The sequence below is a fragment of the Pelobates fuscus genome, chromosome 2 (assembly GCF_036172605.1).
Source record: "Pelobates fuscus isolate aPelFus1 chromosome 2, aPelFus1.pri, whole genome shotgun sequence".
NCBI lineage: Eukaryota > Metazoa > Chordata > Amphibia > Anura > Pelobatidae > Pelobates > Pelobates fuscus.
Window position 1 is genome coordinate 328,075,211 of NC_086318.1, and position 72,089 is coordinate 328,147,299.

At 40.0% G+C, this 72,089-nt stretch overlaps 2 protein-coding genes across 3 annotated transcripts; both read right to left on the reverse strand.

Moving 5' to 3' along the window:
- Positions 1 to 5,343: 5,343 nt before the first annotated feature.
- On the reverse strand, positions 5,344 to 13,784 carry PRDM13 (PR/SET domain 13). The gene is made up of 4 exons (XM_063441313.1): positions 13,587 to 13,784; positions 11,050 to 11,181; positions 10,075 to 10,195; positions 5,344 to 7,659 (listed from the first exon to the last, which is right to left on the reverse strand). Exons 1-4 carry the CDS (start codon positions 13,725 to 13,727, stop codon positions 6,164 to 6,166), a joined length of 1,890 nt encoding a protein of 629 aa, XP_063297383.1. The 5' UTR covers positions 13,728 to 13,784; the 3' UTR covers positions 5,344 to 6,163.
- A 21,689-nt stretch (positions 13,785 to 35,473) lies between these two features.
- On the reverse strand, positions 35,474 to 55,323 carry LOC134587284 (desmin-like). 2 transcript variants are annotated; one of them, XM_063443557.1, is made up of 11 exons: positions 55,045 to 55,323; positions 47,935 to 48,076; positions 47,498 to 47,647; positions 45,587 to 45,706; positions 41,868 to 41,963; positions 41,609 to 41,743; positions 41,086 to 41,196; positions 38,405 to 38,515; positions 37,497 to 37,621; positions 35,824 to 35,964; positions 35,474 to 35,704 (listed from the first exon to the last, which is right to left on the reverse strand). In XM_063443557.1, the coding sequence occupies exons 1-11, from the start codon at positions 55,239 to 55,241 to the stop codon at positions 35,698 to 35,700; spliced, it is 1,335 nt and encodes a 444-aa protein (XP_063299627.1). In that variant the 5' UTR covers positions 55,242 to 55,323; the 3' UTR covers positions 35,474 to 35,697. The 2 variants fall into 2 exon arrangements, with proteins under 2 accessions (XP_063299627.1, XP_063299628.1); XM_063443558.1 differs by having other exon boundaries at positions 35,474 to 35,701; positions 55,045 to 55,322.
- Positions 55,324 to 72,089: the final 16,766 nt, after the last annotated feature.

A 72,089-nucleotide genomic window follows, 5' to 3' on the forward strand; every position in this document is an offset into this window, starting at 1 on the left:
GTGTTTTTGCAGGCTGAGATTGAAATCTCCAAGTCCTGTTTAATGCAGAGACTTGATGTAACTGTGTTTATTAGTGGACATACAAACATAAATATGCATTCTGGTGACTTTTATAGTAAACTGCATGCACGTTCCTTACAAATAACCCCTAGGGAGCACATCTGACCATTTTATTTACGGTGCAATAAAAATGGCATTTCTACTTTTGTGCTATTTCAGACTCTATTTTATAGATTATAGATAATGTCTTATCTTGAGCTATTTCAGACATACAGGATTATTTACTAAAGTGATCATTTGTATTGCATTTAAAGTGAATTTCACATTTCAGGTCAAATTAGCCAAACTGGAATAATTCTATTCTATTATTCTATTCACCAACTTTTTCCTTAAATCTTAGATTCACTTTGAATTCTAACTTTGAATAAGCCTGTTGGTATTACCCTCCTTCTATGGTTCTGTAATGCATGAACTAATAAATGTATAAAAAGGTGCAAACATAAAATGTTTTTGTTTATTAGGCATAATTGAACCAAATTCTAAACACAAATCTGCTGTAAACACTAAAAGTATTGTTTTAGTATTGCATCCCAAGTTTCTTCTTTGTTAAAAAAAAATAACTTGGTAGTGAAGTTGAAAAAGAGGGTATATTTATTAAAAAATATAACTTAAATAAAAGATAGAGGCAATCTACATGCTGTTTTTAATGCTTTTTAATGCTGCTTTAATAATCCATTTTTAATATATTCCATTTCATGTTATCAAATGTGGGGCTTATTTACTAAAGTGAATGTTGTGGAGAGTTTGACAAACCAAAGATTTAGGGAAAAAACTATTAAATTGAAAAAAAGATAATTCACTAAACTCAGAATAGTAGCAAATTAAAATCCGTATTCCATAACTGAGCCTAAATAGCCTAAAATGTGACTATAACTATGTTCTAGAGAAATTATTTTAGATAAAATGTTTTCATTAAGATTTGAATTTGCTACATTTGCAGGTTTTGTGACTAATCAGGTCAGATAATATTATTATTTTTTTTCAAACTATGTTTCAACTATATTTTGTCACCTTCACAGGTCTCACTTTTAGCAAATAGCACAAAAGTCACATTTTAAATATATATATATATTTATTTACATTAGGGGGCGGGGCCTGACCTGCAAACAGAGCAGCCGCATGTTGGAGGAGCTCCCGCCATACCAGCCACTTATTGGGATATACTCGAAATCCTCAAGCCTGAAACGATGCCGGGGCACGCCACCCATGTCGGGGGCTCCCTGGTGAAGCATCCGATACCGGACTCGAGCGCATCCCGTAACCGAGAAGACAAGGCGGCAGGCTGCGGCCTGCGGTGGACGGAGCTGGGGGGAGACGGCCGCTCCCCTCGCCCCAACACCGGAGGCACTAACCTACTGAATACCCGTTCCCCCCCCTCGGGACCGGTGGGGGTGATCCCGGTCCAACCCCCCAAGGCAGGGGAGCTAACTCATGCACTGAAAGGTGAACCTCTCAGACAGCCCTACACTACACAGGCCCACAAAATGGCGGACGCTACATGTCCCCATAATAGCCAAACGGAAAGGCAAAACTTACACCACCAGCTTGATGCCCTATTCGAAGCCTTTTGGGCGAAACTGGCTAGCAGAGGCAGACAGGCTGCAGAACCAGGGCACTCACCCAACAGAGAACCCGCACACATCCACCAGAACCGCACGGGCCCCCGTCCGACGAGACCCACAAGATGGCGCCGGAGAAGGAGACCTCTCCCGCCCGCACATAAACAGGCAAGACCACACTGTGCAAGGAGGCCTGCTCGAAATAGCCCACAAGCCCTTTACAGACCTGGCAGGAGCCTGAGACACACGACTAGCAAGCACCCCACAGAGCTCGGAATCCACCTGAAACCACAGAAGGCCTCAGAGTATCAGAGGGGAACACCACTCACCTGCGTCACCAGAACAGACCTTCACTACAACGAGCAGACAAACCAACAGCTGGTACCAACGACACTGCACCTTGCTGTGACCAACTCTAACATCTCACCTACAACCTTCCCACTATTGGGCATCGGCTGATAGGGGTCTCACGAGATGGGAACCACAAAGGTACACATCCCAAACCTTTGTTACAACAGATGCTGGACAGACCACATTAAAGCCTCCCAAATAGAGACTTATCAACAATGCAAAACCTGTTTAATGTTTAATGCTAATGTTTAATGCTAATGCTTAATGCTAATGCTTTAATGTTTAATGCTTGAACACTCTAACCCAGCTAGCATCTCACAGTACACCCTACATATACCGCAGTACTACACGCACCAACACGCTCTCAAGCAGCCTATCACCCAATCACTTAGAGAAGCTGAGCCCGACTGCCTGGTACTCATGGAATACTCTATCTTTACACGCGCAACTTACACGCATGCATCAAATCTACGTTTAACGGCAAAACATACACACTGTGTCCTGATCATTAATATGGATGTATCTCTCAATTGCCGACTTAACCAATTCACTCTTAACGAATTCACTTACAAATACAACCTGTCTTTACAAAAAAATGTGCAACTGTATATCATCTTGATATTGTCTACATCATTCAGCCCGTGATTGCTGTCGTGGCACCACGGGCCTGTCTGTAAACTTTACTGCACCAAAAATAAAGAATATTTATTTACATTATATATATAATTATATTATTGTTATAATGTTATTATATTGCTTCTCTGTGATACATTTAATTCAAGTTAGAAATTCCTTTTTTTACTGTAAGCTGTTCACCTATTTTTTCCTTACTCATGTTTAGCTTTTCATAAAACCAACATATTTTACACGTTTTGTTGGTCTATACACCAACAAAATACAAAAGGAACTGCACTCATTTCATTTGATCAAAAATTGGGTCCAACCAGACCAGTGGTTAGCACAAACCCCAAACAGTTGAATCCAAGAAGAAAGAAAAAAAGTCCAGGCACTCCAAAGCTAAGCAAATTATTTAGAACAAAGTTATTCCAGCAACGTTTCGTCCCTACATTGGGTCTTTGTCAAGCTTAAAGGACCACTATAGTGCCAGAAAAACAAACTCGTTTTCCTGGCACTATAGGGTCATTAGGTCCCCGCCCCCTCCCGCTGGGCTGAAGGGGTTAAAACCCCTTCAGCCACTTACCTTTCTCCAGCGCCGGGCTCCCTTGGCACTGGGGAACCCTCCTCCTCCAGCCGACGTCAGGTCTGAATGCGCATGCGCGGCAAGAGCCGCGCGCGCATTCAAACCGCCCATAGGAAAGCATTACTCAATGCTTTCCTATGGATGTCCAGCATCTTCTCACTGTGATTTTCACAGTGATAATCACGGAAGCGCCTCTAGCGGCTGTCAGTGAGGCAGCCACTAGAGGCTGGATTACCCTCAGTGAAACATGTTTTCAGCTGCAGGGTTAAAACTAGAGGGACCTGGGACCCAGACTACTTCATTGAGCTGAAGTGGTCTGGGTGCCTATAGTTGTCCTTTAACAAAGACCCAATGTACGGTTGAAACATTGCTGGAAAATGTTCTAAATTAATGTACTGATCGTTGGTGCATTTAACCCCTTAAGGACCAAACTTCTGGAATAAAAGGGAATCATGACATGGCACACATGGCATGTGTCCTTAAGGGGTTAAAGGCTATAAATCACTATGAACCAAATGTATCTATGTGTATGGGATAAATGTTTACTTGTACACATTAAAGAACGTATTTGATTTTTTTTTAAACAGTTATGATTGAACAGATCTGATTTTGTGTAAAATGCAAAGCACATTTAGAGATGTTAATTCATATAAATGTCAAAGTTACATAAATGTTAATTTTATAATTTCTTGTCACTGATCATGATGTGCCTTTTAGCTAGTATTTTCTGAACAGATAAAATTAGTTAACAGCAGCAGCTGGGGAAGTTTCAAAATGGTGGGGCAGTAGACCCTACACCCAGAACCTGACTGCGTCCATTTAATCCCATGTTCTGAACCCCTGATCCAAGAAGACGCCATGCCCTGTTCGACATTATAAGAATAAAGATGTATATTTGTGATACAACAACCACTTTAACCCCTTAAGGACACATGACATGTGTGACATGTCATGATTCCCTTTTATTCCAGAGGTTTGGTCCTTAAGGGGTTAAAAAAGACTGGCATAACCCCTGATGCTGTTAAACAATGGCATGACAATCAAGAAGAAAGGACAACATACCATGCAAATGGGTCAGTGTTTTAACACGCACCAAATCTTGACATGATTAGTTGCCCAGCCTTCCCGCAGAATCTCCATCCATTGTGAAGAGATGGAATACACTGGAAAACACAGTTATTATTAATCCTTAAACTCCAAAATATTTGTTGGGACTGGGAGGGGTAGGGTTGGAAGAGGCCCCAAATGCTCAGTAGACAGCAAATAAATTATCAGTATAAGGAATTAATATCAATTTAAATTAGGTCAAAATCTAGGCCTTTCTGTAGCAGTAAAAGGCAAATTTTTTCATTGTTTTATCAACTTCTATGAATTTCCCCCAGTGTAATTCAGATATCACAACTATTTATTATAGTTTATGTATTTGCCCCATGGTGCGTGATAACATTTCCAAAATATTTTTTTTTTACATGTAATGGGGGAGAAATTAATCCTGCTAGTGTACATATATTCCTAACTGGGATTTCTAAATACATTGAATTATAAATTGCTCTGTATACTACTCTGCAAAAGGAGTCAATGGTTCTTCTGATGATTATCACTACATTTTAAAAAATAGCATCATAAAATAATCATAATGCAACAACATGTGCCATCATCTTTCTGTCTTTCTGGTGCATTTTTCTTAACATAACTAAATAATTAATGTAAATATATATATAAGAAAGTGCCACCCCATTTCTTAAATTAGTGATAATTTTTAAGATTCATAAAAAGGTTCCCAGCCAACCACATCACGTAGAAGATTCTAGCTCATACATCTTTCCTAAATAGATTGACAATATTACCATATTTTTATTTTCCTCTTGAAAATTAAATGATGATAGCAACAGCTTTTTTTAACATGTCCCCACTTGTTTTTTTGTTTGTTTTTTAAACTGTCTTTTCTCCTCTCTCGTAATCATCAAAGTGTGGTTCAGGGATTAGTTTCTCTTTCTCATTTAATGGCAAGGCATCGTTTAAACAGTCATAATATATGTAAAGAAATTCACGTTGTCAGAATTCAAAAATCAGAACAGATTTTTTGATTTTCACAAAGCAAACAGTAGTTTGCTATTAAGTTTATTTAGAAAATCGCATAACAAACGTAACCAAAACCAAATAACTGTATCCACTGTACATCATCTGTTATTAAAATAAAAAATACAAACCTACACAACTTTCCGAATATCAAAGAGCATTTTAAACACAATAGTGAGTGAGTTTGGGTTCACCCTTCAAAAGGTGGCCCAACAAGTAATTCATTAAAATATACAATAGTATTACAATATGTTCATTGCGTTACATTGACCAGAATAATAAAATATATTTGATACATTTATTGAATGGGCTAGAAAAAAACATTTTGAAAAACATATTACCATAAATTGTGTGTTTTTTAAAGTAACCAGGCCATTGTCTTTCATTGTGGTGCCTTATTAAAATGTCCAGCCTCACACCCTTGTTGTACAATATAATGATTGATGCCCTCTTCTGCAATGTGAGAGCACTGGGTAGGTATAGATAGGGCGATATATAAAGGCATGAATCATTATTAAGAAATAAGTTGAGTTTCATCACCTCTGTAGGAATTTAAATATTATAGGGCACCCATCATAAAATTAGTCAGTGAAAAATTTTATAACACCAGAATTATTTTCTTAGAAAAGAAAAAGTGCCACTTTGATCCCATATGGTCCATTGTCACATTCACACCTGTGTCAGACCACTAACACACATTCAAGCCCACATTTCCTCTTTTTTTCCCACTCACTAACAAAGATAATATAAAAAGTTAATCTGCTAACTGGAACCCAAAAGTTTGAATAATTCCGTTTCGAATCACATAAATAGATACATCCAAATCCATACTGTACATGTATAATACATCTGCATATATGTATATTTAATATGATATAGTTATATAAACATCTGTCTCTGTATATTTGCTGCTTCAGTGCTCTTTGCTGCCCCCTGTCTCCTGATCACTTTGTTCATCAGTGAAACACACATCTACCTCACTGTCATTGTCCTCACTTTTAGCCTCTGGCTGAGAGAATGATGGGTCAGTCTGTTCTTGGTCTTTACTACTCAGACTCTGTCCTGGATGTCTGGACTTGACATGTCTTTCCAAGTCCCTTCTCCTCACAAGCACCTTGCCACAATGCTCACAGCGGTAAGGGGTGTTCCCCTCTGCGTGCAAACGGATGTGCTTGTTCAAGTTACTAGGGTCCCCAAATGGTCTCAGGCAGACCTTACATTTGAGGGGTTTATACCCTGTATGAGTCCTCATGTGGATCTTCAGGCCATATTTGCGAGAGTACAGTTTGCCACAGTAGAGGCAGAGGTGGCCCTTTTTGGGTTTGCCAGTTCCTGGGGCAGCAGCCCCTGCAATGGTCTCCAGCCTGCCCACCCTGTTCTTCTCAGAAGCTATCTCAGAAAGCTGGTGGCTGTGCATGGCTATCTCACGGTCAATGCTGGTGGTGATGGAACCCAAGTCTGGGTTCATGGCTGGTCCAGCGTTGAAATAAGACATGGACTCCGGATACTTAATGAGGTTGCTGAAGTGGAACTTGAAAGGGTAGTATGGGGTGCTGTAGAGGAGCTCCCCATTGTACACAGTGAAAGGCATGACCGGGATGTTACATTCCGCTGAGTAGGACTTGATGCCTTCAAAAGGTGGGATGGAGAACCTCTCAAAGTGAAGCCCCGCTGGTGGTACTTGGTTGTAGCGACTGGTGGGGGAAAGGCTGGCATGGATTCCCCTCTCCACGTGTTTGAAAGCAGATGTTTCATCCAAGTGAGAAAGGATGGGAAAGCCCCTCAGGCCTGTGGAACAGGACAGGACATTGGAAGGTCCATCTCCAGGGTGCAAACACTTGGAATGGTGATTGCTGACCAAAGCGTCATTTCCTGAGCGGTTTGGTTTGATACCTCCCAAAAGTTTGCTAAAACCCAAGCCATTTGCTTTTGTGTCCTCTCTGGATGAATCAGCATGAGGTAACTTGGATAGTCCAGTGGGTTTAAAAGCAGACCTGATGCCTGGATAAAAAGCCATGCCATTCCCTCCACAAGCATTGCCCACTATGCCAATAAATTGTCCATGGTTCTTTGCTGAACCTACACTCATATCAAGAGCCCTGTCCTGTTCCTCCTTCCCAAGAGCCTTCTTGATCACCCCCAACTTGCTCAATGCAGGAGACAATGAGGACTCCCTTTTAATGTGGTCCCTGGTTGAATGCTGAAGGTTGCCTCTCAGAGGAGGGGTAGCACCAGACACCCCATCAGAGATTTTGGGGGACCCAGGGAACAGTTCTGAACTTCTGACTTGTTCGTTGTTTAGAAATCCCCTGCCGTTGTTCAGTGTGCAGTGGAAATGGATGTGAGCCTTCAGGGTGTTGGGGTATTTAAACGTTCTCCAACAATACCAGCAAATGTATCTCTCTTCCCCTGTTAAAAAAAAATGATAGTATAGATTAACCTAGTGTTTGAGATTAAAAAAAATATATTAAAACTAATGCTTAGTATGTTACAAAATGTCAGCACCAAATAGATCCATTGTATATATTTTTTTTATCTACCTAAAATATATACTTAGTATATTACAAAATGTCAATTATGCAGAGCACAAAATATATACATTATATATTTTTTATCTATCATCTAAATATTATCTAACTATCTGTCATTTATCATCGTCTTAAGATGCACAGTTGCTTCTAATGGCAACAAATGAGCATCCAGTGAAGGTTATCTGAATAGCCGTGTGGGTTTTTTTCCTCCCTATTTCAGAGCCAAGTCATGCCAGTGATTCTCACAGTATTCAAAGACTATTCATCCTTGTGTGTGTTGTGCATGGAGCGCAGTGTGATTTTACTATCAGAGCAAGGTTTAACCCTTTGTGACTCAGACTAGACCATGACAGCTGCTGTCATGGGACCCCAGAAGGAGGCAGCTATTGCCTTGCACTGGGATCTGCTCCATCTGTTGACATTAGGAGAATAGGCAGCGTATGTCGGCCAGTTTAGGGCTCCTCACAACAAAAGGTCTAATGATGGTGAGTTTCCACTACAAAGACAATATGTATGAAGGATCTGTATCCAGCCATTCTTCCTCCCAGATACAATGGGTTTAAAGGTACAGCCCCCCTGCTTTAGGGTGACCTCTGAGAGATATGATTCTATATGAGGCATTCATAGCATCTGTGTACAGTATCAATGCACCTCACTCAAATCAGAACACAAGGACAGGATCTGGGGACATTTAATATGGGCAATATATTTTTGGTTAACTTTAGAAATTGTTAACTAGTATAAGAATTAAAATGAAGGAACTAGCTAAATGAACATTATATCATATAGGGCAAGGGGTTCATTCTGTCTGTTTCTTGGTGCAGTGTAGTTGGTGTATAAGCGCGTTAAAAAAAAAACAGCATATCTTTGTCCAAAATAATCATAAATTCTAATTTTCTTTTTTAATGGAGGGTGGTTGTGAACAGGTTAATTCGTGGGAGAACATTCCAGTTAATATACACAAATATTAACAATTAATTTTATTTGAAAGGGAGAAATTTCAATTTTGTGAAACCTATTTTGTTACTTTTTGAACTTGTATTATTATTATTATTATTATTATTATTATTATTATTATTATTACTATTATTTTCTTATAAATCCAGTAGATCCCACATCTGATAGTGAGAAAGCTGCGTTAGAAATATGATTTTTATTCGTTGTGTTGAAGAATATTGGGATTGCATGTTTGTTTTTCGAGATAAATTTTTTTTTACAGCTGTTCTTGTGAAATCTTTTTTTTAAAAGCATTTATACCAAAAACGGGTTTACTTAGCAGAGAGCTGTTTGTAATAAACAGCCGACTTGCACAGCGTAGGGGAAAAACAACCGGTATGGGGGAAAAAGACACGATTTTCCCGATTTCCCAACTTTTATCATTTGTTTATTTTTGGCTTTATTTTGCAATTCGCTTATCTGCTCATCACAAAACACGCGAAAAAGCTTAATGCTACTATGTAATACATGTGCAGCCAAATGAAGCAATACTTGGTTAAAAGTCAGATATTGCACGAATTTAATAAATATGTCTGCCTAAAGGCGCCAGCATATTGCGAAGCGCTGTACAAAAGGGGAAAAAAACCCTATCATTTACAATTGTATAAAAATCTTATTTTCGGATTTAAATCAGATACAATTTTATGTATAATGTAGCGATTGAGTAATATATGTAATAAACTGTTGCATTTTTTTCATCATTACTTGGCAGTAGTTTAAATACGTCTTTGAGCGCTACCTTTTGTGCATTTAACGGTTAATAAAATAAACAAAAGATTGTGAAAATGAAAATGATATGTAGTAACATATTACAGATATACAAAGAGTGTGTGTGTGTGTGTGTGTGTGTGTGTGTGTGTACATATATGCGCATATATCTAATTGTGGTCCATTGATAGCAAGTCATTAGTTCTAAAATTTTGATTAAATTAACATAAGGAGATTACAACCATAAATCACATGGTGTGTTATGCTCCAACGCATACATATATATATAGATATATAGTTTTATATATATATAAAACTATCTATATAACTATATATTTCTTTTCCTCAATATTTTTAGTGTTTTTCTTTATTTAATTATGTCTTATTTTACTTTTTTCACTTTTTTAATATATATATATATATATATTTATTTTTAGTTTTTTGTTTTTTTTAGGTATTTAGTTTTTTATTATTATTTTTTTTCTTTCTTAAACTATGTTAAGTAAATACGGAGGCACGGGGAAAATCCAAATATTTCGTTTCCTGCAATAAATGTATAAATGTAGAAAGTATAAGGAATGGTGGATACCTTTCTCGTCGTGGGTGGGAGTTGCAGTAGTTGAGATGTCAAACCATTGAGCCAGAGAATTGGAGTACCAGGCTGTGAGCTCTTCTCCTGCCTGCACTTCCCGGAGTGTCCTGTAGTAAATCTGGGACAACATCAAACAGGGGTCAATGGCTCCGCTTTTTACACTCTATGAAATAGTATCTTTCTATTGTCAGGGCTGTCATTAAACTGTTTTTGCGATCTGGATTCTTGTTCGGTGCAATTTAGAGTTTAGTTAATCGTAAGAAAAGAAGGAAAATGTAATGGCTAACACTAAAGGTCTGAGAACTGCTGTTTTTAATTGGATAATTGAGCATCATTGTTTAAGAGTGATGCAAATAATACATAGTTGGGATTTATTTACCCAAAAAAATAAAAATGTAAAAATCAAGTTTGCTAAATTAAAAAAACATTGCCGCTCCTTAAATAGCTAAAAAAAAAATATCAAATTTTCCCAAATTCATTGCTTATGGAGCAAATGCCCTCTATGTCCGTAAGTTAATTGCCCCTTAGCAATAGGGAGACGAAACAGTTCTGTTTAATAGATATACTCCATTATCAAACGAAAACTGAGTATATTCGTGTGCTATAACTAACCAAACTTAATTAATGCAGCTAACCCAATAACAATGGAGACCCGCGTGTCTCACAAGCTGCTTAAATGTTCAGGGAACCTGCGAGTTCCATGGTTTTACCCTTAATTGACACAGACCTGCGTGCTGTGTACCAATCCGTTCTATGTTATGCTTCATTCATACAAAATAATAACAATAATGTATGACGGGAGAACCTCTTGTCGACATAAACAGATATTTACAAAAAAAAAAAGATTTAAAAAAATAAAATAACTGAATTAATAAATAATACCAACAGTTATTATGCTAATAAGATAATCACGCTAATGGCACCTCACGTGATCTGTACTATATGGAATGGAAATAGAATGTTGGGATTTACCTGTCCTCCTGGAAGGTCCGAGATAGCCTCAAGGTTCTGCTCCTGGCCGTTCCTGGCAGCACGGATTAACCCTATCCATTCCTGGGCAGGACTTCCTGCTTCATCCAGGATCTCCCCTCTCACATACCGCACCTGCAGAAAAGATAGCTCCAGTCACTGACTGACTCCCATCCAAGATACCTCCTGCATCACTTTGTATGTGTATATCTGCTGAGTCTATAGGTATACATATAGGAGTGTTAGATGCAGGTATATACAGGTGTGTTAGGTACAGGTATACATACAGAGTGTTATACAGAGGTACACATACAAATTCACTATATATAGGCATACACACAGAGTGTTATACAGAGGTACACATACAAATTGACTATATATAGGTATACACACAGAGTGTTATACAGAGGTACACATACAAATTGACTATATATATAGGTATACACACAGAGTGTTATACAGAGGTACACATACAACATACATGCAGAGTGTTATACACAGATACACATAAAAAATGACTAAATATAGGTATACACACAGAGTGTTAAATATAAGTGTGTGTACATATATAGGTATACATACAGTGTTATATGTAGATGTAAAAACAGTTGTTATAGTTATATATATATATAGAGAGAGAGAGAGAGCATAGAAAGTGTTGTATATGGCTGCATACACATGTACGTACATATGAGTGATATTTTTAGATGTACATATTGGGTATTAGATATTATTAGCTATAGCTATACATAAAGGACTATTGTTGTATATATGCAGTTGCGTTACACAGATGAGTACATGCAAACTATTAGATATAAATATATACATGAAAGGCATTCTGATAGCAAAAAGGTTCAAGTTCATTCCTGACACGTTTCCCCTTTGCCCCTTGTGACTCCCAGTCTCCAGCCTCAGGCTACAAAGCATTTACTTTATTCACGTTTGTGGCCCTGCTTCTATTGGGAAAGATCAAGTCAATAACCTAATACCCAAAGGGGCCATATAGTAAGAGGCATATCAAGGCGCCGCTCAATGGGCCAGTAATAAAAGTCATATTAACAAAGCAGACTAATGTGAGAAGCTAAGAGTGCCAGATGATGAGAAATACATTTCAGGAGGCTGGCAGGGCGTTTAAAAACAATTAAAAGGCATTAAAAGTCAATGCGGAACGTGGGACAAAAGACAATGATTTGGTACCTTTGTTAGTTTTGGTTATAGTTAATAATTTACCGATAAATGCATTATTTTGTTTTAGCTTTGTTAAAAAAAAATGTTTTAACATCAATTGATTAATGATTCCCTGAATATTCCTAAGGGTATGTTGCATTTTGTTGTGTATATAATTTACACATATATAACATTTCAAGTGAGCTAACAAGTTAAAATAATTATAAATAATTATATGAAAACCAGGTCTAAAATAAATTTTAGGTCTATATATTCCACATAGCTTCTTCAATGGATAAGTCGAACTATCATTACCTAATTTTTTTTTTAAAAATATCATGCCAAGAATTCTAACCAGTTAGAAGCAGACGTCAATCAAAACGTTTGTTTGTTTTCTAATATAGCTATCGAACGTAAACCAGTTATTGATATAACTATTCTCATGTAAGCAAATTGGAATCTGCTTTTTTACTAACGAAACATGTTTCCAAATTACCATAATGGACTACTCTATGGACTACTGAAATAATTCATTTAATCTATCTATCTATCTTTATTTTTCTTACAAACTGTGCTGTAAATTAACATTACTTACTAGAATATGTTATGATATGGTATGTCTTTAAACAAAACAAAAAGTAGATTTTACTATCTATCTATCTATCTATCTATCTATCTATCTATTTATCTATCTATTTATCTATCTATCTATCTATTTATCTATCTATTTATCTATCTATCTATCTATCTATTTATCTATCTATCTATCTATCTATCTGTCTATCTATCTATCTAATTATATTTTTCTATCAGCATCAAAAATAAAACCAATATTGAATAATAAAGCAAGTTCTGGTTTTTTTTATCTATAAAAACTGCGCAAAGTTACACATACATATTTAGTATGAGTGTATGTGTATATTTGGTTTATTTAAAAAACCAAAATAAAACATATAGGTATAAGGAAACATATCAGCCTTATACCATGTAAATGATACACAGTGGTACTCTTCTTTGATGTGATACTATCCATTATAACAGGGAGCTCTCCTTAGCATGTAACATCACATAATGCCTCTTCAGTCTCCATTTCATTGAACCCCAATGCCAAAAAAATCCAAATATATACACCTGAGCAGATCAAGCTACAGTGGCTTTCATCTTATTCCCGAAAAACACCCTCTATTGATCCTTCTTCAACTGGTGAGAGTCAGGTAAGAGTGGGGTCATTGCAGCCCAGGTTATAATGTAGCAATGTTAAAAAAGCTTGCAATCCTCCTTAGAACGTTCCATTACCACCTGCATTGCCACCAAGCAGAAAAGTCATCCAAATAATGGGGAAAAAAATAAATTAAAAAAAAAAGTACTAATACCTTTTTCTTTGGTCCAGGCTCCCTGCGGTCTGAGAGGTACTTCCCCAGTTTGAAGATGCCCACTAGGGGACCAAGGCGCAGGCCGGCTGGGATGCTGGTGTCTGCGGTGACACTGATGGCTGTGGGTCTGTTGGAGTGCATGTTGCAGTCAGGGAGAGAGCAAGTCCTGCACTGCGCTGAAGTGACAGTCAGGGAGGACACCAGGACCACCACCACAACCACTCAGGCTTATCTCCTCCCGCACTGTGACGCGCTGCCCTCTGCGCACTGGCTTTTCTATAGGCTGGGGAGTGCTACCCCTTGGGCTCTGATTTTGGTGAGAGAGTTGAGCTGTTTCAGCAGCTGCCTAGATTCATCCAAGGGGGTCACATGGAGACTTTCCCTAACCCTGCCTGCATAATCAGCTCCCATGAATGGTAAACAGACAATAGTCCAAGCGACCTTCCCATTCCTAAAAAATCCAATTTGTCAAGGGCAAAGAAAAGGCTGTGGTGAATCAAAGGTCTGGGGGGACCATTAATCCTCAGCATGGGGTATTGTCCCCTAGACAGTTACGATATTTTAAGTGACAAATCCACAGTATAATTTCTCCATAAATTTTGCTTCTCCTTATTGTCCGCAGACAAACCAGTTTTGCAAAATAAGTGACTGTTTTAAGTCTACTTGGCTGAGCCTTTTCAGGTTTAATATACTTCAAAGATTTTTAATTCTCTTCCATGGCTTTATAGCAAAGGACTGTTTAACAATGTGACCAGGAATGTTTGTGGACTTGTTAAATTCTCTTTGATTCCTGGCGTGTGCCACAAAAAGACAACACTAGGCAGGTACTAAACACAAAACACCAGGAAAGACCCACAACATTTAAAATAGCTTTAATTGTCAAATAGGGCCATTAGCTAACCAGCCTTTTGATATGCTATCACTTTAGTGTATATGTTATCTTCTAATAAAACACACTCTACCCAAGCACAAGAGTGCAGTAAATAGTACTACTCTGGACATAACTGGACATATTGTTGCCTGACAACAATCCCCTTCATCCTTGGGACGCCTGATGGGAGTTGTAGTCAAATATTGAGAAAAAAATACAATAAGTAAAATGAGCAATCCACTATTTTAAAAGGCGATTTATGAAGTTGAGGTGTAATATGGAAGCAGGTATTTATTAAGATGCTCTTTGACACAGGGGCTGATGTGGGGCTTTAGCGCGTATTAAGTTATAGGGAAAGACATTTATCTGATTTTTACAAGCATGGCATTTTACACATGTAGAATAGTTATGCTATATGCTTCAAGTGAATTATTTTAGGATGTAGGTATGCACATCATTTTGCACAAGAAGCTAAACTCCCACAATAAAATAAATCTTAAAGCAAGAGATATGGTATTGTATGTGGTGTAGAGTGATTCTCTTTGAGGGCAAATAAAAATAATGCAATATAACGTGTAAAATACTCATTTATTTTAGGGAATATCCAATCAGACCGACAGACAGAAAGATAGATAGATAGACAGATAGATAGATAGATAGATAGATAGATAGATAGATAGATAGATAGATAGATAGATAGATAGATAGATAGATAGATGATAGATAGATAGATAGATAGATAGATAGATGATAGATAGATGATAGATAGATAGATAGATAGATAGATAGATAGATATATATATAGATAGATAGATAGATAGATGATAGATAGATAGATAGATAGATGATAGATAGATAGATAGATAGATAGATAGATAGATAGATAGATAGATGATAGATAGATAGATAGATAGATAGATAGATTTGACATTTCATTTCTGTTTTGTTTAAAGATATAGCACAATCCTAGTCAGTATTGTTAAATTACAGCACAATTTCTAAGCTATTTTGCTGATGATAATGATAATGCATACTATGCACTAATTAATATATAATAACCTGTTATATTTTTAGATTGTATTACATTTTTTCATAATATACAGGTTGTCAGATCATTCAGATCTACACGTATAATGAAATGCTGATAGGGTTATTTAAAGTACAGTGACAGGGTGGAAATAATTGATACATATTGCAACTATGAAAGAACAATGATCTTTTTTTAGTTTGTAGTTTGATACTTTTAAGTGTTACAAATTATATTTCAATGTTATTGTTTTACCTTCCTGCTCTGAGAGAGATTATGAATTCGTCAGTGAATCTTTGTGAAATCACGAGGCACAGGTAATTCAATGAAGACTCTGTGTTTTAATAATTAGGAAGACCTTTCATTTTAAAAGAGGAATGACTTAGTAAATAATGAGATATGGCTATTTGCCAACGTAGTTTATAAGCTATAGTAATTGAGTTAGATTTAAAAAAAAAAAATCACTTCCGCAGGTTCACTAAAGTGTGAATTGTCAGGATTTCAAATTCCATTTCAAGGACACAATGTACAGATTAGAAAAATTCTCAGTCACTTATAGACTTTTTGTCGCTTACAATTTAAAAATGCAAAACAATTTTTCCAATTCACTTATTTTAGTCTTAGATGTGATATCCCCTTCCTTATTCAATTTGAATCCCCGACAATTCTCCCTTTAGCACTTCATCATGTTTTACATTCCAAATATTTCACAATTGAGCAGAAATTAATATGGACCACTAATGCACCACACTTTAATAAAACTGTATATCACCACTTGACAGACTTTATTTTTGAGCTACAAGTTAGGGGAACAGGCTGAAAAGGAGTTAATTGAATGAATCTACACCCCAAATCATGGAGTTTAACCCCTTAAGGACACTTGACATGTGTGACATGTCACGATTCCCTTTTATTCCAGAAGTTTGGTCCTTAAGGGGTTAAAGATCTGATACTCCACTTGAAGAATGCCATGAATGGTATTTAAAAAGAGATACAGAATAGGGTTAAAACATGGATAAGTTATTCTAACCCCTGGCCTGGTGACTCTCACATTACACAATCTGTAAAGAAGAGAGGTAAATGTATTGACTGGCTTAAGGTTTCCCACTGCTTAATTTGGGGAGAGTCCTTATCAGTCCCTAAAGAGTCAAAAAGGCGTGAACGACACGCGAACAATTTTCTCAATAGGATCATGTAAAGGGGGACTGCATGGAAAGTTATTTATTAATATGGCCAATTGTGGTTGTTTCCCATCGTCAATGAAAAGAATGAGACTTATCTAGAAGCATTCACACCAGCTACCCAATTTTTATTCTGTCCTGTGGCTCGGAGTTGAAGTTCCCCAAGTGAAATAAATTGTCCACAAAAGGGGAAAAGAAACACATTTTCTTTCATTATTTTTTTTTTTCTTCCTTTAAAAATAAATTAAAAAAAAAAAAGGGTTGAAACCCATCTAATGTGCCAAGTGGAGCAGGATTCAGCATGAAAGCCTTGGTGTTAAAAGCAAAAGCAGTGTTTGGGGGAAATGGGATGGAAAATTAAATGAAATTAAATAGCTTGAACGACCGTATTGTCCCTGGCTAAAAAGACACATTAATTACATGGATTCAGCTTTATCTAAAGACAATTCAAAACATTCCACTATACGTTTTATAAACTCCAACCAGCTTTATGGAAGACTCGTTAACAGAGCTAAACTTGTGCACAAAGATAACTTTGAGGAGAGATATTTTATTGCTTGAGACCAGTTTTTCTTCTTGGTTTTTTTTTTTTATTCTTCTTGTCTTTTCTCTTTTTTTTTTGGCAACCACAACTGAACTGCCCATGGCCCTAAATAACACTGTGGCACAATGTGCTTTTTTTTTTTTTTTTTTTTTTTTTAACAGGTTGCTCAATAATGGGGCATGAATTTTAAAGAACAGCAGTTGTTTAGAAAAGAACAGTTGCTTAAAGAAATGAGCCGCCGAGAGGACCTATTGACATCTTCCCATTTCTACAACACAGCGATTGACTTGCAATACTTGCAAACAAGTCAAGGGGCATGTCTCCCCAAAGCAGTTAGCCCATACAGCGTTTAGTGGTTTATTCATTAAACTTCGAATTGTAGTAAATTGAAAACTAAACTGCAGACAATCAGGCTTAATCACTGAAGGGAGAATTCAACGTGATTTTCAAATGTAAGGCCAAACTAGACGAACTGGAAAAATTCTCCAAGTCAGCAGTGCTTTAAGTTTGACTACTCTGGCCTTAAATTTGAAATTCTCTTTGAATTCACTTTATTGAATAACCCTGTAAAATAGCTACGGTGTGACTGTATATGGTTTAGATCATTTTACCAGAGTGCACCCTATGTATTACAATTGGATCCCAGTCCACTAGGATTCAGTGCTTAGGGGTTAATTAACTAAACAGCAGATTGTGGCGAGTTCACCCAAAACATGGGTTGATAGAAAAACATGTCCCACTTGGATATTTTTGTTCACATTTGGGCTATTTTGGACTATATTTTGTATTTCAGTTCTGAACTCGCCAACATTCACTGTTTAGTGAATATACCCCTCAAGGAAAAATACAATCAAAATACATTATAAAAAATAATAATAATTGTGCTTGTACCTCGTTATTCCTCAAGCATGTTTGACCAGCTATCCACTAGTTGTAGTTTTATTGAAGAATTTTCCATTTCATATAATAACCTTTGTTTTTATATACTGTTTAGCAAAAGTCTATATTTAAAAAAAAAAAAATTAAATGTGACATCTTCCCAGCTATGTTTTTCACAATAACATTGATTTTAATCAGCTTTGTGATAATATATTCAATTCAAATAAACTTTAATTATATTAGGAAATAGTTCATTTCCTCCATGTTGATTTGAAACCAGCAGTTCTCCTCGTTGGCATGCCAGAGGAGGGGGCTTGGGGGCCTGTGAGGTGATGGGTTTTCAACAGGGAGCACATCCTAATCAACTGTGCAGGGTATGAGGGGTGGCGGGTGGGAAAAGAAGCTGGCCTTTGAATACTAATTAAAATTCTATGGGAAACCCAGCAGATGACATGACTGCAATTTGGATATGTTTATTATTAATTACAAGACACATGTGAGATCACATAGGGGGATAAAGTGCAGGGAGATTCTATCTCAAGAGGGATTCAAAAGGTTAAATTTGGAAGAAAATAAAAAAATAGACTTGTAAGTTCTATTGAAAAGTCCCTTTTTAACTGAGTTCTCTCGCTTGACATGATTCAAAGAAAAGTCAGGGTTGGTAGCTGAATTGATATGTTTCGGTGTATCTTATAAATTCATACCTTTTCTCCCCACATGCTCATAGAATGAGCCACTCACTCAATTCGATTTTCCTTGCTCCTAGGCACATTTAAAGGGAGACTCTATTTGTGAAGTTCATTTCTAGGCAAATGCATTCAAGACCTGATTGGGATGAATGGGACCGTGTGTCAGCCGACCCTAATTGGGATTAAAGCACTTAGAAGCATATGCAGAGGATGACAGAAATTCTCAGATTGCTTTGTCCTGGGTTTCCACCCGCTTGGACACTCCTAGAAGGGAGACTTGGAAAAAAAGGCTTGTATTGGGTAACACTGTTAAGAAAGGAAGAAGAGAAAATGAGCAGGCTAATGTCTCTCTATGGGATTGCCAGCCTATAGCAAGGACCCCTGACAAATTTCCCAGAACAGGCGCTACAAAGAAGGATGGAAACGATTCATTGGAAACCAGTTTCAAGAAGCATCTCAACTACTTCTTCTCAACTTAAAGGAAAGAGATCTTGGCTCTTCAATTCCTACAAATACACAATTGTCAGATTACGAATAGTGCCTGCCCAAGTTTTTTTTAGAGCAACCTGTTTATTACATGTGTGTGTGTTTATGTATGTTTGTCTTTGTATTTGTCTACTTAACGTGTCTCTTACTTTTTGCAAGTGTGTAAGATGTTTATGGCCTCTTGGTCTATGTTTCAGGATTCTGCCCTTCCTAGACAGTGTGTTGTGTGTTTATTACAGTGTGTTGTGTGTTTATGTGTGTTTGTGTCCTTTTGGGTGCTTGTGTCCTTTTGTGTGCTTGTGTCGTTGTATTTCCTAAGCATGTCTGTGTAAGTGTGTTTTGACTGAAAGTAGAAATAGGATATTACTTGAATTACTGGCAAATGAACTCTCCAAGAGGGAGATGCACGCTCGTTTCATATAAAACATTGAAATTATGTTTTAAAAATGCATTCAAAAAGCAATGAACTGAAAATGAAATATTTACTTTTAAGTTCATCAACTTGATTTAAATACCCAAGATTTGTACTTTTGCCGGAAGTTGTCACCAGGTAAGGAGGTGATTCAGCCAATCAACATAATCATGGCTTAAATTTCTACAGCACTGATGGGGGCAAAAAGGGTTTCAGTAAATTGTAGTTTAGTTGTAAAAATCTCGTTAGAACTCTGACTTCATGTGCAGCATACCACGAAGGAAAACTGCAGGTTGGGAGAGAGGGCAGGAATGGTGGGTTTTAGACAAAAACTCATTCTAATAAATAAATTAATTCTAAACAAAAAAAACAAATTCTAAGTAAAAAATAGTATTAAAAACTTACTCAACATAAATAACTGCAATCTAACATCCAACCTTCAAAGTGACAGGTGTGACTGCCAGAAGCATCATTTTAAAGTAAGTTATGGATAACTATTATTTGTAATCAGTGTACAAGTATGGAGTGAACAGACATAGAGGTTATTTTCATTTGCATTGAGCATTAATTGTACTGATTAATTAAAATAAATGTATGTGTTATCTCAACTTAATGGGACTTTTGTTTTTTTGTTTTTGTTACACAAACATCCTAAAGTCTGTTTGCTTCAGAACTATATAATAAAATATTAAAAAGTTGCAACATTCACCATGATCAATAAACATATTGTGTGATGCTTAAAAGATAGAATCCCCCCCAAATCCCCACCCCCTCTTTCCCCTTTCTCCCTACCGGCTACATCCAGGCCAGCCCAGGTCTGGTATCAACAACATATAACAATCACAAGGACCAAGGACTCCAGAAGCCCTTTCCATGTTAGCAATTAATTTTCACAAATTCGAGAGGGCACTGGATTCGCGTTGATCTGAGCCACTTTTCAGTCTGCTAAAGCATAATGCCACTTTCTATTTCCCTGGGAAGACAACAGATGTGATTTGCATTCTGCATTCTGCTCCTCTTGACAGCTTTACATTCAAGGAATCAATGTACATATCTGGATCATTAAATCTCACCCCATATTCAGTCTCAGAAGGCACTGGCTCCCATTGGCCTACATTGAAAGACAGTAAGTGGGCACTTCTCACTGTTAATAATAGGATTCTAGACACAATCAAAACCCATAAATGTCCTGACTGCCTTCTCCTCAGATCCAGACACCAGAACTAACCTTGTAATTTCCCCCATGATCTGGGAAGGAAATGTATCAATCTCTGCCACATACATTACAATAAAAGAGAGGGATGTATAAAGGGCAATTCTGGGGCAAAGATCTGAAAGTGGAGCAGTCACCATGGAAACCAATCGAAAGTTCACTGTCAAAACTTTTCCCAGAGTATTTCTATGCCAAATAGTTACATCCTCCTCTCAGTGTTAAAAGTTAAAAATACAGAATTGTAAAAGGTCGAGTTCAGCTCAGTAAGTCACATATTCCCAATACATATCCATTATTTATGTTTATTACAGTCAATGTTTATGCTTTAACACTATTTCTGATACATCTGGTTTTAGCACAATAGGCCCATAGCTGTCTGGTACTTGGTGGGTTAAACTCATGTTAATGATGATGTCATTCATTAACCAAAACCAAAATGCAGAGTTAATCCTAGTCGGGCTACATTAACTTTACATTAAAGTGCATTTTAAATGTAAACCAGAAATTTTCTAATTTGGCCACAATCTTAAAGGTGATATAATATTCAGAAATGCAGTATTTGTCTGCCTGTCTATCTATATATCGATCTGTCTGTCTATCTGTCTTTGTATTTCTGTATGTCTGTTCCTCTGTCTAGCTATATCAAATCTATCTATCCGTCTGTCTATCTATCTATGATCAACCTATCTTAAACCTCTATCTATCTATCTATCTATCTATCTATCTATCTATCTATCTATCTATCTATCTATCTATCTATCTATCTATCTATCTGTCTGTCTGTCTGTCTGTCTGTCTGTCTGTCTGTCTGTCTGTCTGTCTGTCTGTCTGTCTGTCTGTTCCTCTGTCTATCGATCTATCTGTCTGTCTATCTATGTATCTATCTATCTATCTATCCCTCTGTCTATCTACCTATCTTAAATCTATCTATCTATCTATCTGTCTGTCTGTCTGTCTGTCTGTCTGTCTGTTCCTCTGTCTATCGATCTATCTGTCTGTATATCTATCTATCTATCTATCTATCTATCTATCTATCTATCTATCTAACTATCTATCTATCTATCTATCTATCTATCTATCTATCTATCTATCTATCTATCTATCTATCTATCTAATTAACTATCTATCTTCTGCATTATAGCCATTGAGGCTAGTGACAATCAGAAGCCTCTTTATAAAGCATATTCTGTAAATAATTGCCAGCCCTTTTCATGTCTCCCCTGGCTGGGCTGTAGTTTGAAGTTTGTGGTCTGTTACCAGCCTGCAAAGCTGGGTTCTCACATGAAAGCGATTGCCTTAAATCACATCCTGCTGGTGACAGTGACAGAGTTACCCGGGATATGGAGCTCCGAGGACAGCCCATGAATGCTTATTGATGAAAGTGGGAAGCCTAGTGCATTTAAAGACACGCTGGAGTAAATGCGGCTGCACTTGTTGAATGGACACATTGAAGTGTTATTGTAAAGCTCGCAGATCTGTTACGATCCCTCATTCAGGCATTCACCAGCACCACTGACAGCTCCATGCACTCTGAATAATGACCATTCACACACACTCACTGCAGGTGTCTATCTGGGGTCTCACATAAACAGACTGCCACCACTGGGGCACACAGTCAATCACCTGGTTATTAGGTCAAAGGCCCTTTAACTTGGAAAAAGTTTAACATAGGGATAATAGGATTACTAGGCTTTAAAGTGGTTTGGAGTGAATGTTTTAACTCTTCATTATCCCCTGCAAGGTTCAATGTCATGGATCAGGGGAATGATGGATAACCTTTGACAGTCCAGTTGTGATGGTCCATTCTCACGATGCTTGTCCAGTAAAAAACAACTTCCTACAGGTGGAATGAGTGGGATAATCCTAATGAATTTATCTTCTCATTTATGTTTGCATTTTTCTATGTTTTGAAAGTTACTGTGAGAGAAAATTGTAATGAAATGTGCTGTCTCACATTACACTGTAGATTTGAGCAACCATGTATCACAGTAGTTACATAGTACATGAATAATATACTTTTAATTTTTTTTATAAAGCTTTTATTCAGTTAAAATCTCTACATTTTAGTATTCCCAAGTATATTATCATTAAGTATATTCTTTCTAGAAATATCTGTAACAAGGAGGATTTTGTCCAGTGAAAGTAAGATTTTCTGGATAAGTGAGTCCACCCTATGAAGTAATATTAAAATGTATTATCTGAAATTCTATCAACATTAAAAGCAATGTTGGTCACAGTCCCCATGATAACTTTGGCAAATAAATTTTTTAAATATCTAATTTTTTTCAGTTTTTTTTGTGAATGAAGATAAGCAACTAACTGAACCACAACATATTGTTTATTAGAAAAAAACAAAAACAATAATGTGTCTGTAGATACAAGACATATACTGCTAGGGAGAAGAGATCACAGGTAAGTAGCTATCTTGTAATTATTATAAAGATAAACAGATCCATTAACTGTATGTAGTTTAAATTAAATATTGTTACTTGAAAGTTATTTGGGTAAGGAAAACAAGAAAATGTGTTAAAATGCTTTATTACCATTCCCTATTGAGCTTATAATAAGTCTTATAAGGACTTTCTCAAATAAAAGGAATTATTCTGGTGCCCTTGTTTAATTGGTTTATGTAAGCTAGAACATATTGACTGGCTAGGGTAGCAGGATCAGGGATTATGTTTCCAGCCTGGTCTGTTATGTGCGTGTGAATTCCCAGCTAATAAACATCAGGGTAAAAGACTCCAGAAAAATCCACATCTACATCTGCCTCTTGTGAATCAGGGAAATGGAGCATGTGCTTTAACTCGCTGGGTGCCAGAGGAAGGAAGACGCATTAAAAAAGGCCTTTCTCTGACAGAGCATGTTAAACAAGGTTCCATGAATTACTCAGTGAAAAAAGGAATTAAAGCACTTTCTAAATGCTCTGTTTAAATCCTCTTGCAACACAGCATGTTAAACATGACACAATTCTACTTTAAGGTTCGAAACCACGATCAGTGCTAGAAATAATGTAGAGCGGACCCTGGCGCAAGAACATTTTTGGGACCCCCTCTAGTGCAATAGTGGCCAAAAGGTAGATCCCCCATCTGTCGGAGAACTCCCATAATGCTAAACCAGCTGGGGATCTACCATTCGCCCATTCTTGCAGGGTTGTGTTTGTGAGCAGTGTTTGTGCATTTGAATGTAAGCATCTTTTTGTATGAAGTATATGTGTTTGTTTGTAATGTTGTCTTTGGAATGCAATGGTGTACCTGTGTGTGGTGTTTGCGTTTGAATGCAGGAGTGTGTTTGTATGTAGTGTTGACTTTTAAATGCAGGTGTGCTTTTGTGTGTAGTGTTGGTGTTTGAATGAAGGGGTGTTTGTATATAATTTTAGTTTTTTAATACATGGGTGTGTTTGTATGTGTTTATAGTATTGCTGTTTGAGTGGAGGAGTGTGTTTATATATAATTTTGGAGTTTGAATGCAAGGGTGTGTTTCTATGTAATATTTGTGTAAGATTGAAGGAGTGTGATTGCATGTTGTGTTGATGCTTGATTGCTTTGATATGTGCACATTCACTGCCACATATCTACCTACACAGATATGCATACTCATTAACACACAGATACATACATATATACATACTGACACATACACACAAATTTATATACAAACTTACATACAACACATCAACACATACACACAGAGAGATATACACACTGGCACAGAGATGCACACATTGACATATACACACACACACACACACACACACACACACAGATGCACACCTTGACAGACAGATACACACACACATATATAGATGAAAACCCTGACACACAGATGCACACACTGACACATAGATAAACACAATCAGATGCACACCCTGACACACAGATTCACACACACATACACAGATGAAAACCCTGACACACAGATGCAAACCCTGACAAATAGATGCACACACTAACATATACACACATACACAGATGCACACACATACACATATGCAAACATTGACACACAGATATCTGCATATAGCAGGGAGATAGTGACAGGCACCCACTTCCTCCTACTACTGTTGATACCACAGTGTCTGGTTGTGCTCTTAGAGGCTGCAGTGCCTGACCAAGTCTCTGTTCAGCAGTAGCTATTTGGTGGCCATAAGTGTATGGGCCACAAAGCATGTGGGCCCCGTGCAGCTGCAACAGCTGCATCAGCGGCATTGATCCTGCTGACCACGATTAAAGGCAAACTACAAGCAGTGGGGTTGGTGAAGTTTTAAGGATGGTGGTACGCCAGGCTCTTCACCCAGAATTTTCTCCACCCTATACATAGATACTCACACAATACAGAGAGCTGAGCACAATACAGAGATGCTCATACAATAAGACAAGCTGGGCATAACATAAAGATGTCTGTCAAATACCTTGAGCTGAGTACAATACAGAGATTACTATACCACAAATAGAGCTGAGAAAAAATAGAGATAAAATGCACAGCGCTGGGCACAATACAAAGATTCCTCTACCATACACAGAGCTGGTTAGACTGCAGAGATACCCATACAACCAGTGGTGGATCCAGAACCTAATCTCAGGGGGTCACTGGTAGATTATTTTTAAAGGAACAATCCAAGCACCATAGCCACTACAGTTCTCTGTAGTGTTTATGGTGCCAGGAGTGTCGTGGCGTCTCCACCGAGTAAGTAGTCAAACCGTTTAAGAAGCGAGTGCAGTGTGTGTGTATGTGAGGAATTCAATGTGAGTGAGGGGTGCAGTGTTGTGTGTGTGTAGATTAGGGGGGCAGATTTGAGGTTACAGCACCCAGGTCCTCTCTCCCTCCCCTGCAAGCTGCCACATTCTGTAATGGAGCACCCTGTACCCCTGGCTGGGTACCTCTGCCAAGGACCGCTATTAGTGATGTCGCGGACATAAAATTTTCGGTTCGCGAATGCCGAACGCTAACTTCCGAAAATGTTCGCGAACGGGCGAACCGGGCGAACCGCCATAGACTTGAATGGGCAGGTGAATTTTAAAACCCACAGGGACTCTTTCTGGCCACAATAGTAATGGAAAAGTTGTTTCAAGGGGACTAACACCTGGACTGTGGCATGCCGGAGGGGGATCCATGGCAAAACTCCCATGGAAAATTACATAGTTGATGCAGAGTCTGGTTTTAATCCATAAAAGGCATAAATCACCTAACATTCCTAAATTGTTTGGAATAACTGCTTTAAAACATCAGGTATGATGTTGTATCGATCAGGTAGTGTAAGGGTTACGTCCGCTTCACAGTGACAGACCAAACTCCCCGTTTAACGCACCGCAAACAACCGCAAACAGTCCATTTGCACAACCACAAACTCCCAATTTGCACAAGGTTGGATACCAAGCTAGCCATGTCCCGTTCCTTGTCCTCACTGATGTCATTAAAGGTCTCTTCCTCCACCCAGCCACGTACAACACCAAGGGTCCCCGAAAGGTGACAACAAGCCCCCTGTATTTTTTTTTTAAAATGTACACTACTGTTACACCAGATATGAGTTGCACTGGTGTGACACTGTGCCCTGGCAGGCCCTGAAACGCACACGTGTGAAGGAAACTGACTGCTATTATTTCACAGTCAAATTTCTAGTTTTTTTTTTTTAAGTACACTACTGTTACACCAGATATGAGTTGCACTGGTGTGACACTGTGCACTGGCAGGCCCTGAAACGCATTTTTTTTTTAAATGCAAGCTATTGTGACACCAGTGAGTGAGTGGTGGCACTGGGCAGGCCCTGAAATGCACACGTGTGAAGGAAACTGACTGCAATTATATTACAGTCAAAAACATTTATTTTTTTTTAAATGCAAGCTATTGTGACACCAGTGAGTGAGTGGTGGCACTGGGCAGGCACTGAAACGCAGACGTGTGAAGGAAACTGACTGCTATTATATTACAGTCAAAAAAGTTTTTTGTTTTTTTAAATGCAAGCTATTGTGACACCAGTGAGTGCGTGGTGGCACTGGGCAGGCCCTGAAACGCACACGTGTGAAGGAAACTGACTGCTATTATATTACAGTGAAAAAAGTGTTGTTTTTTTAAATGCAAGCTATTGTGACACCAGTGAGTGAGTGGTGGCACTGGGCAGGCCCTGAAACGCACACGTGTGAAGGAAACTGACTGCTATTATATTACAGTCAAAAAAGTTGTTTTTTTTTCAATGCAAGCTATTGTGACACCAGTGAGTGAGTGGGGGCACTGGGCAAGAGGGCACAGTATATGCTGTGAGCCTGACACACACGCTGGCAGGCAGGCAACTGCAATTAGATTACGAAAGAGAGAAATACTCCAATAAGTGTGGAAAAAATCCAGACTTGTAGAGTATGTACTGGAAAATATAGAAGATAAATAGATAGTAGAGATAAGAAAAATAATGTAATAATATAAATGGAGGATAGTAATGAGTCTATGTGGTGCAATCAAGCCTGAATTGGCTCACCTCTTAAAAATCCTAGTCTAATAATGCTAGATACTACAGTGCATAGGTGGCTACTGACTACAGACTTTATTAATCAATATATGGTCAAGTCTGGTAGCTTTTAAATAGCATATATATGTAGGGTTATAGCATTACTAGAACAAGTAACTAGGAGACAGGTCACTATACAGAGCCTGTATGGTACTAAGTTTCTAAATACTGAGCTTGTTAATCCCTGGGTCTGGTTCTGTACGACCCGGGGGTACTTCACTCTGTACAGGGTGTGTAGGAAAGTATAGCTACCTTGGTAATGTACAGTTAATGCACTTAGTAGGGATCAGTGTGTCCCCTTCACTTGCAGTGCTACTGTTGTACCTTTATAATGAGATTTGGATGCAGGTAGCTGAAATGTTAGATACCATTCTGAACAGAGAAAGAATTAGTACAACTAAGTATAAAGTGACCTGATAAGAGGTGAATGAGGGTTAAGAATTATGGTGAGTCTATGTGCAGAACCATACTTAGAATGTTGGTTGCCTGCACATAGTGATAGATAGCCCAAGTGAGAAAGATAGGGGGGAGAGAGAACGAGCCCGACGCGCGTTTCGGTGCTTCCTGTGATGCACCTTCGTCAGGGTACTAATTCTTTCTCTGTTCAGAATGGTATCTAACATTTCAGCTACCTGCATCCAAATCTCATTATAAAGGTACAACAGTAGCACTGCAAGTGAAGGGGACACACTGATCCCTACTAAGTGCATTAACTGTACATTACCAAGGTAGCTATACTTTCCTACACACCCTGTACAGAGTGAAGTACCCCCGGGTCGTACAGAACCAGACCCAGACTCGGTAGCCACCTATGCACTGTAGTATCTAGCATTATTAGACTAGGATTTTTAAGAGGTGAGCCAATTCAGGCTTGATTGCACCACATAGACTCATTACTATCCTCCATTTATATTATTACATTATTTTACTTATCTCTACTATCTATTTATCTTCTATATTTTCCAGTTCATACTCTACAAGTCTGGATTTTTTCCACACTTATTGGAGTATTTCTCTTTTTCAATTTCGAATAGGGGTTATTCCCCTGGACACCCCTGGAGTGTCCAGGAAGGTGTATCTCCACCAGTGTGACGGATCCTATTCTCTGGATCCATCTATACGGGTGGACTTTCTTCCCCAATTTCTGCAATGACACTCCTAGTACAAACAGTAAATCTCCTCCTCTCTGCCTAGAGATAATTGGGCCAGATAAAGTAATAACTTAATTATCTCTGGGCCGAGGGAACACAATTTTCACAATATCTGGAAAACACCCCAAAACTTACAGGACCCCCACAAATGTCACATCCCTTGATTGCCCCGATCTGGGTGACCAACATATCCAAAAATCACCCAGAACAGTTCAGGGGTTTTCGATTTTCCCAGTCCCAGTTGACCGAACCCACACGAGGCTCCTGCCCAGAACCGTTCCATGATTTCAGACTGTGCGGTCGGACTATTTCGTAAAATCCAAATAAACTAACTAATGCACGAATGGATCCCTCTGGCTCATAGCAGTGATTGTTCCCCTCATTCGTGGGAAGAAAACTACCGATCAGCGCCCTCCTAGCTGTTCGGGAAAAGGAACCAGGCGTTCATCAGTTTGACCGGTGTTTCAGGAAGTTGTGTGTCCAGTTTTAGTTCCAGACACTCGATGACCAAGTCCTGTTGTCTCCTTTCATCCAAACAAGATGCCCGCCGTTTTCTCTGCCACGTGGCGTTCGGCTATATGAATGGCGGCCACACATAGAAAGCACTTAATTGAACAATTCCTTTATCAACAATGAGCCAGAGGGGTGGTCGGTCGTTCGGTAGTTTGAAAACTACCGAACAAAGAAACGAAATGATAAAATGATAAAAAATATCCTAAATATTATGCGAATAAAGATAGAGAAAGCTGGTTTTCTCACACTAACCCAATTATCTCCAAGTACAGAAAAACTTACAATTTTATGAAACCCCAAAAAGTACCTTAAAAACACATAAAACCCCATAAAAGTTACATCCCCTGATAGAAGAAAACAAGGATAATAGGCGCTCACTATAGTACAATAGATGTTTTGGTGAGGGCTGCGGTACACAATATAAGGATTCCCAAAACCTTGTGAAATAAGATGAAAAAAAGTGTATGGCGTATACTGCGCCTAAAATTTATACGTACATAGATCTTCAGGGGGTTCAATACTTTAGATCTCAGAATAATAGAAAAGACAATAATGGTACAGTCAATATGATAAGGTGCAGATTATACAAATATCAGCTATATGAGAACCACTCACATTTGAATGAGCTATCTAAGAGCTCTGCTGTATTTTGCGTGGACGGCATAATCCCCATCTAAGGATGTATGTGGGTATAGGCGGTGCCGGTTCTCCAAATGTAATGCAGGTATGCGTTGTATATATGGAGGCAAGAAAAAGCAAGAAAACTCCACACTCTGCATTAATATGTTTATTATAAAATTGTGCAGCCTTATTATACAAAAAATGTGTAAATATATCTGATACCATGCCATTGTTTTACTATAAATGTTTTTGAATTGCTTGCATATACCGACGTGGTATTGCAAGGCTGTCTGTTACCTCGTGCACAACAACAACAACAAAATAATTTAAAAAAATATATATTTCCCACATGTAGGATTTTCTTAGCACAGAAAAGATTTGTAGGAGCTGTAATTGAATTGTCAGCTTTCTGCTGTAGCACAGGTCACAGAAAAAAAAAGTGTCATTTGAGTTCAAAGCTGTGCAAACAGTGCAGATTTTTGCTTATTGACCTACAGTAGTCAGATAAAAAATATCTGTAATTTACTCTGGCAGTATCAGTTTGAAGACTATTCAGTTATCTTTTTAATCATTATGAAAGTGCCATATGCTATATTTATAATTTTCAGAGCATACAACATTTAGTGAACTATGTCTGAAATGTTACTTTCAGAGTATCCCAAAATGCCCCAGTGATTATTTTGGTTGGCACCTGTTGGACATCTTCTCAAATCTAAAACAATTAAGTCATTGATGGGTTGTGTAGTAGCTCTGTGGTTTGTGCTCAAACTGTAAAATCTCTACAACCCATTTAAACCTTTGAATTGTAGGTTAATTTGTGGCAGAGGAGGGCTGGCTACGTCTAGTCTGCTGGAAGGTACAATTTTTTTTTTCCTTACAAAACTCATGGAACTCTGTGCAGTTCAATCTGCCTACATTGATCAAACAACAGTTGAAAACTTCTGGAGTTGCAAGTTGTGACATCATATATCCCTGCAACTATTTCTCACAGAAACTGTATTCTACTGGAATACGCTGCAGTGGGCCAGTCCACGATTGAAGTGCACAGAAGGTTTCCAAGCCCAAGAACAAATATACATAGTACTGGGATAGAAAAAGGCACACCAATGTAACTGCCTCACTCTTGCTGAGTCCCTAATGCTATAGCATCCCCTCCCTTATAAAATAAAATAAAGAAAAGAAAGGTTTTCCAAACCTTTTATCAGTATCGATATTCCCTTGGCGCTGCTCATCTCTCTACCTCTTATGATATCATCGTGGAGGCATGGCCTCATAGAGAAGCATTAGGGACATAAAGAGCATGTGCAGCAAGCACCATGTGCACATCCAATGCTTCTCATAGGAAAGCATTGAGTCCAATGCTTTCCTATGAGCTGTTGTGTCATGTGACTGAGTAAAACATGTGCCAAGGTAAAAATTGGCATGTGTACAAAACAGCAATGGAGAGTTAGACATACAAGACCTCTTCATTGAGATGAAGTGTTGTGGGTGACTTTAGTGGTCTTTTAATCAGCAAAAGAGTGGGGTTGTGAAGCTACTGCATGTAATCTCTGTATGCTAGTGGAACGAAGGGTGATTTCCCCTCTGTCTACCGTGCCACCCCACCCGTCCATTACAGGTGCCCCTTTGGAGGTGACCACATAAAAACATTTATTTGAGGAGAGTCTGTGGAAGCAGTAATTGCAATTAACATGTTTGTCACCCATGTTAAGATTAGTGTAGAACCCACCGATATTGGGGTACTCTGATTTAGTGGTGGGCTTAACATAATAAAGCCATATATTGTAATGGAATCCCTGCATTTGCTTGCTTATATAGGTTTTTAAATAACCTTGTAAAACTGTATTTATTTGTGTGAATGCTGTTCCTTAATCTGTAACTTGCCAGCCCTCCCCTGATTTCTACCTCAGTAAGCCTAGCCTTTTATCACTTAAGGCCAATACATTATAATAATGATGTCTCTAACAAATCACATGCTTGAAAACTGTAACGAACCCTGATGTGGTAGCTATCGGTTCGTTTGTTTCCTACCCGAACTGCTATGAGCATGAGTGATTATAGCTCGCAGTTCGGGTGTCCGTTCGTCTCTTTCTCCCGATCAGATACAGCTTTCCCAGCAGATTCTCAAAATGTAGTGAATTGGTACCCAAACATCAGCCAAAACTTGTTGAAGGGTGTAACAAGACTGAAGCTTTATTGGTGCCACACTGGCTTTTATACAATTTTCCATGCAAGGTGCTCTCCCCCGTGGACCTTGTGGGGAACAGGGACATAAAGAGTACAGCCAATATCAATGCAGTGACAAACTGTGACACTCCCAATACAAACAAGCAATTCCCTCCTCTCTACCTGGAGATAATTGAGTCAGATTATCTCCAGGCAGAAAAAACATTATTTTCACAAAACTTGAAAAGTACCCCAAAACATACAAGATCCCCTGATAGCCCTGATCTGGGTGACCAACATATCAAAAAATCACCCAGATCAGTTCAGGGGTTTTAGAATTTTATGAAAGTCCAAATTGGACCGACTGCACACAAGGCTCCTGCCCAGAAACAGTTCCATGAGTTTAGGCTGTGTGGTCGGTCTATTTCGACAAATCACAAAACCAAACTAATGCATGAATGAAACCCCCTGGCTCATAGTAGCGATTGTTCCCCTGGTTCATGTGAACCAAACTACCGAACAGCGTTCTCCTAGCTGTACGGGAAAAGGAAGCAGGCGTTCTTATAGTTTGACCGGTGTCCGGGAAGTCGAGTGACCAAGTCCCGCTGCCTCCTTTCGTGCAAACAAGGGAGAGCGCTTAATTGATGGTTTCCTTTGGTGATAATGTGCCAGCGGGGTGGTCAGTGGTTCGGTGGTTTTGAAACTACCGAACAAATTAACGAAACTGGGAAAACATGCGAAATATTGTTAGAAAAAGTATTGGAAATGTTGGGTTTTCTTACAAAAAACATTCTTATTAATAAATTAAATATTGCTACAGAAGTCTCAGTGTCATGTGTTCCTAGATATTTGGCTACACTGAAATAACTGATTTTGCACTGATATCTTGTAGTCACCTCTAAAATATGAATAAGTCGTGGTTAATATATTGAGAAAATGTTGAACATTTGACAGTTCCTGGTTTACAATTGCACTTTAGAAGCTAGTAAATTGGAACTGGTCATTGAGAGGGAGAGGGGGCTGAAGTGCTTTATGTGTGAAGTGTGTCTTCTTATTTCATTTTAGAAAAGGTTGCTTCCTGGTAGTTTAGCTCAGTGGAGCTAAACTCAAGAGGCAGGTAATGGCCCAGAGCACCTGCCTGCCAATAATTCTCAATGAGCTGCATTGAAAAGACTGTGATTGGGCAGTCACAGAATGTTTAGCCTGTAGAAGGGAGGACTTGCAAAGGCATATCTGCGTTTTTTGCAAGTTGTTTTTAGATATACCCAAAATTAAAAATGCAAAATTAAAAGTATGCATGTTTTAATTGGGGGTATATCTATTAAATAGGGATATTTATTTATTTGTATTTGGAAAGTAGAGAGAGCCTCTTTAGCAAGTTTAGACAAGTCTACTACCATAATCGTGATTTTAATACAATAACTCCAATTATTGGCAGACAATGAAGGCGACATACAAATTTAAAATTTTTATACCTGAACATTTTTTACACAAGTTTTAGTACAATTTTCGACATCCTTTTTTTTTTCTTTTTACTTTCTTGCATTGATCTGAAACTGTGTAGTTGCCTTTAGTCGTAATAATCAATCAAGACATGCCAGGAGCATCATTATAACAATAGATTTTTTGACCTTAGTGCTGAATGAGTTAACTTTGTTTTGTCATGATCGGTATAGTGAAAACTGGTAGTCACAAAGCTTTTTGTGACTTTTGTTATAGCCTCGGCTTGTCTGAAGAGATTAGTGACCTTTGTCTTGCATTGTGTCGAGTGTGTTTTGACTATAACCATGGCAATAGATGCTTCTGAAGTATTCATTCTTATTTTGTTCCCCTTAAGACATTGTAAAAATATAAAAAAAATTAATAGTTAAAGTAAGGTGCCTCAAGATTGCTAGTAATTATAGCAGTAAAGTATTAAACAACGTACTAATAGAACGTAATGTAAACTGAGTTGTAGCAAGTAACCTTTGAGATTACTTGAAAGTTTACACCTGAGCAAGTTGTATCTCGTAAGCCCTTGGGGTTGGCTGAGGTTTTTTTGAGATTCTGTGTCTTCCTGACAGAGGCTTTTTTGGCACTTTTGCTATGTGTTTGAGATATGCTGCTTTCTCTTTAAGTGCATTCATATTTAATATACAGATACGACTTTCTTCTGATGTCCAATATAAAGATTTGCATATCTCATAAGTCTTGCATATCTAGGATAAAAATAAGGAATATTAGTGTAAAATTAAATATGTGCAAAAGCCTGTATCAGTCAACAAGTATAAACGTATATGAGCCATCTAGTATATATTTTTGGTAGAAACTAGACCCTCTCACCCCCACCCCGCATGACATTTACCAATTTTCCTTTAACCAACCCCTGTCAAAAGTTTTTATTATATTTAATGTTTTGCATTTTTTTTACACTCATTTCATTTTTGTGGTGAATTTTACAATCAGTGAACTGTATCCCACTTCTAAAATGACCAAAGATTTGTATTCCACCCCTGCCTCCTGCAGACTTGCCAGTTCCACGGCCTGGACTTGCTAGTATGAGTCATTGATGTACTGTGCCCATGCCCCTTTTGAAACTAAAATAACAGCCCCTATCACATTCATCATGCATACTGTTTACAAACGAAGGGACATTTTGGACATTTTTTAATCCTCTCACTTTGCAGATCTTGGTAAATTTTATTTATAATATTTTCACACATAAATATTTAAATCTAATAGTGGATTTTGCTGGATTTAAAAGAACATGACGGGCACCATAATAACATAATCAAAATAAAGTTGTTATGGTGCCAGGAGCCCCCTGGTACTTCCTTTAAATCATTTTGTGAATGGTTTTCTCTTATTCCGATCCAGGAAGCATGGTTGCTGACGGTCAGGGGAACCATGGATTGGCTTAGAGTGGTCAGGTGACACTCTAAGGCGATCAGTACCTTTTTTCATGTATGTAAAGCTTGTCTTAATGATTGTCTTAGAGCGTTACAGATGACCCCTCCTTTCTCCCCCCCGCAGGTCATACTTCCTGGTTCAGAATTAATAAAGGGCAGTGGGCATGCAAATCCTGTCAAGGCCCCTAATAAAAGATATTTATTCCACCATTCCAAAGTCTAGAATTAACTATTACATAGCACTTTGAAAAATATCCAAATGTTGTGTTAATAATTTGTATTTCTTTTGTTCTGATGACTTACATACCTCACCATTACTTCATGAGCAGTATGAAACACGTCAATGGTGTGTCCTAACTGTTTGTTGTACTTTGGACAAAAATAAAATTTTTCCATTGTTATGGACCTATGGGCCACCAATGGCCACTTTAGGTGAAACTCCATTTAATTTTGGTGAAAGTGCAAGCTTTCAGCCTATCACAGTGCCCGTTGCTGGTATGACTTGGTATGGCTAGATAAAAATATGTAATCCTTGACTACCTCCGGTAAAGTTCGGGGCTGTGGCAAGGGACCATTATTCAGTGATTAACTGTTCAAAAATGGTTTAACACTGAATAGAGGGGCAGCACCAGAAGACTTCAGACTCTATAACAAATTCAGTGAGGTGATGTGTCAAGAGTGTCCCTTTAATACAATTTTATAGCTTACTCAAGTAAATGAAGAATTAATAAGTAATAACTGTAACAAACATTAATGCTCAAAAACTTTATTCAGCAAGCTATGATTATGTTAATATATGATTACGCAAAGCGATATTTGGATCCATTTTACGTTCTGTGGGCTCCCCAGCTAGCAATTGCGCAGCCAATGATCAGGATCTTTCCTAGACCGGTCATCTAGCTCACTTTCGAAGCAAACAGCCCACATCACTTAGAGAGACTCATACAGTCCCCAGGTATGTCCTCTTCACCAGATTATCTGCTTTTGGAATGAAAAAGTATTTTGTAGTATAAAAGGAATTAACAATTAGGGCTGATACATAGAAACTCAACTATTAGACACCATTCTAAAACTACAAGTTCACTGTTAAAGATTTATACCTAAGGTGGACAGTTGTCTTCTGTTGGCGAGTAGAGATGCTTTCTGTAGAGCTCACTTGCATTCCTGTCACCAATGCACTCTGTGAATTTATTCCACATACAGATGTACCAATTCTAGAGTCTTCCCCTTCTATGAGTTTCCTGCAAACACATAAAAAAAATAAATCATATGGACATGGATTATAATAGCTTCCAAAGAGAATCACTGTCAAATGGAAATGTTTATGTACAAAATCAGCAAACTTTTTGGATTTTATTGCTCTGCATTTCAAAGAAAATAGTAAAATTAAGAATTTCTTAAAACAAAAAGCACATTCAACCATGAAAAGTGTTGTCATCAAATTGCATATCTTTTTTTAAGTAACAGCTCTTGTTTCTCTTTTAACACAAAATGATGGACTACGCTAACACCTGACTTATCATTGCCAATATGAGTGCAGGTGTGGTTGGTCATACCTCTGAAACTATGCATTTTGGTATTTAGACAATAGTGTAGACTCCCTTTAAAAAGTGATGCTTGGGGACTCTGTATTATTGAATGGGCCGATCTCACCAGCCTATATATGAGGACAGGAATGTGTTTTGTGTACCTAAACTTGAGGTTGAATGAATAGCGGGGAACTTAGGCATTCTTATGTAAGACCTTCCCATTCCACTGTTCATTAGGTAAAGTTGGGCCAGACGGCATCGGTTTAGCCCTACGTTAATTTATGTTCAAAACATTACTGTCTGGTTGAAAACTGTTCTGGAGATTCCTACAAAATTTGAAGAGATGCTGTAGGCACTTTAACCATTTCATCTTATTTAATTGTTATAGTGCCTGTAGTCTCTGGCACTGTCCCTCCATTCAGTGTTAAACCATTTTCAAGCAGTTTTAGCCTGAATGAAGGGAGAGATTTGACACTTCTTTGTAGCCATACTGATTCATACCTGCAATGGCAATGTGATAGGCTGAATGTGGACAGCTGACACCATCTGCTAATCACAGCTGCCCATTGCTGCTCAGCCCAAGCAGCACAGAGGGGATGGTTTGCTGTGGACTCTTCTTCAACATTAAATCATTAAAAACTATTTAATGCTGAATGGAAGGACAGCACCAGGGGAATCAAGACACTATAACCACTTCAATGAGATGAAGCTGCCTACAGTGTTCCTTTAACCGGTTCCATTTATTACACTTGTACTTTCCCTCATAAGTGAGAGAATAGGAGGAAGCCCAGGTAATTATCCAGTTTAACAAGAGGAATGGGGGATATTAATATTAACATACAACCTAAAGCACATAGGAAATATACTGAGTCCTATCTCCCGGTTTTTAGAAAATTCTGTTGGATATTTTATACAAACCCTATATTATTTCTCTTAGTGGTATTAGCAGATGTTTTGATTATATATAGTTGGTCAGATCATGGTCATCAGGAATATTGAACAAGCTGGGCATCCTACTCAGTTGGAATCAAGTAAATCTGAAGCTGAATTGCCAGCTTGCTTTCAGTTAATAGCCATATTGAATATTTCAAGATGGTACCAAGTGAGATCTTTCTGGATAGACCCTGTGCAAATCTTAGAGATTGCCTACCCATTCCCCCTTTGAACCTTAGACTTCAGTAAAAAATCAGACATTTGTCAATGAACCCTGAAAGTACAGAGATATGACAACCCCCAGCTCAAACCTGTATGTGACTATCTCAATATCCAAAGCCATCTTCACACTTAGTAAGTCCTGATATTCTCTTAGATGAAGAGCAATTTTCTCCTTAAATGCTTTTAGCTTCTCTTCCAGTTCACGTATTCTTTCCTGCAAAGTTAGAAAACATCATTGTTTATTATATAATCCAGGAAGAGGTCAAACTGTTCTTAACTGTTTATATTGATAAGATTTATATTGGAGGCCGCCAGGGAACTCCTGGCACCATAATCACAACAGCATTTTGTATTGGCTATAGCGTTTGGCGTGTTTCTTTAACTGACCATGGGAGGCAAAAAAAAACCAACATATCGGGAATGTTTTTCCCCAGACTTCTAGGACAAGTAATAGATGTAAAGTAAACTGACAAAATTCTAAAGCTTGTTTATTACAAGAATCTCAGCATAAAAAAAAGCATATGAAGGGTCAAAAATACGGGTGGAAACATTGCAGAATCAATCATTTGTCCTAAATAAAAGTAATTTTGTTTATAACTGCATATGGTCTGATATATAGGTGTTCCTCGTTTTGAGACCTACCTGTTTTACGACGGCTCGGTGGTAAGTGCGAGCCGTCGTGGGAATTAGAGGGATTCCCTGCTGTGCTGCGTTTGTCTATGTTCTTGGAAATTTCCCTGAACATGGATTAAAGGGATTAACTGCTCTGGTGCGTTCATCTATGTTCGGGGAAATTTTCCCTTTAACTCCTCACTTACCGAGGAACGTAGGAACGTAACCTGGTCGGTAAGTGAGGAGTACCTGTATACATTATTACTATCAAGAGATCTAGTGGAGACAATACTAAATGTAAACATAGCAGATAGTTCTAACAATAATGGATATTACAAACTAGCAGAGGAAACTAGCAGAGGAATCTGAAAGTATATTTACTTACATGTAACTCATTTATCTCATTTCTGTACTTTTCTTGCATTTCCTTAACCTGTGCTTCCAATGCTGCATTTCTGTTCTTCATTGATTCAAGCTCACATTCTTTGCATTTAATCTACAAAACAATACAATACAATACAAATAAACTCTTACTTTACACCAGTCCAGTTAGTATTGGGAACTAATTGGAGGTCAGCAGTCCATTTGGAAACCTATGCAATGGAACTTTTTTTTTTTTACCAAAGTTTATTCATATATAACTTCCCTACTGTTTTAACCTTTTGAGTTAGTCACAGTCCCTTATACATTGAAACCCAATAAGGCACTTTGGGATATTAATATTGATTGATGAGTTTATTATGGAAAAATAATAAAATGTTGGTATGAAAAGTAATTAAAAGATTTGTGCTTAGTTTTCCCATATTTGTCAATGGGAGAACTGTGATTTCAGTTATCATGGTTAACTGTAGCTCTTGTAATAGAACCTAGCACTATATAAAAAGATTGACTGAATTGCTGAATTACTTCATCGTAATAATGTGCAATGAATAGTAAAGAAATGAAAACGGAAAAGGAAATTAAAAATGTTAAACCAAAATTTTCAAGTCGGAAAAATTAATTAGCTCATCTACATTCCAATTCAAGTGTTTTAGCCTAAACCGTCCAAATTTCTTGTCAATTCACCCAACTTTTTAGCTTCGTGAACAGTCTCATATGACTTGTCAATAACTCTTTTGGGTGATCATACACAACATTAAAACCACCTGCTTAATATCATGTTGATTTCGCTCATGGTGTCCAAACAGCGCTGATGTGTCCAGGCATTGACACCACAACCCAACATGTACCGTGGTATTTGGCACCAAGACATTATCAGCAGGTACTTTAAGTACTGCAAGTTGCAAGGTGGGGCGTCCATGGATCAGATTTGTTGTTCCAGCACATCCCACAGATTATTGTTTTTATTATTATTATTATTATGGTTTTTATATAGCACCATCAAATTCCGCAGCGCTTTACAATGGGTGGACAAACAGACATCTAGTTGTAACCAGACAAGTTGGACACACAGGAACAGAGGGGTTGAGGGCCCTGCTCAATGAGCTTACATGCTAGAGTGAGTGGGGTAAAATGACACAAAAGGGAAGGATAGTATTAGACTAGTGACAGTTGCAGAAGAGGAATCAGTCGGGAGCTATTAACAGTTTAAGTGATTTTATGAAGAAGTGGGTTTTTAATGATTTTTTGAAGGAGTGGAGACTGGGTGAGCATCTAATGGAGGAGGGAAGCGAGATCCACAGGAACAGTGCAGCCCTCGGGAAATGATGCTCAATTGGATGGTGATCTGGGGATTTTTTTGCGGCCAAAGCAACACCTGGAACGCTTTGTCATGTTCCTCAAACCATTCCTGAATAATTTCTGCAATGTGGCAGGGTGCATTATGCTGCTTAAAGAGCCCACTGCTATTGCAATGAACGGGTGTGTTTGGTCCTGAACAATGTCTAGGTAGGTGGTACGTGTCAAAGTGACATCCACATGAATGTCAGGACCCAAGGTTTCAAAGCATTGCCCAGAGCACAACATTGTCTCCGCCAGCCTGCCTTCTTCCCACAGTGCATCCTGTTACCATCTCTTCCCCGGGTAAATTATGCACATGCCCCCTATCATCCACCTGATTTAAAAGAAAAAGGGATTCATCAGCCCAGGCAGCTTTCTACTATTGCTTTATGGTCTAGTTCTATTGCCCATATCCCCAATAAATACGCTTTCAGCAGTGGACAACGGTATTCATGGGCACTCTGGCTAGTCTGTGGCTACACATCAAACTGCGATGCCCAGACTGATGCACTGTATAATAATAACAATTAAGTTTTTCGGCAATTTCTGCTACAGTAGCTCTTCTGTGTGATTGGACCAGATGGGCTAGCATTTACTCCACCTGCATCAATGAGCCTTCCTTGCACCACTTTGGTCGGTACTTACTACTGAATATCAGGAACACCCCACAAGACTTGCCATTTTTTATATTCTCTAGCTAACACTACTTAGCCCTTATCAAAGTCACTGAGATCTTTTCGCTTGCCCATTTTTCCTGCATCTAACATATGAAATTCAAGAACTGACTATTCAGTTGCTGCCAAATGTTATATTGTTAACATGTGCCATGGAAACAATATAATCAAAGTTATTCACTTGACCTGTCATTGGTTTTAATGTTGTTGCTGATCAGTGTATGTTGTTTGGTATAATGTTTTTTTTTTTTGCTATGTTTTGGAAACACTTAATAAAAAGCTGCTAAAATGGATTTACTTAGCCTGTTGAAGTTCAGGTGAAATTATCATGGACATAAGTCTAAAAGATAATAGCATTCTGTAGTTTTTACATGTTGATAAACTAAACAAAACAGGAAGGCCTGTCTCTTCTGCTAGCTACTACAACCCCAATGACAAACAGCCAAAAGCTGTAAAATGCAGTACTGTACAGCCCTCTTCTACACAGCGAGGTACGACCATCCTTATCATGCATTTATACCCCAAACATAAGACATCCCAACTTTAGCCCCGAGACTCTGAGCACAGAGCAGCCCAGACGCCAGTCACATCCCCTGTGTTAGTGTAATCCCAGCTCTGGCTCCATGCAAAGTGACAGAGAGGGGCTCTGGGGGCTCATCACAAACCAACTTACATTTCTCTTGTAGTTGGCCATGTCTGCTCGGTAATGTCTCACGTGTTCTGCTTGCTGTGTAGATGCCTGATTGAAGTCAACAAATTTGCTGCTGTACCATTCCTGCATCTCCTAAGGGGGTAAGAAGTGGAATGCAAATGATGAATGTCAGATCTCTTAAAACCAAGGTTCATTAAGGTATGTAGAACACCAAACTAATTAATGAACCCTACCCCAAGTTGAGCATATGACTTGACTGCTAGAACCAGGGCAATTAGCCCTGCAGGTGCCAACATAGCCACTCTCTTTCCCTAGGCTGGCACTGGAAGGGTTAAAATCAGTCTATGTTTTAAGTAATCCCTTTTCTGTAGGCATCAGGCTATGTGAATTGTCACAGATGTCCAATGGCAACATTCTGATTTAGCATATATATGTATAATAAACAAGGCTTTTTCTTTTTATATGTTGCCAGGAATATTTGTTAAGTAGCAGCAACTGACATCTAATTCAATGTTCCCCAAACAGGATGAGCTCTAATTTTAACCTGCAGGTTTTTGGCTGCAATTTCTTCATATTCTGTCTGTATGTCCCTTAGAGCAGCAGCAAAGTCTGGGATGGAGAAGGAGAGATCACAGGATGCGCTCATACTGTAGATCTGCTTCATCAGTTCTTCAATCTCCTGAATTGACAGATACAAGATGCACAGGGTATATAGTGGGAAGCACACTGCATGCAGTTAGCCAGCCAGCCAGCCACATGGGAGATGTTTGGTACACTGAGCAGGCGATGAATGCTCACTTTACCTCACCATGAACCCTCTGTAGGAAGGCAATCTCTGCTTCCAGGGTCTCCAGTCTTTTCTCCAGCGATATTCGTCCTGCTGTGACATTATCCACATCCTGCAAACAACACAGCAAGTCAGTGCCACTCAAAGTCTGCTGGGCAAAAATGGTTGCTGCCCACTGTAAATCCTACAAAGGTTAGCTAGCCAGACCCTGGCTGAGCTTGGTAGGAGTTACAGTGAACAACAGCTAGCAGGGGGAGGAGTTATCACTGTATAGACACATATATCGCATATATTGACAAACTAGCATTTTGTTTTTAAGACATACCATGCATGTATACCATTATGATTCCTTCTTAATCTTAGTTATTTTTATTATTACCATTGTTCTGCCATGATAAGAATAACAATTTAACCCCTTCTGGGTCAGGGTTAGGTAAATCCCTTGCTACCAGGGTTTACAGTTCAAGCATGTCAACGGTCGTGAAGGTGTTAAATTAGTGTAGATTAGACTTTTCAAAGTCCTGTTGACTGACACCTGATGCATGTGCAGTTTGTGTGCAAAATTAATGCCAGTCACCTTAACAATAAAAATATGGTCATTTACAATAGTTCATCTGCATAGGTAGACATAGTAAGTATCAACAAACGGTGTACTGTTTAACCATAATTTACCATATACTAGCCATATTTTCTAATGGATATTATAATAACGTAAGTATTAAATGAACACTATTGTCACCTAAACACTTTAGCTTAATGAAGCCGTTTTAGTGTATAGGTCATGCTTCTCAAGTTTTACTGCTTAATTATCTGAAATTTAGGCATTAAGTCACCTACCCTGGCTCTGATTAACATAGCCTGCATGAAAAAAAATTATTTCATTTTCAATTAGATGTAATTTACCTTAAACAATTGTATCTCTTTTTCTGTAAAATCAACTTAAAGGGACACTATAGTCACCTGAACAACTTTAGCTTAATGAAGCAGTTTTGGTGTATAGAACATGCCCCTGCAGCCTCACTGCTCAATCCTCTGCCATTTAGGAGTTGTTTATAAACCCTAGTCACACCTCCCTGCATGTGACTTACACAGCCTTCCATAAACACTTCCTGTAAAGAGAGCCCTATTTAGGCTTTCTTTATTGCAAGTTCTGTTTAATTAAGATTTTCTAATCCCCTGCTATGTTAATAGCTTACTGGACCCTGCAAGAGCCTCCTGTATGTGATTAAAGTTCAATTTAGAGATTGAGATACAATTATTTAACCCCTTAAGGACCAAACTTCTGGAATAAAAGGGAATCATGACATGTCACACATGTCATGTGTCCTTAAGGGGTTAAAGGACCACTCTAGGCACCCAGACCACTTCAGCTTAATGAGGTGGTCTGGGTGCCAGGTCCTTCTAGGGTTAACCCATTTTTTCATAAACATAGCAGTTTCAGAGAAACTGCTATGTTTATGAATGGGTTAAGCCTTCCCCCTATGTCCTCTAGTGGCTGTCTCATTGACAGCCGCTAGAGGCGCTTGCATGCTTCTCACTGTGATTTTCACAGTGAGAGCACGCCAGCGTCCATAGGAAAGCATTATGAATGCTTTCCTATGTGACCGGCTGAATGCGCGCGCAGCTCTTGCCGCGCGTGCGCATTCAGCCGACGGGGAGTAGAAGAGGAGGATCGGAGGAGGAGAGCAGGAGGAGATCTCTCCGCCCAGCGCTGGAAAAAGGTAAGATTTAACCCCTTTCCCCTTTCCAGAGCCGGGCGGGAGGGGGTCCCTGAGGGTGGGGGCACTCTCAGGGCACTCTAGTGCCAGGAAAACGAGTATGCTTTCCTGGCACTAGAGTGGTCCTTTAAGGTAAATTACATCTGTTTGAAAGTGAAACCAGTTTTTTTTCGTGCAGGCTCTGTCAATCATAGCCAGGGGAGGTGTGGCTAGGGCTGCATAAACAGAAACAAAGTGATTTAACTAAGAGGCTCTTGCAGGGGGTAAGGAAATCTCAATTAAACAGAACTCCCAATAAAAGAAGGATAAACTGTAGATGACTCTTTACGAAGGAGGGAGGTGTGACTAGGGTTCATAAACAAAGTGATTTAACTCCTAAATGGCAGAGGATTGAGCAGTGAGAATGCAGTGACATGATCTATACACAAAAACTGCTTCATTAAGCTAAAGTTGTATTGGTAACCCAATCAGTTTGAACAGTGATACACTTAAATAATTCAGAATTTTGACTCAAACTCGGATTGGTAGAATCCAGATATGTATACATTAATATTGCTCCCTCCTCCTATTCCCCATTACCAAAGTAACAGTGTAACTGCATAAAAGCCCATGTACCAGATAATTTTAGGGTTCTGTGCCCTATTGATACAATGTAGAACGTAACTATTTTGGCTACAAAGTGAAGTTATCAAACCCTGACAAAGTGAGCTATAGTTCTTCACTCTAATCTGATTATAGGGAATGGTTCCTGGAGCCCTTATTGTTCTGTGACATCCTTTAACAATTTTAGGAGGGATCCAAATACTGCCCTGTTAAAATATGCCTATGGCATGTGTCTCGGAGGCAGCTCAGTGTGAAAAGAGCAGGAAGGTGCTAACTAATTATCACTAAACATTTATCTGCACTGTGTATTATTTTTGAAGAAAGCCATGCAGTTATAGCCTGGGGTTACTAGGGTCCAATTAACCCTGGACGTGAATGGCAGTAATGAAATATTTCCTAAATGATAAACTCCTGCAATCTTTAATTGCATTGCTATATCAGATCTCATATAAGAGTGCAATGCAGTGAATTGAGAGGATGGCCCCGTTAAGGCTAGAATGGCATGGTCTGGCACTCAGAGAGCTATTATATGTGGCACTGTGATATGACTGCCGGCACTCGAAGAGTCAATACACAACATTGTCTGTGATATACAGAGTCAGACTGCCGGCCCTCAGAGAGTTAATACACATGGCACTGTGATATACAGAGTCAGACTGCCGGCACTCAGAGAGTTAATACACATGGCACTGTGATATACAGAGTCAGACTTCCGGCACTCAGAGAGTTACATGGTCTGTGATATACAGAGTCAGACTGCCGGCACTCAGAGGGTTAATGTACATGGCACTGTGATGTACAGTCAGACTGCCGGCACTCAGAGAGTTAATACACATGGCACTGTGATATACAGTCAGACTGCCGGCACTCAGAGGGTTAATACACATGGTCTGTGATATACAGAGTCAGACTGCCGGCACTCAGAGGGTTAATACACATGGCACTGTGATATACAGAGTCAGACTGCCGGCACTCAGAGAGTTACATGGTCTGTGATATACAGAGTCAGACTGCCGGCACTCAGAGGGTTAATGTACATGGCACTGTGATGTACAGTCAGACTGCCGGCACTCAGAGAGTTAATACACATGGCACTGTGATATACAGTCAGACTGCCGGCACTCAGAGGGTTAATACACATGGTCTGTGATATACAGAGTCAGACTGCCGGCACTCAGAGGGTTAATACACATGGCACTGTGATATACAGTCAGACAGCCGGCACTCAGAGGGTCAATACACATGGTCTGTGATATACAGAGTCAGACTGCCGGCACTCAGAGGGTTAATACACATGGCACTGTGATATACAGAGTCAGACTGCCGGCACTCAGAGAGTTAATACACATGGTCTGTGATATACAGAGTCAGACTGCAGACAATGTGCCCGGGCATTATATACAAAGCTCCTTACAGGGCGGAAAGCTTCAACGTCCCCTTCAGCCTTTTTCCTGCCTTCCACAGCCTCTTCATAGCGTTTCTTTATGGAGCTGAGCTGGTCAGACGCTGATGTTTTGGCAGCTACTGCTACATCCTGTTAAATAAACAGCCTGGTCAACTGCACACAGCGCCCCTCCAACACACACCACAACTACTGGGGGGAGGGGGAGCAAGGAACATGGGAGAGAGAGATAGGTTACAGAGAGAGACATCCAGCATGTAAGGGGTGGCGGAGAGAGGGGAAGGAGAGCTGAAAAGGAGAAAACAAGGATGAAACATGGAAAATGGAGGGAGGGAAAGTACTGAAGAGATAAAGAAAATACATTTCACTTTAATATTCATAGACATGCAGGAGATACAGAAATACTGAAAGGAGAGAGACACACACAGAGAGACAGAGAGAGGGACAGGGAGAGAGGGGGAGAGAGAGAGAGAGAGAGAGAGAGAGAGAGAGAAAGTTCTATGAATGGATATCTGTATATAACATATATGTATGTGCATAAATAAATAAAATAATTAAATGAATAAATATCTGAACTGGGGATTCAGACTGACATATACACATCGATAGATCTCTAGAGAGTGAGAAGGATGGAGAGATCATGTGATCACGTTAACTATTCACCTATCTGTACAGTGCATTAAATGGAACGAAATTAGGAGACTGGATACTTACACTCACATTTAGAACACATGAGTTAACTCGTATAAACAAATGTCGATTTGTATGCTGTATGTTTTCATTAAATTATTTAAATTAGCAAATGTAATAACACTTCTTATTTTGAGCTGATATTCATTGGATGTTTAATGATTCGTTCCAATTTAAGACTGAGATACAAATGTAACTATAGCATAGCCTGATACAAACATTCACTAATAATGTCTGCAGTAAGAGTGCTAAACTACTAACCCGCCACAGTCCATAAACATGGTACCAGCAATCAGCCCATAGTAGGGACATTGGATTCCCATTTATTAATGTCAAGAGACCGCCCAGGGACTCTGAGCACCATGACAGTTAGAAGACTTGGTGAAATACTGTTTCTCTGTGAACATCTGTTCCTTAATAACAGACTGGACCCTGTATAGCAAACAAAGCGTTACCCAGCTTGCCTTCCATGTGCATTGTGCTCATGTACTAAACTGTGCGGGCATTTGAGGAGATATTCAGTGACATGTGGTCCAACAATCATATAAACCGACTTCACGCAGGCTTTTAACACCTAAATAATATCTGGATCTTCACCCTGGACAGAATGAAGGTTAAAAGGCTAACACTCTTCTGTAACAGATCTATACGGTGGAAGGTTAATAGACAAGATTGGGGTGGGGGGGAAATAATGGTGGATGGGGGTGGGATATGAAGAGATCCAGATACTTTATAGAAAGGCAACAATAAAGCTGAGTTTTTCAGAACACAGGTGCCATATTTCAAAAGGGGACCCTTGTGGTTGTGCGTAATTTAGTCCACACACCTTATATTATATATTAATGTACAGCTAGTATCGCATATACTCCAGCTACAATGTGTGGTATGTGTGTGCAGCCCTGGGTGAATGTGCCTAGAGAGATAAATGAGATAGTGGGTGGCTGGGTTGGAAATTCTTATTGGTTTGGAGGTGTTATGTGACTGACTGCAGGGTGACTATGGGGTGTGACAAGATGGGTAGCTGTGTGATTAGGTAGATATATAAATAGACAGACAGACAGACAGACAGACAGACAGACAGATAGATGGATGGATGGATGGATAGATAGATAGATAAATAGATAGATATATAGATAGATAGATGATAGCGAGATAGATAGAGAGAGTGATAGATAGATAGATAGATAGATAGATAGATAGATAGATAGATAGATAGATAGATCATTACTTTACCCTTTGAAATTTGGCTTGTTCCGCCTCTCTGCGCAGGTCCCGCAGTTGCTCCTCATACAAGGCCCTGAGCGCGGAAGGCCCAACGCTTCGACTGCGAAGAGCTTCTAGCTCCACCTGCACGGTGGCATTCTCCTGCTCCAGATCTCTCACCTGGAAAACCCACTCTCCATCAGCTTGACTGGGACTATAATAGAATTGTCTAGCATTGTATTTAATAGTCTGTGCCAGGAAACAAATCTTATCTCTTGATATTTCAGCTGGGTGGGAAAACACATTCCATATTTAACTAGCCCTTATAGGGTTACTGAAAACCAATACTAGCCATAGATAAAGGTTAGAATGTACCTTACCATGTATGAAACAATTCCATAACATTAATGTAATATATCCATGGGCAGTTAAAGAGTTAACACTAAGAACACGCTGTGAATACTAACCCTCTCGATGTACTTAGTTAACCTGTCGTTTAGGACCACCATCTCCTTTTTCTCGCTGCACCTGGAGCTGAGGAACTCCTGATTGGCTGCACTGGCTGTCTCTAGATCCACCGCAGGGAGCGCAAAACCCGAAGCCACCATACTGGGGACAGGGGGAGAGATAGAATCCTTACTATGGTAACAGTAATAATATGCAGTATAAACCTTGATCATTGTACTAAAGTCATTAGTAGCTATGTACTTACACGATCTAGCCCAGCAGTATTATCGTTAACCTAAAGGAGTTTCTGTTAACTCATCGGGTCCTGGGACATTGAACGTGAAAGTCTCTGGCACCAAGAGGGTTAACCAGTTCTAGTCTCTGTTTTTAAAATAGGTCCCTCACCTAATGAAGGGTTGGGTACATTCTCACCACAGTGACAGATGACTGTATTGGTGGATATATTCCAGTCCAGTAATATTTCATTAAAAAGATCTGTTCTATTTTATAAAATTAAAAAATAAACCAAACAGTGTTTATACTTTTCTTTACATTATTTAGGTCACGGGGTGAAAATACTGGCCAAGTAATTTCTATTCCTGGTAACTGCACATGTAGCATATGAATGGGATATATGTCGATGTATAATAATGATGGATGCTTTGGTAGCCTATCAGGTATTGGCTTGAGATACTGACAAGGTTAAGGCCTCAAAGATATTGTTTCCAGACAGTGTGACCTTTTTGTTATGTTCAGCTCACTCTGTCAGGTATATGGTCCTAACCAAATCAGTTGATGTGGAGAGTGCATTGGGAGCTATATTCTATTATATCTGATAAGCAAAATGGGACTATCTATCTATCTATCTATCTATTGTGCCACTTACTACTTACGCAAATATATATATATATATATATTTGCGTAAATAGTAAGTGGCACAATATATATATATATATATATATATATATATATATATATATACTATATAGTCCCATTTATATATATTTTTATATATATACACACAGTGATGGAACGTCAGATATTTAACCCCTTAAGGACACATGGCATGTGTGACATGTCATGATTCCCTTTTATTCCAGAAGTTTGGTCCTTAAGGAGTTAAATGATTAAATGACAGTTAAATAGTTAAATATGTAGCATTTGCGTTAATAACCTGCTATATTTACATGTTTTTTTTTAAATATGAAAGCATAGATCGCTTACAAAAAATAAAAAAATGTTCAAAAAATAAAAAAATGCTCAAAAAATAAAAAAATGTTCAAAAAATAAAAAAATGTTTAAAAAATAAAAATGCACATGCACATTGACAGAAACGTGAATGCAAATATTTAGGTTTTAATTACATTTTATGAACTAACGCTAAAACCAACCCGGTGAAAATAACTATATAAAAAAAAGAAATTCGAAATGGGTACATTTTAGGTTTTATCTAGTGTATACCACTTTATCAGTTCCATTTTTCTATTATTTTTCTTTTTAATTAAATGAATAGTCGTGTTTAATAAACGAAATATATATTTAAAATAAAATGAATAAAGCAGAAATTGTTTCATATTTTGTCTCTTGTTATTCTAAGAAAATGTATGTTCGAGATAAAGGCGACATCTCAGACAGACATTAAAAATATCCCATTAAACTGCCTTGCAGTTACAAAATAAATTGTAAATAAATTGTTATTATTTATCTGCGTGACCACGAAAAATCGTCGGATTCGTTTTGCTCGTTCGCTACAAACCTAAGGATCAATTGTACCGTGCGACCAGAATGTTATCGATTGCTAGTAACTGATTCTAAGAAGTTGATACTAAATTCCACATCAAATATCGCAATAAAAATAAATGGTATTAAATATATCTATAAATAAAAAAGGAAATTCCTTAGTCATTAAAACTTCACAGTTCACAAACATGAAAATAACATAATAAAAAAATAAATGCAAACATAAATAAAATGCAATTTGTACTTGTTCAATCTGCGATGATAATAAACCTTTACTAGTTGTTATCATCAATCACAGAGATTTCATTGTTTGAATAAGGTATAAATTAACAACTATTGTTAAATCACTCTTATAAGTAACGTCAATTAAACCCCATTCACTACAAAAGCGAATTGAGAATATATTTGGGGGAAAAGGGCTTAGGTGTGTGTGTGTGTGTGTGTAAATAAATCTATATTTTTATGTTATCAGCTTTTGTCATTCGGGTATTTTAAGAGCTTATATTTCTCATACCATGAATACATTATTAGCTATCTCTTCAAGAGTGAACATTGACATCTGTTGAAAACCACATGAATTAAAATCATATTATATAGATGTTGCAGTTGAAATATATTAACTAAATTATTAACTGGGAATTAAGAATAACTCACAAGGGACCTGTACACCTTAGATTCCAATTGTCAAAATACAAAGAATCATAGGCTGAGATTAAGTTGTTTCATTTTTTTATTTTTTTTGCATGGTGTAAAATTTGTTCTGATAAGCAAAATGGGACTATATATTAATTAGACACATTTCTCTGTTTAGTGAATAAATCCCTAAGAGAGAACATTATCTGCAAACGTTACCGACTGAAAGACTATGAGAGACCCTAGGAATGACACAATTTATTATCCATATTGTGACATTATGTCTTTAAACACGGAATTAACAATATGAAGAAATAGGTTGAATTCTATATACATTGTCCTAAAAAATGCCTTCTATTGTCACTCCAGAATGGGGAGAGATAGGCTGCAAGCATTGTCCATTTGGTAATATTCTGGAAATATACTGAATTAAAGAGACAGTAAGTGTATCGCAGCTAAGAGTTAGGCTATATTACAGATAACTCATCTGTCACATACAACATAAAGGTGTATCAGCATTAATACTTTATTACATACACCACGTAAAGAAATCACAGATAAGAGGTGAGCCATATCAAAACTACATAATATAATATAATATACACAAGATGTAACTGTAACACCGAAAACACTACTTTACACATAACATGTAACTACCACGTCACAGGTGACACTACGTCACAGATATAGAATAGATGGTTTATAGTACAGATATATAATACGACACATGTAACATGTAAGTTGGGCTATGAAATATCGTCACATACACACACACCGTATATGTCAGGTGTAGCAAATTATCAAAGATAATATAATATTCCAAAATATCTATTTATTAGAGAAAAAAAAATTATATATATATATATATATATATATATATATATATCAGATAATACAGTAGCCTATAAAATATTATACGATTATACTATATATTAAACTATTCCGAGATAATTCAATACCAAATATATTACATATATGGTATATCCTAAATAATACTACACAAAATATATTATTATATCAATCACAGATAACACATTATTACAGATGAAAATGTTTAGATATGAGATGCCTGGGAGTTTTTTTTTGTTTGTTTTTTTTTGGTATATGGTGTAACTTGTAGCGATGTGCAATATTTTCAGTATATAGTAAATCAGACCACTCTATAAACACATTCTTTGAGTTTTAAATGATACATTATCTTCATTCAGGAATTAATGTGCTTCAAGTGGTTTTATGTGAAATAATTGAAATTTAAATACAATATTTCTTGTAAGCATGTGTAAATGATAAAAGGACAGAATTGTGTGCTTAACATTACATGGTATGGTAGCAAAAACAATAGAGCAAACTTTAGGATAAAATAGCTAATTTAGAAAATTTATACAAACTCAGCTACAGTCTCAGTTTGTTATTTTAGTCTAAATGTTGCCATTTACTTTACCACACATAACTGGTTAATGCATAATCATATAGTTGTTCACTGCTAATGATCTTGGATAATTATGCCGAAACGTTAACTACCTTCAAGATTATTTTTAATATAATAATAATAATAATAATAATAATAATAATTATTATTATTATTATTATTTTCATATAACGTCAACATTTTTTTCTGAGCAGTTTACAATCATACAATAAGTAACTGACTTAAAAAAAATAATGTTGACAAAGAAAATAAGTGATAAGGCCCTGTTCTAAGGAGCTTAAAATCCAGGAGAATGAGTGATTATTACATTAAGCACCAAGATCTCTACCACTGAAGTAATGTTAATGAGATTAAGCCTAGCATGTTGTGACAATAAGCCATGAGAAATATCATACTTCTGCATTTTATATATGATCTGCCCTAATCTCTTTAGTTGTGTGAAATGGTAAAAAAGTTTTTGACTAATTTGAATTTTTTTTTCAACTTAAAGGGAAACGCTATATCAATAAATCCATACACATATTTAATGAAGAATTAATTGCAGCAAGGAACCCCCACCCCCAGCCCCTCCACAAAAAAAACACACATATATTTAAAGTTGCACAATTATTTCTAAAATCTTTTATTAGCCTTTTATTGGCTACATAACTGGCACTTAGTTAGATGCACGTACTATATTGTTAGTACTGGGCATTGTCTAGACACAAGCTTCTCATATGATGGGTGATTTTATTGAGATCTATGGATTTGCGTTGAACAAATATATATATATATATATATATTTTAGGGCTGCACTAGTTATAGTGTTTTTTTAAGTATTGATATTTATGTGTCCATTAAAATTGTAACTTGTTATATAAACCTCATTAAACTAAAATTCTTATTAGGCTCAGCCAATCACAGGTTGAATTTGATTGTACTAAATTCTACATAAGCTGTTTAGCAAGTTGTTGCCTCATCGTGCCATTCCATCAAGTGTATATTTTAACTCCAACTATCCTCAGCCAGATTCTCACTGACCAGGATCAAATGAGAACCCATTTATGAGAGACAGAGAGAGAGAGAGAGAGAGAGAGAGAGAGAGAGAGAGAGAGAGAGAGAGAGAGAGAGAGAGAGAGTATGTGTGTGTGTATGTGTGTGTCTGTGTGTGTGTCTACACAGCCATTGGCTGTGCAAGGCCTGTTTTTGCTGTGGGTGCCAACACATCACTTTTTTAGTAAATAAATCCCAAGTAACAAGAAGTGCAGTCTAAAATGAGACAATAAAATATGAAGCATGGTTTGTAGGCCCAGACTCATACACTAGTTAGAAGTAAATCTCCCTTCATTTCTATGGCATGACAGGTCTTAATAATAAATCCAATAACTTTATATTGACACTGTGTTTGTTTGTTTTTTTTGTTTTTTAACTCATAACAGACTTGTAGAATTTAGATTACCATAACTAACCATACATCCAATGACTAATATAGTCTAAAGGTATGACATCTGGAGCCTAATAAAAAATGAAATACCCAAAAAGTCAAAAGAATAACATATCAGTCCAGGTATGTTTTAATTAAACAGGAAACAGCACTTTTCTTATTTGATCTTTGAAACAGATTAAGAAAACATGAACAAATCTACTTTACAATCTACTGGAAGTAGACTGTGATAGATAGAAAGAAAGAAAGGAAAGCAAGGTATCATCAAATTAAACACTTATTATTAAAATCATTTATTGTAAATATTATTGGTGTTACAAAATAATTAATTCATAATTAATCTCTCCCACCCCTCCATGTGATACAACCCCCGTGTGATACACACACCATCCCAATATTGCTGCCAAACCACAATCGTCATTAACACACTTTAAGTAAAAGTAATCCCTCTTCAACCAAACCGACGTAATCTATAATTCTCTAGTTTAACACTATATCCCATTGACATGCTCTATTACGGCTACCAGGCAGTTTAGCAGTTTGTAAGAGGATTATCTATAAAGTGCAATTATGGGCAAACGTTCTAATAGTGGAGCAATCACCATGGAAACCATGACATGCCATGACGATTCCTCAACTTTGCGTAACTCTCATAACTCTTAAAGTTTCCTATTCGGTAATTCCTGAACAGACAATATTAGAGACAAGTAATGAGGAATACAACTCATATAGACATACAACAACATGTGATATCCTCTCCTTCTCACGTCGTTTTGTCCATCTATTCTTGGTATGTAATCTGCCCTTTTCTTTTCTCTTTTCATGAGGTTTGTTATTTTTGACTGTTATATATTTTGTTGCATGTTTATAATTGTCTTACTTTGTTCTTCTTTTACTTCATAAGTATTTTTTTTTAATATGGTTACTTTGTAAGTGGCTAAGTTGCTTTGCATTTGGAAATTGGCATTGTGTTTATTGTAGTACGTATGTAATACATATTACCTATTTTATAGGCTGTGTTCCTCATTATTTGTTGTGCTTTATGGTTTAAGACTCTGAAGGGATTAGGGTTTTTGGGTGAGCTCCCTGTTGTATTTCTTTGGTTTTATTTATGCTGGTTCAGTTTCAGCTCTGACACTGTGCCCTCCATGTTAACCCCTTAAGGACACATGACATGTGTGACATGTCATGATCACCTTTTATTCCAGAAGTTTGGTCCTTAAGGGGTTAAGCAAGTTTTGAAAAGTTTTACTCCACCTTTTTTTTTAGTTCTAAATTTTGCAAATATTTTTTTACACATCTACAACTTACTGCTTAGTGATTAAACCCCAGATATTTCCATAAACTTGGTGTATGAGCCGACAGGACCATTTGCTTATGAATGCCAGTGCCTCCTCTCAAAGTTACTTGCACACATACATTGATTAGCAAAGTCCAACTCACTCACAGGTTTCTCAAGTGAATATTATATACCTGTATACCACCACTGCATTGTGCAAGCTGATCACTGTATCAAACAGAATACATCCCAGATTGTCACCCTACCTATCTACCTACAATAGGCTTGTCTGTCTATCTATAAATCATCAAATTCAGTCTCCAGGTGCTATACTATCTTCATATCACCCTTATAATTTATTTCTCAACACTACTCCACACTACATTATGTAGAACACGTGATGTAGGTGAATCGACACATTCTGATGCTCAACTTTCTGCATGGACTACAACTCCCATCACGGCCAGTTCTCCAACTTCTGGCTGAGTGTGATAGGAGTTGCGTACATTCTGAAGCTCAACGTTCTGCATGGACTACACCTCCAATTACTTCTGGCTGAGTATGATAGGAGCACACTCTCTCTCTCTCTCTCTCTCTCTCTCTCTCTCTCTCTCTCTCTCTTTTACCTGCGGGGTCTACGTGTGGCTGAGGCTGTCCTCTTGGATATGACAGTGTGCTCCTCACGTGCCCCCCTGCTGTAGCTGGCTGACCTCCTGTTCCTGGGAGGGGAAGGGCTGCTTACCCTCACCCTCACCTCCGAAATGCTGCTGGACTCATCGAAGTAGCGGCGGTAAGAGGAGATCCTGTCCGGGCTGATACACATGCTGGCTGGGAGCTGGGAGCTGTTCTTGGTGCTGAAGGTCTAGGTCGCTGGAGTCAGGACCTTCCCTGGTCCTTCTTATAGAGTACAGAGCTCCGCAGGAATGTGCCTGCTAAGGGGAGCTCACACACCCTTCATTCACTCCTGGGTGTCAAAATCACGGGGAGAGGAGAAATTCCCAGGCAGAGAAGGGATGGGTGCCTGGCATCTTGCAATGCATTCAAGCTGATCTAACAGCCCAGGCGTACAACGCTTGAAAATAATGGAAAAAATGAACCAAACAGCATATGCATCTTCTCATCTAATGAGATGTAATTGGAAGTCTGCGGCCATCAGCTGCATAAAAATGACAATTATTCCTGAATAGTTAACCCCTCTGTTAGCTGGCATTACTCTGCATTAGTGCCTCACTCGTAGGAGATATTAAAGTATGTCATGCAAATTACAATTAGTGGAATTCCATCTTAGTCTTGGAATGTAGATGGAGGGAAATTAGGATAGGATGGGGGTGGTGGAGATAGGGTTTAGACATTATCTAGAAGAAAGATGAGCTAGAATCTATTGACAGTGATGGCCCACACTGGGAGATAGTAAATGCTTGCTAAAATTATAACAATTTAAAATATGTATATCTAATTCCAGGGAGAGAATTCACCAGCTTCCAGTGAGTCATTTAGTATTCTAAAATACAAAAAGGTAGACATCTCTGAATTCTAAACTGTCTAATCTAAATCATATTATTCACAGGACACTTATGGTATTTACTTCATCATACTGTGTTGCTTTGTGTATGCCCAGATATGATGACAGATTTGAGTTACTCAATCTCATTTACTCCAAAAATCCAAATGCATACTTTCAACTAGTGATGTCGCGAACACAACATTTTCAGTTCGCGAACGGCGGACGCGAACTTCCGCAAACGTTCGCGAACCGGCGAACCGGGCGAACCGCCATTGACTTCAATGGGCAGGCGAATTTTAAAACCCACAGGGACTCTTTCTGGCCACATTAGTGATGGAAAAGTTGTTTCAAGGGGACTAACACCTGGACTGTGGCATGCCGGAGGGGGATCCATGGCAAAACTCCCATGGAAAATTACACAGTTGATGCAGAGTCTGGTTTTAATCTATAAAGGGCATAAATCACCTAACATTCCTAAATCACAATGGATATGGATTGACACCTGACATATGACATATTGACACCTTGACATATGGATTGACACCTGTCCTCAGAGACCCTGATACACACTGACACAGAGCAGAATAGGGACTGTTCCCCCTACATAGGGTCACTTGGCAGATATGGATTGACACCTGTCCTCAGAGTCCCTGATACACACTGACACAGAGCAGAATAGGGACTGTTCCCCCTACATAGGGTCACTTGGCAGAAATGGATTGACACCTGTCCTCAGAGACCATGATACACACTGACACAGAGCAGAATAGAGACTGTTCCCCCTACATAGGGTCACTTGGCAGATATGGATTGACACCTGTCCTCAGAGACAATGATACACACTGACACAGAGCAGAATAGAGACTGTTCCCCCTACATAGGGTCACTTGGCAGATATGGATTGACACCTGTCTTCAGAGCCCCTGATACACACTGACACAGAGCAGAATAGGGAATATTCACTAAATGCCAAACATTGTTATACAGGGGAATATTCAGTAAATAAGGATAAGGGGGGGGGGGGGCTACTGTCCTCCCCCCCCGGCCCCCACCCCTGCGCGGTGGGTGGGGGCCATAAATCACAATGGGGGGGGGACCTACTTGAAGGTCTCTTCCTCCACCCAGCCACGTACAACACCAAGGGTCCCCGAAAGTATGCTAATAAACTGAAAAAATAATAAATCTCCCAAGAAGGAGATCTAAAACTGGCATAGGAAAAGGTTAGACAACTATAATAAAGTGATACCTACAAATCCTAGTGAGCATAGGTGTATAATAGAGGGAGAAAGGGAAAGCAGAGTAATGCTCCCTAATACCGTGGTTAGTACCCTTTGTTAAAGTAAATTGAGTAATGGACAAAAGTCTTTATTGAATCATTTATAAATAACAAAGGGATACTATACTCATCCCCCTATAGTGGCTAATTGTGTAATAATGGTAATACTATTACCTATTATATAATATTGACAGGGGCAAGGAAATTCCCTCTAAATAGATGGGTATAGGCAGAGAGTATGGAGACCGGAGTGATAAAGTGTCAATAAGGTGATATAAAGTTAAATGTATCACAGACACACAGCCACCCTTTCTCTTAGCTAGTTTCCAGAAATGCTGGATAGGTAGAAGGGCTATAAAGACTCAGAGAGGTCTAAGAAGAATCCTCTAAACTAGCCCTAATCTCCTTAAACACCTTCAAGGGTGTTCTAAGCTAAAGCTCAATCTAAACGTTTAGATGACTTCCTGATTTCCCATCACAGATGCTGGCTAGGAATAACACTGTGCAAGACAAAGAGTGGGTCTAAGTGCCCATAGTGCAGTAAAGTGTCCCTAGTGAAGTGAAAAAGAGAATAACGAGCTGGTGCCCAAGAGAATAACGAGCTGGCGCCCTATCAGGGGACGTGTATATGGCATCGATTTTAGGAAGCGGGAGATGGAAAAAGATGCTTGGTCGGTCCTCCTACTTCAAATTTGGGGCACTGCGCGTGCACTCTAATGTGCCACCAGATAGGAGTGGTGTGTTAAGTAGTACTATTCCTATCAGTTTAATCCCTGTTATGTGCCTTTTTTTTGGTTTGGTTTTTGAAGCCACAGTGCAGCACCAGAGGCTTGAAAAATTAGGCATATACACATGCCTGAAAAATTAGGTATTGATGCTTGTTTCCCAGGCAGAAAGTGCCCTAAAACATTGCGGCTTGAACCCTAGTTGGTGGCAGATAAGTCACGCAAGTCAACCGGCATTCAGAGCTAAAATACAACAGCGTGTGGACCATTTTTAGCCCAAGGCAGCTCATCTCATCAGGCCTTTTTTAGTCGAATGTATCGCCCACTGTCAGTCCCTTCGGGATCCATCCCTCATTCATTTTAATAAAGGTGAGGTAATCTAGACTTTTTTGACCTAGGCGACTTCTCTTCTCAGTGACAATACCTCCTGCTGCACTGAAGGTCCTTTCTGACAGGACACTTGAAGCGGGGCAGGCCAGAAGTTCTATCGCAAATTGGGATAGCTCAGGCCACAGGTCAAGCCTGCACACCCAGTAGTCAAGGGGTTCATCGCTCCTCAGAGAGTCGATATCTGCAGTTAAGGCGAAGTAGTCTGCTAACTGTCGGTCGAGTCGTTCTCTGAGGGTGGATCCCGAAGGGCTGTGGCGATGCGTAGGACTTAAAAAGCTCTGCATGCCCTCCATCAACAACACATCTTTAAAGCGTCCTGTCCTTGCCGGCGTGGTCGTGGGAGGAGGAGGATGACTTTCACCTCTTTCCCTGTTAGATTCCCATTGTGCTGTGACATCACCCTTATACGCTGTGTAAAGCATACCTTTTAATTTATTTTGCAAATGCTGCATCATTTCCGACTTGTTGTAATTTGGTAACATTTCCGCCACTTTCTGCTTATACCGGGGGTCTAGTAGCGTGGACATCCAGTACAGGTCGTTCTCATTCAGCCTTTTTATACGAGGGTCCCTCAACAGGCACGACAGCATGAAAGACCCCATTTGCACAAGGTTGGATGCCGAGCTACTCATTTCCCATTCCTCCTCCTCAGTGATCTCAATGAAGGTATGTTCTTCCCCCCAGCCAGTACAACACCACGGGTACCAGATAGGTGACATCGAGCACCCTGGGATGCCTGTTGTGGTTGGTCTTCCTCCTCCTCCTCCTCCTCCTCCTCAAAGCCACATTCCTCCTCTGACTCCTCTTCCTCACAATCCTCTTCCAGCGTTGCCGCAGGTCTAGCAAGCGATGCTGATAAGGCTGTTTCTGGTGGTGATGGTGACCACAACTCTTCCTCTTCACGCTCATCTACGACCTGATCCAGCACTCTTCACAGGGCACGCTCCAGGAAGAAAACAAATGGTATGATGTCGCTGATGGTGCCTTCGGTGCGACTGACTAGGTTTGTCACCTCCTCAAAAGGACGCATGAGCCTACAGGCATTGCGCATGAGCGTCCAATAACGTGGTAAAAAAATTCCCAGCTCTCCAGAGGCTGTCTTAGCACCCCGGTCATACAAATATTCATTATCATTAACAGCTTTTTCTTGTTGGAGCAGGCGGTCGAACATTAGGAGTGTTGAATTCCAACGTGTCGGGCTGTCGCAAATCAAGCGCCTCACTGGCATGTTGTTTCTGTTTCTGATATCTGCAAAGTGTGCTATGGCCGTGTAGGAACACCTGAAATGGCCACACACCTTCCTGGCCTGCTCAGGACATCCTGTAAGCCTGTGTACTTATGCACAAAGCATTGTACGATCAGATTACACACATGTGCCATGCACGGCACATGTGTCAACTTACCCAACTTCAATGCCGCCAACAAATTTGTTCCGTTGTCACAAACCACTTTGCCGATATCCAGTTGCTGCGGAGTCAGCCACTTTTCCACCTGTGCGTTCAGGGCGGACAGGAGTGCTTGTCCGGTGTGACTCTCTGCTTTCAAGCAAGTCAAACCCAAGACGGCGTGACACTGCCGTATCCGGTCTGTGGAATAGTACCTGGGGAGCTGGGGGGGTGCCGTTTATGTGGAGCAAGACGCAGCAGCAGAAGAGGACTCAGCCGAGGAGGTTATGGAAGAGGATGGAGTAGGATGAGTAGAGGAGTCACCAACTCCTCTGCAGAGCCACGCATTCCATGCTTGGCAGCCGTCAGCAGGTTTACCCAATGCGCAGTGTAGGTGATATACCTGCCCTGACCATGCTTTGCAGACCAGGTATCAGTGGTCAGATGGACCCTTGCCCCAACACAAAAGGCAATCCCCAACCTGTACTTCCTTTTGCACAATCGAGTACAGGTTGGGGATTGCCTTTTGTGCAAAGAAATTTCGTCCGGGTACCTTCCACTGCGGTATCCCAATAGCCACAAATTTTTTGAACGCCTCATACTCCACCAGCTTGTATAGTAAAAGCTGGCGGGCTAATAGTTCAGACAAGCCAGCTGTCAGACGCTGGGCAAGGGGGTGACTTTCTGACATTGGCTTCTTACGCTCAAACATGTCCTTGACAGACACCTGACTGTGGGCAGATGAGCGGGAACTGCTCAAGGCGAGAGACGGAGTGGCGGATGGTTGAGAGGGGGCAAGGAGGACAGCAGTGGTTGACGTGGCTGAAGATGCTGGACCAGGAGGAGGATGGCGGCTTTGAGTTTGTGTGCTGCTTGTACTCATGTGTTGATCCCATAGGCGTTTGTGATGTGCGATCATGTGCCTACGCAAAGCAGTTGTACCTAGGTGGGTGTTGGACTTCCCACGACTCAGTTTCTTTTGGCACAGGTTGCAAATGGCATCGCTGTTATCAGAGGCAGACACACAAAAAAATGCCACACTGCTGAGCTCTGCAATGACGGCATTCTGGTGGTGGACACACCAGATTGGCGTGCTGTCGGGCTGACCCCGGGTGCCGATTCATGCTGTTTGACTGTGCCACTAGCTCCTTGCGACAACCTCCCCCTGCTTCCAACTCGTCTCCTCCTCCTCCTCTCTGTCTCCCCATCTGAACTTTCGCCCTGTTCTTCTTCTTGCCGAGCGGGCAACCACGTGACATCCAGGGACGCATCGTCATCATCAACCGCTTCACTTGTATCTGACAACTCAGCAAATGAAGCAGCAGCGGGTACAACATCATCATCATCACACCGTACGTCCATGTGTGTAATGCTGCCTGCTTGAGACATATCCCTGTTATCTACATCCTCTGGCAATAATGGTTGTGCATCACTCATTTCATCAAACGGATATGTAAATAACTCCTCTGACATACCAAGTGAAGCGGCTGTGGCAGTGGCGTACACATGACCTATGGGGCCCCGGTGCGAAAATTTATTTGTGCCCCCCCCCCCCGCACGCTTACTCTGCGCAGGCCGGGGCCGCAACACATGGAGGCGGGCACCTGGTCGCAGGGGTTGCAGGGCTGCGACCGCGGTATGTACACCAGTGCATGCAGATGCACACACACTTAAAGGACCACTACAGACACCCAGATCACATCAGCTTAATGAAGTGGTCTGGGTTTCAGGTCCCTCTAGTTTTAACCCTGCAGCTGAAAGTGATATGTTTCACTGAGGGTTAATCCAGCCTCTAGTTGCTGTATCACTGACATCCGCTAGAGGAGCTTTCGCGATTCTAAGACACTGAACATCCATAGGAAAGCATTGAGTAATGCTTTCCTATGGGCAGTTTGAATGTGCGCACGGCTCTTGCCATGCATGCGCATTCGGAGCTGAGAGGCGGAGGGATCCCCAGCACCAAGGGAGTCCGGCGCTGGAGAAAGGTAAGTGCTGAAGACACACACACACTCTAACGAACAGACGCATACACACTAGCTAACAGACACACACATTTACTGACAGAGACACACTCAGCGACAGACATACATACACACTCACTGACAAACACACACTCACTAATAAACATCAAACAGACTCACTAACACAAACACACTCAGTAACAGACACACACAGTAACACACTCACAGACACTCACTAGCAGACACACACTCAACAGACACACTCACTGACACTCACACTAACACACACACTAACACTCACAGTAACACTAACACACACAGTAACACACACACTAACACTCACAGTAACAGTAACACACACAGTAACACTAACACACACACTAACACTCACAGTAACACTAACACACACAATAACACTCACAGTAACACACACACTAACACACACACTAACACACACAATAACACTAACAGTAACACTAACACACAAACTAACACTCACAGTAACACTAATACACACAGTAACACTAACACACACAATAACACTAACACACACACTAACACTAACAGTAACACTAACACACACACTAACACTAACACACACACTAACACACATAGTAACACTAACACACACAGTAACACTAACACTCACAGTAACACTAACACACACTAACAACACAGTAACACACACAGTAACACTAACACACACACTAACACTCACAGTAACACTAACACACACAATAACACTCACAGTAACACACACACTAACACACACACTAACACACACAGTAACACTAACACACACACTAACACTAACACACACACTAACACTAACAGTAACACTAACACACTCACTAACACTCACAGTAACACTAACACACACAGTAACACTAATACACACACTAACACTAACAGTAACACTAACACACACACTAACACTCACAGTAACACTAACACACACAGTAACACTAACACTCACAGTAACACTAACACACACTAACACTCACAGTAACACTAACACACACACACACACACACTAACACTCACAGTAACACTAACACACACACTAACACTCACAGTAACACTAACACACCCTAACACTCAGAGTAACACTACCACACACACACACTAACACTCACAGTAACACTAACACACACACACTAACACTTTTTTTTATTTAATCCCCCCAGCCTCCTTACCTTTTAGAGTGCTGAGGGGATTCCCTGGGCTCCAGTGGTGCTGCTGGGCTCCTGGGGGGCCGGTCACCCGGCGGGCAGTCAGGCTGGCCGGTGCGCGAGGGAGCACTCTCCCCTGAGTGCTTCCTCTTCAGCTCCCTCGCACGCCGCATACTGATACCGGAGCCGGAAGATGACGTCATCTTCCGGCTCCGGTATCAGTGCAGTGCGCGAGGGAGCTGAAGAGGAAGCACTCAGGGGAGAGTGCTCCCTCGCGCACCTGCCAGCCTGAATGCCCGCCGGGTGTAAGCAGGGCCAGCCTCGGGGGGCTCGGAGGTGGCCGGCTCCTGGGCCCCCCAGGAGAAGAGGCTGGCCCAGTGCGTACATACCGGGTCGCAGGGGCGGCCGGGCCCCCTGGTGGGCCGGGCCCGGTCGCAGCCGCGACCCCTGCGACCCTGGTATGTACGCCACTGGGCTGTGGTGCTAGTGTTGGTGGTGGCGGCAGGCAGGTGAGTGGTATCCTGAGAGGTGCCCGAAGCTAAGCTGGAGGAGGATGGTGCGTCAAGGTTCTGAGCGGAAGCTGTAGAAGATTGGGTGTCCTGTGTTAGCCAGTCAACTATGTCCTCAGAACTTTTCAAGTTCAGGGTACGTGGCCTCTGAAAACTGGGCATTATTCTAGGGCAAAAGGGAATCACACCACCATGACCACGATGGCCCCTGCGGGGTGGTCTGCCTCTGCCTGTCATTTTTTTTTGGATTAGTGGTACTATGCGTGCAAGCTACTGTGAGACCAGATATGAGTGGCAATGTGCACTGGCAGAGGTTGGCAGAGTACACGCTGTAGGCCTGACAACCGCTTGAAGAAAACTAACTGCTATTCAATCTATAACAGTGGAAAAAGTTTTTTGGTTTTAAATGCACGCTATAGTGACACCAGATATGAATGGCAAAGTGCACTTGCAGAGGTTGGTAGAGTACACGCTGAAGGCCTGACACCCGCTTTAAGGACACTGACTGCTATTAGCTTACAGTGAAAAACTTTTTTTCTTTTTAAAGGCACGCTATAGTGACACCAGATATGAGTGGCAAAGTGCACTTGCAGAGGTTGGCAGAGTACACGCTGAAGGCCTGACACCCGCTTTAAGGACACTGACTGCTATTAGCTTACAGTGAAAAATATTTTTTTTCTTTTTAAAGGCACGCTATTGTGACACCAGATATGAGTGGCAAAGTACACTGGCAGAGGTTGGCAGAGTACACGCTGAAGGCCTGACACCCAGACGCTTGCAGACAACTAACTGCTATTAGCTTACAGTGAAACACTTTTTTTCTTTTTAAAGGCACGCTATAGAGACACCAGATATGAGTGGCAAAGTGCACTTGCAGAGGTTGGCAGAGTACACGCTGAAGGCCTGACACCCGCTTTAAGGACACTGACTGCTATTAGCTTACAGTGAAAAACTTTTTTTCTTTTTAAAGGCACGCTATAGTGACACCAGATATGAGTGGCAAAGTGCACTGGCAGAGGTTGGCAGAGTACACGCTGAAGGCCTGACACCCAAACGCTTGCAGACAACTAACTGCTATTAGCTTACAGTGAACAACTTTTTTTCTTTTTAAAGGCACGCTATTGTGACACCAGATATGAGTGGCAAAGTACACTGGCAGAGGTTGGCAGAGTACACGCTGAAGGCCTGACACCCAGACGCTTGCAGACAACTAATTGCTATTCAATCTAATACAGTGAAATTTTTTGTTTTGTTTTTAAATGCAAGCTTAAGCTATTGTGACACCAGATATGAGTGGTGGCACTGGGCAAGTGGGCACAGTATCCACTGTGAGCCTGACACAGAAGCTGGCAGGCAGGCAACTGCAAATACATTACACAGAAAAAAAAAAGCAGACTGATGTTCTAGCCCTAAAAAGGGCTTTTTGGGGTGCTGTCCTTACAGCAGAGATCAGATGAGTCCTTCAGGACTTTAGTGGACACTGAACACCCTAGCCTAGCTATCAATTTCCCTATCAAATGAGAAGCAGCTACACTTTCCCTCCTCTATCTAAGAATGCAGCTTCAGAATGAATCTAAAATGGATGCTGTACAGGAGGTGGGAGGGTCTGGAAGGGAGGGTCTGCTGCTAATTTGCTAGAATGTGTCTGCTGACCGTGAGGCACAGGGTCAAAGTTTACTCAATGATGACGAATAGGGGGCGGATTGAACCGCGCATGTGTTCGCCCGCCATGGCGAACGCGAACACGCTATGTTCACCAGGAACTATTCGCCAGCGAACAGTTCGGTACATCACTACTTTCAACTAGTCAGTAAGACACACAGATGCACACACAGTCACATAGTAAGAGACACATAACTATTTATAGTAACACAGATTGACTTACTTAAATTCTAAACCATAAATACCTTTAATACCCATGTATATAGTAAAACAACAAATCCAATCTAAGTCAAAGGGTGTATTTCAGGGTTTTACACGTTTATGTGAGTACCGTTATCTATTACATTGTACAGTGCCAGTATGTGACTATGTAGGTGTGCATTACTGTGCAAGGTTGGCATGTGTGAATACAGGGGTATCTATGTAGAATGACTTGTCATGTGAAAGCAGCATGTATTGAAGCATAGTGACAGTGTGTGAAAAGTAGGGGATTAGCACATGAATTAAGCATACATGTGGAGGTTTAGCACTGAATGAAGCATGTATAAAGTGTGCACGTGAATACATGTGTGTGTTTTTCATTTAACCTTTTTTTTGTTTTGCTGTTTTTCTTTTGTACTTTTTGGTCCCTCAATCCAGTGCCTACCACTTCCCTCCATACTATTGTATCTGTCTGCAAGTCCTTCCATTCATGTATGTGTCTCCATCTGCTCTCTCTTATCTCTCACTTGTCTCTCTCTCTCCATCTTCTCCTTTACTATTTCAACACTTGTGACCCTCTTCCTGTGTCTCATTCACACTGATGTCCCACTCCTCTCCTTTCAGCCTGACTACTATCTTCTCTGCTGGATCCGCAAAAGTACAATAAGGAACAAGAAAAACGCCAAAGAAATATCCCACCCCTCCCCAGCAACTGGACAAAAAAACGTTCTGGGAGTACAACTGGTTTTATTCCTGCTAACATGGCTTTTATCCATTGCCCCTTGCATGGGGTTTCTTAGTCACAATCACAGGGCTTTTCTTCCCAAGATCCTCTGTGCCTGAGAGATAATTGCGTGAGAAAAAACTATAACTCAATTATCTCTCAGGTACAGATATGCTTGAGACATATCCCTGTTATCTACATCCTCTGGCAATAATGGTTGTGCATCACTCATTTCATCAAACGGATATGTAAATAACTCCTCTGACATACCAAGTGAAGCGGCTGTGGCAGTGGCGTACACATGACCTATGGGGCCCCGGTGCGAAAATTTATTTGTGCCCCCCCCCCCCGCACGCTTACTCTGCGCAGGCCGGGGCCGCAACACATGGAGGCGGGCACCTGGTCGCAGGGGTTGCAGGGCTGCGACCGCGGTATGTACACCAGTGCATGCAGATGCACACACACTTAAAGGACCACTACAGACACCCAGATCACATCAGCTTAATGAAGTGGTCTGGGTTTCAGGTCCCTCTAGTTTTAACCCTGCAGCTGAAAGTGATATGTTTCACTGAGGGTTAATCCAGCCTCTAGTTGCTGTATCACTGACATCCGCTAGAGGAGCTTTCGCGATTCTAAGACACTGAACATCCATAGGAAAGCATTGAGTAATGCTTTCCTATGGGCAGTTTGAATGTGCGCACGGCTCTTGCCATGCATGCGCATTCGGAGCTGAGAGGCGGAGGGATCCCCAGCACCAAGGGAGTCCGGCGCTGGAGAAAGGTAAGTGCTGAAGACACACACACACTCTAACGAACAGACGCATACACACTAGCTAACAGACACACACATTTACTGACAGAGACACACTCAGCGACAGACATACATACACACTCACTGACAAACACACACTCACTAATAAACATCAAACAGACTCACTAACACAAACACACTCAGTAACAGACACACACAGTAACACACTCACAGACACTCACTAGCAGACACACACTCAACAGACACACTCACTGACACTCACACTAACACACACACTAACACTCACAGTAACACTAACACACACAGTAACACACACACTAACACTCACAGTAACAGTAACACACACAGTAACACTAACACACACACTAACACTCACAGTAACACTAACACACACAATAACACTCACAGTAACACACACACTAACACACACACTAACACACACAATAACACTAACAGTAACACTAACACACAAACTAACACTCACAGTAACACTAATACACACAGTAACACTAACACACACAATAACACTAACACACACACTAACACTAACAGTAACACTAACACACACACTAACACTAACACACACACTAACACACATAGTAACACTAACACACACAGTAACACTAACACTCACAGTAACACTAACACACACTAACAACACAGTAACACACACAGTAACACTAACACACACACTAACACTCACAGTAACACTAACACACACAATAACACTCACAGTAACACACACACTAACACACACACTAACACACACAGTAACACTAACACACACACTAACACTAACACACACACTAACACTAACAGTAACACTAACACACTCACTAACACTCACAGTAACACTAACACACACAGTAACACTAATACACACACTAACACTAACAGTAACACTAACACACACACTAACACTCACAGTAACACTAACACACACAGTAACACTAACACTCACAGTAACACTAACACACACTAACACTCACAGTAACACTAACACACACACACACACACACACACTAACACTCACAGTAACACTAACACACACACTAACACTCACAGTAACACTAACACACCCTAACACTCAGAGTAACACTACCACACACACACACTAACACTCACAGTAACACTAACACACACACACTAACACTTTTTTTTATTTAATCCCCCCAGCCTCCTTACCTTTTAGAGTGCTGAGGGGATTCCCTGGGCTCCAGTGGTGCTGCTGGGCTCCTGGGGGGCCGGTCACCCGGCGGGCAGTCAGGCTGGCCGGTGCGCGAGGGAGCACTCTCCCCTGAGTGCTTCCTCTTCAGCTCCCTCGCACGCCGCATACTGATACCGGAGCCGGAAGATGACGTCATCTTCCGGCTCCGGTATCAGTGCAGTGCGCGAGGGAGCTGAAGAGGAAGCACTCAGGGGAGAGTGCTCCCTCGCGCACCTGCCAGCCTGAATGCCCGCCGGGTGTAAGCAGGGCCAGCCTCGGGGGGCTCGGAGGTGGCCGGCTCCTGGGCCCCCCAGGAGAAGAGGCTGGCCCAGTGCGTACATACCGGGTCGCAGGGGCGGCCGGGCCCCCTGGTGGGCCGGGCCCGGTCGCAGCCGCGACCCCTGCGACCCTGGTATGTACGCCACTGGGCTGTGGTGCTAGTGTTGGTGGTGGCGGCAGGCAGGTGAGTGGTATCCTGAGAGGTGCCCGAAGCTAAGCTGGAGGAGGATGGTGCGTCAAGGTTCTGAGCGGAAGCTGTAGAAGATTGGGTGTCCTGTGTTAGCCAGTCAACTATGTCCTCAGAACTTTTCAAGTTCAGGGTACGTGGCCTCTGAAAACTGGGCATTATTCTAGGGCAAAAGGGAATCACACCACCATGACCACGATGGCCCCTGCGGGGTGGTCTGCCTCTGCCTGTCATTTTTTTTTGGATTAGTGGTACTATGCGTGCAAGCTACTGTGAGACCAGATATGAGTGGCAATGTGCACTGGCAGAGGTTGGCAGAGTACACGCTGTAGGCCTGACAACCGCTTGAAGAAAACTAACTGCTATTCAATCTATAACAGTGGAAAAAGTTTTTTGGTTTTAAATGCACGCTATAGTGACACCAGATATGAATGGCAAAGTGCACTTGCAGAGGTTGGTAGAGTACACGCTGAAGGCCTGACACCCGCTTTAAGGACACTGACTGCTATTAGCTTACAGTGAAAAACTTTTTTTCTTTTTAAAGGCACGCTATAGTGACACCAGATATGAGTGGCAAAGTGCACTTGCAGAGGTTGGCAGAGTACACGCTGAAGGCCTGACACCCGCTTTAAGGACACTGACTGCTATTAGCTTACAGTGAAAAATATTTTTTTTCTTTTTAAAGGCACGCTATTGTGACACCAGATATGAGTGGCAAAGTACACTGGCAGAGGTTGGCAGAGTACACGCTGAAGGCCTGACACCCAGACGCTTGCAGACAACTAACTGCTATTAGCTTACAGTGAAACACTTTTTTTCTTTTTAAAGGCACGCTATAGAGACACCAGATATGAGTGGCAAAGTGCACTTGCAGAGGTTGGCAGAGTACACGCTGAAGGCCTGACACCCGCTTTAAGGACACTGACTGCTATTAGCTTACAGTGAAAAACTTTTTTTCTTTTTAAAGGCACGCTATAGTGACACCAGATATGAGTGGCAAAGTGCACTGGCAGAGGTTGGCAGAGTACACGCTGAAGGCCTGACACCCAAACGCTTGCAGACAACTAACTGCTATTAGCTTACAGTGAACAACTTTTTTTCTTTTTAAAGGCACGCTATTGTGACACCAGATATGAGTGGCAAAGTACACTGGCAGAGGTTGGCAGAGTACACGCTGAAGGCCTGACACCCAGACGCTTGCAGACAACTAATTGCTATTCAATCTAATACAGTGAAATTTTTTGTTTTGTTTTTAAATGCAAGCTTAAGCTATTGTGACACCAGATATGAGTGGTGGCACTGGGCAAGTGGGCACAGTATCCACTGTGAGCCTGACACAGAAGCTGGCAGGCAGGCAACTGCAAATACATTACACAGAAAAAAAAAAGCAGACTGATGTTCTAGCCCTAAAAAGGGCTTTTTGGGGTGCTGTCCTTACAGCAGAGATCAGATGAGTCCTTCAGGACTTTAGTGGACACTGAACACCCTAGCCTAGCTATCAATTTCCCTATCAAATGAGAAGCAGCTACACTTTCCCTCCTCTATCTAAGAATGCAGCTTCAGAATGAATCTAAAATGGATGCTGTACAGGAGGTGGGAGGGTCTGGAAGGGAGGGTCTGCTGCTAATTTGCTAGAATGTGTCTGCTGACCGTGAGGCACAGGGTCAAAGTTTACTCAATGATGACGAATAGGGGGCGGATTGAACCGCGCATGTGTTCGCCCGCCATGGCGAACGCGAACACGCTATGTTCACCAGGAACTATTCGCCAGCGAACAGTTCGGTACATCACTACTTTCAACTAGTCAGTAAGACACACAGATGCACACACAGTCACATAGTAAGAGACACATAACTATTTATAGTAACACAGATTGACTTACTTAAATTCTAAACCATAAATACCTTTAATACCCATGTATATAGTAAAACAACAAATCCAATCTAAGTCAAAGGGTGTATTTCAGGGTTTTACACGTTTATGTGAGTACCGTTATCTATTACATTGTACAGTGCCAGTATGTGACTATGTAGGTGTGCATTACTGTGCAAGGTTGGCATGTGTGAATACAGGGGTATCTATGTAGAATGACTTGTCATGTGAAAGCAGCATGTATTGAAGCATAGTGACAGTGTGTGAAAAGTAGGGGATTAGCACATGAATTAAGCATACATGTGGAGGTTTAGCACTGAATGAAGCATGTATAAAGTGTGCACGTGAATACATGTGTGTGTTTTTCATTTAACCTTTTTTTTGTTTTGCTGTTTTTCTTTTGTACTTTTTGGTCCCTCAATCCAGTGCCTACCACTTCCCTCCATACTATTGTATCTGTCTGCAAGTCCTTCCATTCATGTATGTGTCTCCATCTGCTCTCTCTTATCTCTCACTTGTCTCTCTCTCTCCATCTTCTCCTTTACTATTTCAACACTTGTGACCCTCTTCCTGTGTCTCATTCACACTGATGTCCCACTCCTCTCCTTTCAGCCTGACTACTATCTTCTCTGCTGGATCCGCAAAAGTACAATAAGGAACAAGAAAAACGCCAAAGAAATATCCCACCCCTCCCCAGCAACTGGACAAAAAAACGTTCTGGGAGTACAACTGGTTTTATTCCTGCTAACATGGCTTTTATCCATTGCCCCTTGCATGGGGTTTCTTAGTCACAATCACAGGGCTTTTCTTCCCAAGATCCTCTGTGCCTGAGAGATAATTGCGTGAGAAAAAACTATAACTCAATTATCTCTCAGGTACAGAAAAATCTACAATATTTAAAAAAAAAATACATTTTAATATTCCATAACCCCACCAAAGTCCATTGAAATATTGCTCCAGTACCACCATCTGCAAAAGTCCTTCTATGCTGCTAACTTGCTGTGCTTGGACCCATCCCAGGGTGGCTCTGTGTAGCTCGGCATGAGAGTCTTTTTCACTTTTCCTCAGCTCTCTAAACTGCCTGCGGTATGCCTCCGGAGTGATGGCATACCTTACTAATATAACAGATTTTACCCGAATTTCCTTGTCTGGGACTGTTCGGTAGGCTTTGGCTGCTGTCCCTGACAGTCTGCTAGCCAGAAGCGGAACCCAGTCTTCAAGACTGATCCTATTTAAGGTACATTGTCTTTCAAAGTCTTGGAGGAAGGCATAAATATCCTCCTCTGCTTCCACAAAGTGTTTAAACACTCCATAGGGTATTTTGGGCTTACCCTCTTGCACTATAGTTACTGTCGGTGTCCTTTCGGGAGTTTGTCGTTCTTCTTTTTAGAATGAACTCCTGGACTTCCGTTATGGTTCTTGCCAGAATCTCTGTCAACGGGTTCTCACCATAGAAAGACAAACAAAATTGTAATTCCCTTTGAAATTAATTTCTTTCCTGTTTGCGCTGATCCGAATTGACGGTGGTTCGGTCTTCCGCCATCCGTTCGGCAATGAGCATGGCCTTCCTCTTATTCCTTGCCACTATCCATTAACTGTGGCTCTTGTTCCTCTGTGAGCTCTGGATCCTGAAGCTGATAACCAATGTAGTAGGGCCCTAGTCCTAGCAGGGACTCCTCTCCGCTGGATCCGCAAAAGTACAATCAGGAACAAGAAAAACGCCAAAGAAATATCCCTCCTCCTCAGCAACTGAACGACACACAGTTCTGGGAGTCCAACTAGTTTTATTCCTGCCACACACGGCTTTTATACATTGCCCCTAGCATGGGGTTTCTTAGTCACAATT

Excerpts from the sequence above, each read along its gene's own strand:
- LOC134587284 (XM_063443557.1), bottom strand. The coding sequence starts at position 55,241 with ATGTGTATCAGCCCGGACAGGATCTCCTCTTACCGCCGCTACTTCGAT. Across the intron at positions 48,077-55,044 it reads GCCACACGTAGACCCCGCAG|TATGGTGGCTTCGGGTTTTG; the intron begins GTAAAAGAGAGA and ends CCCTGTCCCCAG. Across the intron at positions 47,648-47,934 it reads TAACTAAGTACATCGAGAGG|GTGAGAGATCTGGAGCAGGA; the intron begins GTTAGTATTCAC and ends TGGGTTTTCCAG.
- PRDM13 (XM_063441313.1), bottom strand. The coding sequence starts at position 13,727 with ATGCACTCCAACAGACCCACAGCCATCAGTGTCACCGCAGACACCAGC. Across the intron at positions 11,182-13,586 it reads AGCCTGGACCAAAGAAAAAG|GTGCGGTATGTGAGAGGGGA; the intron begins GTATTAGTACTT and ends TCTTTTCTGCAG. Across the intron at positions 7,660-10,074 it reads TCCCACCCACGACGAGAAAG|GGGAAGAGAGATACATTTGC; the intron begins GTATCCACCATT and ends TTTTTTTAACAG.